The following is a 71,491-nucleotide window of genomic DNA, read 5'->3' on the forward strand; positions in this document are numbered from 1 at the left end:
ACTTGACGGGTAGGCGCTCAGGTTGTAGTGCTTGTTCGGCACGCTGTAGTAAGGTGACAACGTCGAGATTTTCTTCTGCGGTGACGTGCGGTAGCATAGCATGTCGGCGTTATCAGCTGACCTCCAGCTGCATGGATTCCGAGGCATTATCATGTAATCACAAGTTGCACCGACTGCACGGTGAACGATTCCCTCATCACGGAGTAGTCGGCTGCTGTGTCCACTTACGCGGGGACTGTGTGAACATCCAAGAACACGTCGAGGTTGCTAGTCATTATTGCTGCGTTAGTTATTTCGTAGCGTCGAATGAAGTCTGGATCGCATTGCCTCGCAGTTAAGTCGCATCCTCTGTAGGCGGCGTGTGTTTCCTTCGGAGGTACGTCGAAATTGCAGCGTGTGGTTGCTACGACGTGCAGATTTCTACGTCGTGCAGTCTACTCAATATGGGCTCATCAAAATAGTGGCCACGTATTGGGCCAGTGTACTGTGGGCACTGCAGTGAGAGGTTGTGCCACGGCCAGGACGATCGGGAAAATCGTCGGGCTCTTTCCCGAGTTACAGTCAAGTAGTTGGTAATTTAACGTGGTCTCTGGCCTCGTTATGGACGAAGAGATTTAGCGCGCGAAGCATGGTAGTACCATGTTAAGGTATGGTTATCGACAGTAGACGCGGCCGGCATGTCCGCAGTGACAGCAGAGCGGGCAGTGATCGGGTGCACACCATACGTGTCTCTTCCTCGGGGAGTTGATTGAGGTGATGGGCGGCTGGCTTCATGGCGGCAACTAGGCTACGGAATTCAAGAGTTCCAGCACTCGGGTGCCGGCGCGGAGAGGGACGTCGACGGCAGATGAGAGCCACGTAGGTCATCCCATCCTGCTTGAGCTGCGAAAAACCAGGAACTCATCATAACTGCTGGATAGGCCCTCAGACGATGTCCGCAATTCAGGCTACTTGAGACAGCGTTGAACCTAACATCCAAGGCACTTATTCGCGTACAACGGCTCCGATGGGCTTTGGAAGCTTGTCGGAGTCTAGCGCCTGTATTTGTCACTTCAGGGAAAGTACTAGGCGGCAATGTTGCCGAGTGCGCATTTCCAGCGTCTTGCTGATGTAGCTTCTTTTAGGAATTTCGCGACGGTCATGACCAGTTTACGAATCAGTCCGGCGTAAATCTCTTGCCTCAAATTGCGCATGAGAAAACACGCTTTCTTATCCGACCTGTCTGGGTCGGCGTGCAAACGGACGGTTAATATCTTCCGTAAAGATCGTGATGTGCTCAGTCCATAGCTGCACAAACTTTTATATCATGGTTTTATCCGGCTTCTTGCTCACGGCCCTTGTGAATGTTTGTATGAAGCCCCCGCAAAGCAGCTCCCAGGCTGTTATGCCGGAGTCTCGTTTTTAAACCACATCCTAGCGGTGTCTATTAATGAGAAATAGTCGTGACGCAGCTAGTCGCACTTTCATTTGTTACATGTAGCGATTTACGCTTCGGTTAGCCAGCTTTCCGGATCTTAAACGACGATCTATGGAAGAACGGTGGCTCCATTTGCTGTTGCAGCGTGATCGTTACTCGCAAAACAAAGATTGTCATTGGGACTGCTGATTCGCCCATGATGTTCCTGGTATTCTCGGCCACATGAGCTTACTCGTGCGGTAGTCGTATGTTGTGGCAAGCTCGCTAACCGATGACAATGTTCACGTTCTTTTAATGGCTCGCTGGGTGTATCCGGTCACAACAAGCACCTCTACCAGATTCCATGTTGTAGTGACGGTGGACAATACACTTGTAAGAACCTTTAGTCACGCAACTAACTTATCGGGGCACGGGAAACCAGAAAACGAGTTACACTCGGGCAGAAAGCTAGTTGCGAGCGTAGACGTCAACGTATGTCGGATATTCATGCATGATTCGTTGAACATTGTAGCCCAATCATTGGTGCTTGCAAGCCTTCAAGAATTCACATTGGTATTTATATTGCGCCTGCAATTCGACTACGAAAGGTTCGACTACAGCATAGAAAAATTGTATAATTGGTGAGAAAGATCCAGAAGGTTCTGATACAAGCAAGTGCGTCATGCGCTGAGCGGTACCTAACATTTGTTAGCCGGTGAAACGCGTTCACAGGAAAAATATATACAAGTAAGTGTGTAAACATGTATGAAAATTTTCTTGTCATGACAAACCTTTGTAGTCATTTGCGCGCAGAAACTTTTGTCACATTAGGCTAAAAAGATTTTAAAGGTGCAGCTAGAGACCAGTCCGAGTCAAAGCAGACGACTTCCGAGTGGATAAAAAGCTTTCCATTAAACTTCAGTGTCTCGCCACAATAAAACAACTAAAAATTTTCCCAGTGGGGAACCATGTCGTATAATCTGGTACTGTCGCACTATCGTCATCGGCTTATATTGTGGTATAGAACAAACATTTTCGGTATGAATACACGCGCCAAAGAGCAGTGAATGCTTTGAACAAACTTTCAAGCAGGTACTTTTCATACCCGTACGATGTAGTTATGCATTGTCGTAAAAGCATCTGCAAGTGCTTTCTCTGGAAGGCAACTTTGCTTTTGGACCTTGATTAATGGGAAAATTTACTTAGTTGACAAGAATACAGTACCTCCTTTCTCAAATACTTCCTAAAGAGAGATTTTTCATTCTATTTACGCTGCAACACCACTACGAATATGGTTCATCAAAGCTTCTTAGCTGGTTCACTGTCAAAAGACCTGCACAAGAAATTTCTCTGACCAAATGGGTGTCAACGATCTTTTGTGGACATTTCCATCAACCCTCTAGTTACACAAAGCACAATATTGCAGCCCATTAAGGTTTCTCTTGAAATCGGTTTGATTAAGCAACGTTCACCAACAACATACTTCACGGCACAGTGAGCACTGGCCAGAACCTGCAGCACTCCAAATACTTTTGGTGACGAGGTTTTCTCGCGAAATTTAGAAAAACCAGACGGCATCGTTCACATCTTGCATTACTTCTGGCACGCATGCCTATCGCATGTTTCTTTGTCTGCAAAACAATATCTGGACTGCGTACACTCGTACGGTGTTTCATCCACGTGCTTTGTTCGGCGGTGACGAAGAAGATTTGAATTGCTCATAAAGAATCGATCGCAGATTTCGCAAATGAAAGCCTTGTTTCCACATTGCGAGTCTACATGTCTCTTGAGGTGATATTTGTTTTCAAATGATTTGGCGCATTTTTGGCATGCATGGCGGTTCTCCTCTGCGTGAGTGTGCTCATGTTTACGGAGATTTGCCGGCCGCGTGTATGTTTTACCGCATGTTTGGCAAATGTAGGGTTTCTCGCCTGTATGCGTGCGCTGATGGTCATATAGGTGACCAGACTGCCGGAACGATTTTTCACATATTTCGCATTTGTAGGGTCTCTCGTCTGTGTGCGTGCGCTGATGTTGAGTTAGATCATGAGCCCAGTGGAACTGTTTACCACAGGTTTCGCATTTGTGTTTTTTGCCAGTGCGGTTGCGGAAATGTTCTACAGATTTAGACATCTTCACAGACGATTGATCACAGGCTCTGCAAATATGGGTTGTGTCATCCGTGTGTTCCTTGGCGTGTCCGTGTAAGGCATTCGGTCTGCTGGAAACATTGCCACAGACACCACACAACTCTCGTTGTTCCCTTCCTCCGGTTCCAGGAGCATTCCTGCAAAGACACGGACAAAGAAGGTGAAAACGGCCGGCTCTTTTTACGACAGGACAAAAACACATCTTGCCAATTGAGAGGTTGACAAACAATCCTGCGGTAATGATAAACCGACTTTCTAATCCTTAGCGGGAACTTGCAGTAGTTAATTTTGGCGCTCGATTGAGGCTCTAGGTTGCCGTAAACTGAACACTGCGGCCTTTGATAGTACATCTGTGTGGCTAAACTTGAATATCAGAAAGACCCGCACCTGTCTCACATAGGCTATACATAATGTAATAAGTAAAGCTTGGTTTTGGTATTTCTTGCTACTCGGACGGAAAAGAAATGGTAAGGGTGCTTAGATAAGAAAGTTAGCAGATATAACCACGATGATATTTTTCTCTCACTGCACTAGAGCGGCTTTCTTGCCGGTATAAGCCATTGCGATTAGCCGTTTGAGGCTCCACATTAAGAAATGGAAATGACGCAAAGGCGAACTATTCCCTTTAATTGTGACAAGTGTAGGTGGAATTAGGTCCTTCACATCGAATACAATGAACAACTTGCGGGTTCAAGATTGCCTGCAATGTTTGTGTGAAGTCATTTAATATTTGACTCGCATTCGAATTGCACACCGTTCCTACCGAAGGTATTGTGAGAATGATACACACGCAATCATTTCCCCCATCCGTAGCAAGCAAAGATACATCAAATGCTTCAGTGTTTTCATGTACAATGGATGAAATATGCTACCGAAGAAGTTAGTATTTTCTTTTGTTTTTCTCGGTAAGATAATGAACAATGCAACCGTTGAGTTAAGGCATTGCTGGTAAGACATCATTTTTACCGTTAAGCGAAGAAAAATACAACGGGCAGAAGAGCAGAGACAGCGCGTATGGCGCATGTCTTTTGTGCAGCCTGTTGTTTATTTAAGTATCTACGCTAAGCACTAGATGAAGATTGGTCGCTATTCTTGCGTTAATAGCTTTTTACTTGTATACTTTTATTTATTCTTGTAATGGTTTTTTACATGACTCATGCATTGTTATTGTTTGGCTCTAGTCGTTTGGTGTTACCTTGTACGTCGTTTGTAATCATGCCAGCTTGGCCGGCATCAAGACCGGATTATTAAATGAGGAAATTAGAACTAACAAACAATCAAATTTCGTTTAATAGACCCAGTTAAATGCCGGCAAATTATACATCATACCAGTTTTTCAGGCTTGCAAGTGGGAAAATTATCAAATCACTAAATTTAAGATGACTAGAAGCTTAGAATTTACAAGGTTAGCTAGATGAATATATATATATTGCAGTTTTATTAGCTGCATCTTGCGGAGCATCCTAAGGTGGCGAGTTTCTTGATATTCGTTTGCAATTTGCTTGAAATCGGCACAATGTGTCCGAGGAGGGGCGAATGATCTACCAGTAAAACAGAATACTTCAGAGCGCTATGTAATACATGAATTCTGAGCGTTTTAAATGTGTCATTTGGTTTAGGTATTTGAATCATTCCGGTGTTTTCATTAAGATATAAATATGTAATTATGTACATGTGTTTGCCAACGTTTTCTCAAATATTTCAGGAATCTAAAATGCAACTGCTTCAGTTGTGGTACTATCACTGTTCTTTAAGTACCACAAGCTTCAATACTCGTAGAATGTCTCGCCATGAACATTCATTTCACTTTTGCAATGTACTCACATCGCACCATTTATCCCTCGCCCAAGTGCGTCAGTGCCAGCGTAATTCTAACAGAAATGTTACACAAAAACCCTGTTTCATGTCACGAGATTCGGCTCCGATGAGCGTCACTCCTTCACAATCTTTGCATTTTCCCTAATGGAGAGTGAGTAAGCAGGCTAGAAAACTGCAAGTGTACCACACGTGCAGGCGTGTTACCAGGATGTAAAATCGGGCGGGCTTGTGTTGCTTCGTGGTTGCAGCTTGAGGTGTGGGTGTGGAGCGGACACTGGTGTCCGGTCGCGCTGTTTAAACCAGCAAGTATGTCAAGGCCGGCTGCTCCGGCTGAACGCTCAAAACGGCCTGTGCTGTACCTGTTTAAGCCATAAAAGCTAGCCCCCCCCCCCCCCCCCCAAGGAGAAATTACCGAGTGGAAGCATCATTGTCATATCGGGTAAACATTCCTTACCTTTCTGACTTGCTCTTTAATATAACTTTTCTAAATGTGAACTTACGTGGTGCCGTCCTTAAAACTGGCGGCTGCTTTCTCCTTGCCAGCGCGGCTTGAGCTGGGCCTTACGTTATCGATGCTCCTGACGGACCCCAGGTGCTGGCAACTTGTGCTGTCATTGTCAGTGGCACCTGCATGGCATAAAAGTATAGTAAAGGTGTTAATTTGCCGTAGTGCAGGAGCCATTCATGTGAAATGGACATTTCATGCTTCTGGTTCAAGGCAAGAAGCTTTTAGTGGTAGAGAAGTAGACAAAGTTTACCGGAGTGCTTCCGTACGCGGTGATTTTTCTTTTTGCAACTATGCCTTGAATGAGTGCAAGAACTTCGTGGTGATGAAAAAGCCGAGCACCATCAACATTGCGCAGTGTTCGAGTCTTGTGGTGATCATCACGTTTTGTCTCAAGCCAGGAGAATAACATGTGCACGGCAGTGCTCGAAGTGAGGAACGTCATGTCGGTCTCCTGTGCGTGTAACCCTTGACCCGTTATATTTGCTGTGCTATCCTGTAATAAGCACAATAGTTGCCTAACAAAGTTCCTGCTTATTATTCATCTAATATGAGCCGAAGATTTGTTAGTTCGTACTGAATCTTAGCTTCTACCGGTTTGACGTAGGCCCTTAATTTATTGACCTTCTATGACACATAGGCGCGTCATAGAAATACGTACTCGCCTTTCAGGAACTCGTTACCCAAGTGCCATTTGGTGACTCCTGTAGCTGAAATTCATAACCACTGCAGCTTTGCCACCTCATTACGAGTACTAAAACGGCCGTTGTCACCAGTGTTCCTGTGTAAGCCATCAATAAACTACAGGGCTACTTTCAAGAAAGAATGCTCAATGCGCATAGGAAGGAGTCGTATAACAGACAGTACATTAGCTTGGCAAGACATGCGGGACTGGTAATTCACGGGCAATGTCTTTAAACTAAGCAACAAAAAGCCTCAAAAGCACGGCGCAGATTTTCTCGTTACCGAAGGGTTAGAATTTTCAAGTAGCGGCACCCTCATGGGAAATCGTTGGGTACTGTGATTGTTTATCTTTCAATACGAATAATGCTTACGTTCAGAAGCATATAGTTGGGATATTTGGTAAAAATTTATAGCAACAGAGCGCAAACATCTACCCAACAATTTTGTTTCTCCTAGCGTTACATTTTCATTACCTTTTTAAGGTTGTTTATGCTGCGTCTGTCGCTTGGCTTGCTTGGTGTGAAAAGACTAAGAGCTGCCATATATACTGTTTTGGGCTTCCTCTAATTGCGCGCTGCAACTTCTGCATTCGGCCGCAGCTGGATATGTCTGCTGCTCGTAACATGCTATTGGTGAACAATTCTCACACTCTGCCTAAAACGTAGCAGCGCCATTAAGACCCGTTGTTATAGACATCTGACGCGTCACACTAATTACACATCACACAGCATTCGCATCAAAGCAATTGCTTTGTCAGCCAGCTTGATCGGTTTGAGGGAGACATTATCACGATGATAGCAGGTCAAACCCACTGAGATTATGCTGTGCAAACAAAATTGTGCACCGATGTTCAAGCGATGATTACATTTACAAGTGAATTAATCACTGCATGGAATGTACATTCTCGGGTTCAGTGCTTATCTTGGAGCGTGCTTTACCAGCCCACGGATAAAAAAACAACTTCATTCACAAACTTGTACTGCACAGGTTTTGTATGCATTTGCATATATTCAGATGAGCACAAATTTCTTAGTAAGGATAGTTATAAGCTGGCTGACGCGGAAACCGTCTTGGCCGCGCTGGTTAAGTGCATCTTTATACGCAATAAATGTACCGCTACTATGGTAACCGTAGCGGCTATCTGCCATGTTTGTGGGAAAGGCGAGTGACAATCGCCTACGTACCGTCGACGTTGCAAGTCTCGTCGGCCATCGGCGTGTGCTGCGTGTTCCTCTGGTAACGCAAGGCGGCCTCGCAAAACCTGCAATAAAATATCGGTCAGACAGTTTCTAGCTATGACAAAAAAGCTGCAGTTATGTTTTATTAAAGCAAAGGTCGGAAAAAGAAAAGTCGTGTTTTGTAAAGGCGCTGCTCGCGATGGCTCGTTCTCATTAAATGCCGACTATGCTGGCTGACACAGGACGAACGGCACACCCGTGGCAATACATTGCGCAGAACGCTCATCCGCGATAGACGAAACGGCGCATTGACTTGCACGAATACTGTCAGTTTAACCGTTGAAGTACTTACTATGTGTCCTATGTAGTTTGCTATTTAAAATGCTTGCTCCACTTGCTACAGCGGCAGAATCTTAACAGTAATTTCTTAATAAAATGTTTTAAAGCATGTAACATGTTTTTATCATCAATAAAACAGGTTGAAGTATTACATTGACCCTGTGCAGATGGTTTCTGCAATTAGAATGCAAACCTGCGCTGATATTAGAATAATTAGCATTTCTGCCTCCCTGAGGCGATTCGGCCACGCTGTGGTGAATGTTCCGTTTTCACGCCAATTACAATCATGAGTCATAGATCCGTCAGCTATGTGGAATATATCGAATTTAAAGTAATATTTCAAAAATTTTGGCTCAAATGTGTTGCTCTGAGGAATACAAGCAGATTTCTGCCTCTTAGCCAAGTAATAATTTGAATATGACTTCGAAAGAAATAATGATGATCTAGAATGAAGTTAATAAATATTTGTTTTCAAGCGATTTAAGTTTGCTTCTGTGTCACTCGCATGAGCCTGTCTAACAATTATTTGAAGGATGAAGTTTATCGTGAGAACGGCATGAAAAATATCCTGACTGATGCAATGCTTAGCAAGAAAATAGCTAAAATACGACGTCCTACTGCATTTGCTCACAAATGGTAAATCGTACCGTAGAATACTGTGACATTCCACTTATTTATCGCTGTAGTTTAAAGTCGCCCCAGTTCCCTCTTTGGAAAGAAAAAGCGATTTATAATCCAGCAATCTTAATTTAGGTTGTCAAAAAATATTAAAAACAGAAGCAAATACTTTCAATGGCCACGAAACTCCGAACGAGAAAGTGTGTTTTGTTTTAATGCGCATTTATTGCCCTTATCAGCACATGCAAACTGAAGAGCAATCATTGTAAACCAAGTTGTGGCTTTTCATGCACCGTGCTTACTTTTTAAGAAAAAGCCTTGTGCGGACACTACCAATCTTGTCAGGCCTTTTTGTTTTAATTGGGAAATGACAGTATTGTGGTACAATTTGACAAGTTGTCTTGTAAACACGGTTCCGCACAGCAAATGTTCCCAGAGGGTGATACTAATTTCAATGTTTTTCACTCAGTGAGTTAATTCGGGTTTAATGGCGCAAAAGTGACTTAGGCCATGCTGCGCCAGTCACAGGACAGTATAAGATCCAATGTTAAGGTAGGTATAGCTGTGTTTCCTTAAAGTCGATGTAGATAATCGGTTTCACTTAAAAACTGGAACAGGTTAGTGAATGGCACTAGTGGGTCATCGCCCAATATTAAGGCAGGGTGCAGAGGTATATGTAGGTGATACAAATTTTTGAAATATTTCCGCCTCTGTGTTTCAGTGTGTGGGCATAACATAATGATGTGGGTTACTGTGAGCGTTTCGTGACATTTCTCGCATGTTTCTGGATTTTCGTTTCGAAGTAAAATATTGTGTGTTAGATGCGTGGGTCCAATTCGAAGTCGACATAACATTACCTCATAGAACCGTTCTTGGTTAGTGCATGATTTCCACTCGCGAAGCAGGGGTTTAGTTATATGTAACTTCTTATTTACGCACGAGTTCCATTCATGTTGCCATTTTGATGCTAGGGCCTTACGAACCGCTCTGATACTGTCTTTGTATGGTAGTGTTATGTGTGTTATGCTTTTGTGCGCTACCATGGATGCGCTTCTATCTGCAGCTTCATTCCCTGCTATCCCAACATGGCTTGAGACCCAGCAGAATCGTATGGTTCCTTCGTTTTTCTTGTTGAATACTATGTTTAAGATATCGCCAAGCAGGGGTTCAGACACGGAGTTTAAGTCAAGGGCTCTTAGGTCACTTAACGAGTCGGTATAAATGATAGCATTCTTGTGCTTGTCGGAAGTAATTTTTTTAACTGTCATGCAAATCGCATAGACTTCGGCGGTAAAGATTGAAGAAAAATTATTTATGCGAATGCTATTTTCCCAATTTTTTGTTACGATCCCGACACCTACGTATGCTTGTGCTTTAGAGCCGTCAATGTAAAATTCTGTGCAATTTTTATATTTTTCTTGGATAGCTCGGAACTCTTGTATTATATGTTCTTGTGGAATGTCTTTTTTCTTTATATGTGTTAACGTCCAGTCACACAGCTGTGTAAAATTGCACCACGGGGGCAACCTTGGTGGCCTTTCGGCAAGACCATCATAGATCTGACAATATTGTTCGTGTCTTAAGATGAGTGGCCGAATCATGCTTGGTTTATTTGCGTAGTGTATTCGTGATTGGGCACTGTGTTACGATGTTGTAGCGTATATGTTGTGGTGATGACCGGATTCCTAATACATAGCAAAGTGTAAGTTGTGCGCTGCGGTGCTGTAATGAAGGCTCATTAGAGTCAACGTATAAACTTTGTACAGGCGATGTCCTGTAGGCATCGCTCGCCAGTCGTAGGCCAAGATTGTGAACTGCATTAAGTCGCTTAATGATTATGTAGGACTGCCTAGCTGCACCATAAACTACACTACCGTAGTCGAGGATGCTACGTACAAGGGATCGGTATATACGTAGTAGACATGTTCGGTCAGACCCCCAGTGCATATGTGATGAAACCTTGAGGATATTTAGCGCTTTGTTTGCTTTAATTTTAGTTGCGTTAATGTGGGCCAGGAAGTTCAGTTTAGTGTCAAACGTTACGCCTAGAAATTTATAGTGTTCTTTGACCGGTAGCGTTGTACCATGCAACGTGAGAACTGGATTGAAGTGTAACCCTCGTTTCTTGGAGAAGAGAACTGTAACAGTTTTGTCTGTTGAAAGACGGAATCAATTTTTGTCTTTATTTGAAGTAGTAGCTTAGCGCAAAAAAACCACAGACACAAGGAAGACAGACAAGTCCTTGACAGACAGTCCTTGTCTGTCTTCCTTGTGTCCGTGGTTTTTTTGCGCTAAGCTACTACTTCAAATATGGACGACCAACTAGCCCAACAGTCAACTCTTCTACAATTTTTGTCAGCCCATTCTGTAAGGTTATTTATGGTTATTTGTAGTTGTCTTTCGCAAGTGGGTAGACTTGAGGCGCGGCAGCCACTTGCAGATCGTCGACATATATAGCTTGCATAACAGAGGATGGTACGATCTGATTAACAGAGTTCATTTTGATTATAAAGAGTGTCGTGCTCAGAATACAACCCTGTGGAACGCCATTTTCCTGTGTAAATGTGCGTGAAAGTACTGTGCCGAGACGCACCTGAAATGTTCTATTTGCCATAAAATCAGATAGACAGTTCAGCATTCTGCCACGCACTCCCAAGTCAGCCAGGTCTCTTAATATTCCATACCGCCACGTGGTATCATACGCTTTCTCTAGATCGAAAAATACTGTGAGACAGTGTTGTTTGTGTAGAAACGCGTTACGTATTTCATGTTCTAGTCGTACGAGGTGGTAAGTTGTCGAGCAGCCCTTTTAGTATCCGCACTGGTGCACGTCTATTAGATTCCTTGATTCAAGGATGAATGTGAGCCTTATGTTTATGATACTCTCGTAGGATTTGGCTAGACAGCTTGTTAAGGCAATGGGCCTGTAGCTGCTTGGGGACGTTGTGGATTTACCTGATTTCAAAAAATGCACTATAACTGCATTTTTTCAGTCTGTGGGCATTATTCCAGATTCCCAGATCTTGTTGAAAAACTTAAGAAGTGTTTCGGCTGATGCTTGAGAGAGGTGTGCCAACATTGTGTAGTGGACATGGTCAAGACCTGTTGCTGTTTTTTTACCGGCAGAGAGAACCCTGCTCCATTCTTGTATTGTGAGGACGTTATTATAAGGTTCATTTGAAGCCCCAGTAGTGGGCAGTTTCTGTTTCTCCGCCGACATTTTATATTTGAAGAAATCACTTGAGTAGTTTGCTGAGCTTGAGACCTTGTAAAAATGTTCGCCTAATAAGTTGGCCTGGTCGTGCAGAGTTGTTTGTGTGCCTGGACATGTGAGTAGCAGTATTGTGTATGATGTGTACTCTCCCCTAAACTTCCTTACCTGGTCCCACATTAGTTTTGACGTGACCGTAATATTATTTGAAGATAAATAGTTTTGCCATGATGATTTCTCTTCCTGCATTCGAATAAATCGTGCTTTGGCTTTGGCCTGTTGAAATTTAAAAGGTTTCTATAAGTGGGGTGCCTACGTAGGATTCCCCAGGCCTCATTTTGTTTTTTTTTTGGCTTCGGTACGCTCGTTCGTCCACCAGGGATTTAACTTTTTGTGTACAATACCGGATGACTGGGGTATTGCCTTTTCTGCTGCAGAGATTATGAGTTCAGTGATTTTTTTATTAAGTTCATCAATGCTTAGTTTTTGTGAAAAGACAACTTCCAGTCTCGCGTTTTCCGTAAAAAGCGGCCAGTCAGCGAGCTGTAATTTCCACTGACGTGGCCTAGTGAGTAAGGTTGGTGGTGACGATAAAAATTTGATGATTGCGGGCAAGTGGTCACTGCCATAAGACTTGTCGATGGTTTCCCATTTAAGATCGTTAAAAAGAAACGGTGAGCAAAAAGCTAAATCTAAACAACTAAAAGTGCGGGACGTCGGTGAAAAGTATGTCGGTGCACCTGAATTTAAAAGGCAGATATCATTTGATAGAATAAAACCCTCAACCATTTGCCCTCTTTGGTCAGTTTTGATACTGCCCCAAAGAGTACCGTGATCATTAACATCCCCCACTAAAACAAATGGCTCCGGTAATTGACCTGTTATATTTTCTAAGCTTTTAGTGGTAAAATGGGTGTGGGGTGGGATATACAGCGAGCAAATGGTGATGGTTTTGTGAGTTATAACAGTGACAGCAACGGCTTCTATGTGACTGGTTTCGCAACTTCTCTAACTGCAATACCACCCTGCACAACAATGGCTGCACCACCCGAAAGCCGGTTCATCTGAGTACGGTCGCGCCGTACAACAGTGAAACCTTTTAAGATATGTTTGTGTTTTTCACCTAGGTTTGTTTCCTGTAAGCATAAGGCCACAGAAGAGAAGGTAAATAACAGGTCTTTAATGTCACCTAAGTTGTGTAAAAGACCTCTACAATTCATGTGAATAATAAAAGCCATTATGGAATTGATGGGTAAAAAATGGCTTTAACAGTTGAATAGAAGATAGGAAAGATATTAGGTGACGTTGATCTCAGGAAGGGTGATAAAAAGGAGCGATAACCTTCAGCTTATCGCCTTCTTATTTTGGGTGGTTATTGGGATCTTGTCCCTCTTACCGCGCTCAAGAGAGCGCTTGTCTTTCGGTGTCAATGAGACCGGGGTTTTCCTATCAACCTCCATCGCTCTCTCTGAGGCGCTGGAGGACCGAGAATGTCGCGCCGAGACACGTGTCTCAGGCCTTGGAGTACGCTTGATCTTAGGGCCCTGCGTGACTGGTGTCTGCAGGGTCATTGAAGACGATGGAGCAGCGTCGGCTGCTTTCATCACGGGGGCGGGGGAAGTCACTGCGGCAACACTGCGCGTGGGTTCGGAGGGCTCCGGGGGCCTCTGTGACACTGCCCCCACCTGCGTCACATCGGCATAACTTCTTCGCGAAAGGTATGATAGCCGCTTCCTGGCTTCAAAGAACGAAATTTTTTCTTTCACAGTTAGTGCAATGATTTCCTTTTCCTTTTTCCAGCATGGGCAAGACCACGAGTAGGCTGGATGGTCTCCTTTGGAGTTGGTACAATGTGGGCAAGAAGTGCAGTTTTCAGAATGATGATCATTTGAGCTGAATTAAGCCCAGGTTGTTTGGCCTTGGCATGCATGCGAAGCATGTCCGAACCTTGGGCACTTGAAACACCCTCTTGGGTTTGGGATATATGGTCTGACGTTTACTTTTACGTACCCTGCATCCAGAGAGGTAGGCATTATGCTTGTTCCAAATGTAAGTATGACATGTTTTGTTGGGATCTCTTGGTCATTTCTGCGGATGACTATTTTTTGTAATTTTGTCACGTTTTGCTCCTGGAAACCCTCAAGGAGTTCCTCATCGCTCAGGCCAATAAAGTTTTCCTCTCAGATCGCACCCCGGCTTGTGTTCAGTGTTCTATGTGGTGAAATTGTTACTGTGGCGTCGCCAATGCTGGTAAGTTCACACAGCTTATCTGCTTGATCTTTGGCATTCATTTCTAGGAGGAGGTCCCCATGCTAGACATTTTGGAGGCTTTGTATGTCGGTCCGATTATATCTTTCAGACATTTGGCTACCAGGAATGGTGAGAGCTTTCTAACAGGCGTGTTGTTTTCACTGTGTACTACATAGTACTTGGGGAAAGACGGAGGGTTGGTCCGAAAGGAAAATTGGAATGGTACTTCGGTGCGGCATCTCTTCAGACGCCGATCATAAACAACGAATGCTTGTGCTGCCATAGGAAAGTGTGTGTGTACGGCAACAGCGCCGACCGCCCACCACGGAGCCCAACGAGGGGACGCGGCGGAGCTTGTGTCCAAGCCTGCACGACGCCAGCCGTACGCCGCCACTATAACCAAATATGGTGTACCCAAGGTAGGATAGCCACACTTGGTTAACCTTTGCCGCAGTGGAGGAAGGAAGTAAATGGAAGAGAAAACAAGACAGGAAGGATCAAAAAGTGAGAGATAAAAACGAACGTTTGAGGAGAGAGAGACAGGAAGAGGCAACTACCGATTTCCCCCGGGTGGGTCAGTCCGGGGTGCCGTCTACGTGAAGCAGAGGCCAAAGAGGTGTGTTGCCTCCGCCGGGGGGCCTTAAAGGCATTAAAGGCTTAAACACCCGGCTTAAAGGTTTAAAGGCATTAAACACCCGGCATCGGCTCAACCCCCAGGATCCCCCTTTCCCCCGACTGGGCTAGGCCGCGCACGGCTACACGCTCGAGGGTCCTACCCTCGTGTGCTCGGGTACGTGGTGTCGCAACACACCAAACGCCTGCTGACGCAGACGCCCCTGCGGGGGCGTCTGCGTAACTCAGGAACCACGATACCACGTTTTTCACTCAGGAACCACGATAAAATGCATGCCAGAGTATTGAATTGAGCATAAATTTTCACCCGCATAGATTCTGCAACAAGCACGTAAATACAAGGGAACAGCGGCCTTCCTGCAGTGTGCTTTCATCAAAATTCGGCGGTCCCACCTGGGATTGAACCCGGATCTTCCAGCTATATAGCATGCCGTGGCTGGTATGCAGTGCAGTAATTATTCACAAACAAAAAATATTTTCCTCTGCAAGTACGCTTGCTTGATGTTCTGAAAAATCTTATACTGGGCGCTAAACAGTGGACTTTGCGGTGAAAATGGCAATATTTTCGCACCGCCCATGCATTGAAGCGTCTTGACCTAAGAAAACGTCCGATTTCAAAGCTCTAGCTCGCTGTCAAAAAGACCCGTTTTAGGTGGGAACAAATGTACAGATATTATTATAATGCGCGTTGTTGTATTAATAAAAATGCGTGCTGTATAATCAGCGCGCGTGCGCACTCAATGCCAAGAAAGAACGGAAACTAATAAAACTTGTCAATTCAGAATTTCAATTGAAGTGATGCCGCATATCTGAAAAAACGACACGTTTGAGTCCGCCACTAGCTTGACGCTAATGGGTAAATTTTTGGACACGAGCAGAGGCGCCCCGATTACTCCTGCTCTTTCCGCTAAATCATTTAACCATACTAAACCTCACTTACTACGAAAAAAAAGTACATTTATCGAATGATATCGCTACCTATTTTCATGCGCCTCTCAAAGTGAAGTGCACATCTTGCTGGGAAGAAATTGTTGCTCGTGGAAGCGGTCGTGGAAGCGTAGGAGGTATACAATCTAAGTAGGCCCTAACTAGCATATCATTACCAGATGCCAGAATTCTGCTCACTGCTGGGGCACTCTCGGGCTCAGTTGAAATAAAGCAGGTAGCTCTTATCACCCGAAGAGGGGCGCTCGCTTTGTTCTGTTGCCCGTAAATTGCAGAGCTGTCTTCGCTAACCCCTAGCAATACAGAACTACAGCTGCTTCGCTCTTCGAGCGATTATTCGGTAATTAACGCGCGTGCGCCGTGCGTAGCAATAGTTTAGCCAGACCCCTCACGTTGGGAACAGTTTTGTGTGAGTGCTCCAAAGTGGCATATTGCGTCTCACTTCCAGCACGACGAGTGGTGCTGTCGGTAAACAAAATATGCTGCTGCCCACTACGCACATATTAGAGAAATGACCCTTGTTTAGCATACGCTATAGATGGTGGAGGTGAAAGTCTGCACGCTCAAAAGAAAGCCACCATATGAATTGACATTTTCATTCGAATGCATTGTTGCTCCTTATTGCTTCGTTTTCCAACTAAAGGTCGTGGGTTCGAGCGCCCTAACTTAAGCTACATTAATTAACGGCGCCTTAGTCATATTCACCCTAAGTAATACAAAATGTCGTGGGTTCGACTCCTATCAAAAGTAGTGTGTTCGAGTGCCCTAATTAACTCTGCAATAATTAACTGTCTTTTTTGGTATGATTAGGGGCGTCGATGTGGCAGCGATGTGGAAGAAGACGACGAAAGAGCGAGCAGTGGCACGAGCACTGCGATTTTCTGTGCAATCGCAAGCCGACCTTGAAACATAGATCTAAGGCTTTCCGCCTTAAATATGTCCGATGGCACGTAGACTGCTCAGAGAGCGTTGCCAGAATGCGACGTACTTCCGCAATTGTTCACAAATTGTAAAGGGTACCGCAGCATATTGTCACTTTCCACTTCTTGACCGCTGTTGTGTAAAGTCGCGCAAGTTTGCTTTTTTTAAAACGATTCGGAGCCTTGTAATCTAAATTTTAGTAGTAAGAGAACCCTTAAAAACAATACCAGAAATGGTTTCATTGGCCAAACTACTCCGAGCGGGAAAAGGGTGAGCTTGCCCAGAGGTTTGTTTTCTCTTTAAAATACATTGGTCCCCCTTACGCAACAGGCAGTACGACAAGGAACCGTCTTAAGCCGAACTGTGGCTTTCCCTTCATTGGGATTATGTTTAAGTTACCGGAATTTAATGTCTCTGATATTTCTGCAGCAAGTTGGTTAACACTGACATACATGCTTAAATTTACCGCTCCCACACACGAAACGACCGACGTGTGCATAATCTATTGCATCATACACTTCGTGCGGTAATAAGTTAAATACGTTCATCTTTAAGCGCACTGTGGATGAAATATGCCAGGCGATGTTTGTGCTTCTTTAATCTAATTGTTCGAATATACATTTCAACACTGATTGCAATCTGCTTTACTGCAACAGATAACCTGTACATTTCCTTATTTCTCCTGCTTTGGTGGCACATACTTGTTTTCCTTCATTAAAGTAATGAAAATTTTTAGCTAGTACTTTTACCTTGTATATGTTATACATTTGTATATGAAAGTAGGAACAGTTGGGCGAGATTATGTGGTAATATAATTGTAAATCTACCCTTCAGAGGCAGCGCGCCTGGCGCTGTTTCAAAATTAGGTGTGTGTATTCGCATTTATTCTGCTACTTTTGTTGACGCGACTCAGCCAAATATGTGCTACGATTCAATCCACGTGATGTTACTTTGTAAGTCATTCTTAACTCTACTGAAAAACACGGCGAAGGCGGGAGTAGACAAGTCGACTTGTAGAAACGTGGCCTCCTGCTTTCACCTTGTTCTCGGTTTGCTCATTAACTCTACTGTTTTATGTGCTATCTATGTCGCAATATGTACTTATGTAAAAGGAGGTAAATAAGCTACATAAGAAAAATCGATAAAATTAAGCAAATATTTATCATTTTCATAAAGAGTACAGAAATGTTACCTGAAGAAATATATAAATACATTTAGGCAGAATTCTTCTCACCATCAACTTCGACCTTAATGCGACCAGAAGTTCTGGGTACTCGTCCGGAGTATAACAACGTTACAAGCGTAAACTCTTTATTTATCTTACAAAAAGTTGCACTGATTATTATGATACATCCTAATGCCTTATTTCAGCGCAGCTCTATACGTGTTTTCATTTCGCGATATATTGGCTGGTGCGGACAGTGTCTCGTGCGGCATGTTGCAAACGGAGACAGATCGATCGGAGACAGATCGCGAGAGGCAGTGCGCGGGTGACGCCGAGGTACGATTCACCACAGCCGCCGTATTCATTACTTCAGTGTCATAATCCCATTGTCGTCATGCCATCGTCGTGATACCACCCTCGCCGAATCGTCGAAGTCATTTTTTGTTCGGTATTCTGCGGCAGCTATGCTGTCGCCATTGTGTCAGAATTAGGCCATCTTTGTCATGCCATCATTGTCATTGCGTCGTCGTCCAACAGACGCTATCATGCATTCGCTGTCGTACGATATTGTCATCGTGCCGCCTTGGTGATGCGGTCGTCGTCATTATCGCTTTTTCATGCGGTTGCGTTCCGTCGTAATCACGTCGTCATCACGTCGCCCTTGTTATACCATCATCATGACTTTAGGATGCGCCTGTAATTGTCGTCATGCCGTCGCCATTGTACGACTTTATCATTATATCCATTTCATTCCTTAAATATAACATTAGGTTTTGAGGATTTATGGGCCAAATCCAAGATCTGATTATGTGGTACGCCGTAGTGGAACACTAGAGTGATATTAGGCGCAGTTTGGATAATCCTGACATTTTTTTAAAAACTCAAATAAGTTGCCATTTTCCTACTTGAGTTTCTCTATTTTTCTTAAATCGAAAATGGAATTCCTGTAATTTGAATATTATGACATTTAAAAAAAAACACCACAAGGTTTACCATTGTTGTTGCGCTGATTGCAGAGCAAGATGGTTTCTTTTCTCGCATTTACGACCTAGGTAGCAGATCCCCAAATAAAGATTCCTGTTAAAACCAGTACCGTATTGTGAGAAACACAGCTGATACTTGGAGCTTCAGGCATCAGAACTTCAATCCCTCGCACAAGTTCGTCAGTGCAAGCATAACTGAGCCTTAGACGGCGTTCCGTGCCGTCTAAATGAGTTCCTCTATTGAACTGAATTCCTACAGAAGTTTTGCTCACCTAGCATCGTTTCCCGGAATGCCTGATGCTTCCTGTGTGCCCACGTGGCTTGTACTGGCCACAGCATGGTTGCCGCCGCCGCTACTGCTGTAGGCCGGAAGTGTGATATCGGTGCTTCTAATTTCTGTGTTGTGTGCATACCCTGAAATCAAAGGCGCACACTGTATCCCATTCCCTGCCAGGAACCAGAGGGGAGCAGTAAATTTTTGTAAAGTCATTATGGTAATAAATCCTAACAGCACTGCTTCCGTCTGGAGTGCTTCTCTAAATGCAAGCAAGAAAAGCCGGAAGACACAACGTGACGCTACGAAAGAGACAAGTACGCATATTGGGAGTTCTTCATTGTTTTATTTCTTGGTCTTTGATGCCTAGACTAGAGCTTGGTTGATCTTACAAAGCCTGATTTTGTTTGCTCGCTTCTGGTGTTTGGATAAAGCATTATCTCCGCGATACATTACTAGGCGTCAGCCATCGCGTTGGCTTGTCATACAACAAGATTGAACATGCATGTATGGACCAAAAGCTACATACTAGTGTTCTGCTTTTATTGAAAAATTTAACGACGGGAAAACCGCATGATTTTATAGTAAGTTACTGCACTCGTATTGGCTGCTTATTTTCAGTTTCTCTCACTAAGTGTGAAAGCTTTTCGGAAGATCGAGGCAGTGGCTTAGGCAGACGGGAAGTTTATATATGGGGTTTTACGTGCCAAAACCACTTTCTGATCATGAGGCATGCCATAATGGAGGACTCCGGAAATTTCGTCCACCTGCGATTCTTTAACGTGCGCCTAAATCTAAGTACACGGGTGTTTTCGCATTTCGCCCCCATCGAAATGCGGCCGCCGTGGCCGGGATTCGATCCCGCGACCTCGTGCTCAGCAGCCCAACACCGTAGCCACTGAGCAACCACGTCGGGTAGGCAGACGCGAACTTAAAATATACTCCATCTTTCGTATTCCAAGTCATTCGCACAAGATGCGCCACATAACATGTATGTTTACCTCAAACGGCAGGGAAAGGCTCATGAAAGAGAAGATTGTCATATGCCACGCAAGAAAGATTTGTCCTCATCTGTCATGCTGTTGAAAAAGCTATTTTTTGTAAACTGCAAAGCTTTCATTCACAGAAACCCGCATCGTTTTTTCCCGTACATCTGTGGTATAGGCAGGTGCAGGACAATTCATTCCTTCAAGCAATTCAGCTCAGCTTCGGACACGAGGTCATGTCGAGGGCGGATTGAGCGTAGCGCCCGGTTTTTAAAGCCTTTTTTATCTGCAGAAGAAATTGTCGAAATACCACGCACTGCACGAAATCATGTGACCTGCCACCCAGCAGTGTTTGGAGTGGCGCGAAACCCTGTGTGTCGGCGTAAATCAATTATTTGACTGTGTGACGAAAGCGTCAAGACTACCACGTTGAAGGCGATCGTATAGTGGCAACCGCTTGAATACTGCAAGCATTTGACTCGAATTTTTACAAGGGCATTACTGGGTTCTGCTGATGTACTCAATCGAAGTTACCGAGTGGAGCCCGTAGTGTGACGTAATCTCCGCTAAATTATAGCGTTATACAATAATGCACAGTTGTCTTCATCCGCGTCGGCCGTTTTTAGACTCCATCCAACTACTACGACTATATTGCAGGATTTCTTTCTTCAAGTCTATGGTAACAACTAGATGTGCAGCCGAGTTCGACTCATTATACAATCGTTCATTTCAATAAAGAGCTCTGAAAACAAGCATTGCTACTAATGCAAGGCTTTAGGAGCATTACCACTGATTTCATTCGTCGTGACACGGACATGATATGTTGAATCGCAAACCGGGACAACCTGCCTCGTAGTTGCGACAAACACACCTCACATGGCCAGGCAGTGTCTACTGGCGCATGTTGCGTTCTGCCGCTTTTTTGGAGCCCTCTACCTGACAAATGCACATGTTGCTGTTATACGTTTGGAAAATGGGCATTAGGAATTCCTCAAGTATAATCAACGAACCATCTTAGCGGTTAGAACATAATCGTACACATGCGTACAGCCTTATCCACGCAGCGAATATTCTGTTAGACCTTGTCACAGGAAAAACCTAAGTACCGGGGACGACAATTCAAATTAGAATGTTCAGCACAGATTTACATGTGCAAAACTCTGCACCTGAGACCAAGCGGGGATGCTGTTGAAATGTATCGTGTGCGATACCAGACATCACGGCTTCCTCAATCACTAGCAAGGTAAGGCGTGGTACACCAACATCTGAATACCTTCCAACACGTACCATAGACGGTGGATGTGCCTTCTGCCGGGTGGTACTGCGTGTTGCGCTGGTGAACCCGAGTGCTCTGAGGATTTCTAGAACACAAAACAAACGAACAGTAAGGTCTGTGGTGGTTAACAGTGGCTGAACAAAGGTTGTTTCTGAGGCAATTTCGGCAAGTTGAGGCAACTCATGAGCACAAGTCCCCTTTTTGAAACGTTTGCGCCCGGCAAACAGAAGCTACACATTACCTTGATCTAATACAATATACTGCAAGCTACGAGATAGAATTCAACAAAAAGTTATTTGGCAAGACAAAGGGCCAAGCTATTACATAGATACCAAGGTATTAGATCAATAAACAAAGCAAGTATCATGCTATTTCAGACAGTGTATATTCAAATAACGACTTGCTCAGTAACCGAACACTTAATGTTACATGTGCGCGGAAAACACGTCTAATACCTGACCTAACGTCTACAAATACTGGCGATCACAGCGATCGCTTTATGAGCAGAACCTGCGAAGGAAGCTACAGGTGCTTGTCCCAAAGCGAACGTTCGTTGATGCCACACCCTATTACAAGTGATTTATGAAGCACAGATGAGGCCACCTACAACAATGGGTGAGCGGGACGCCAGTGCGTACCAAGGATTTCTCTGCTCGCCGCCTCTTGGTCGCCCTTGTACTAGCAGATGTTCACGGGACTTCCAGGAGTCTTCCTGGGCTGGACATGTGTCGTTATACTTACGACAGAACGCTGTTGGTGACGATTACGAGCAGGCCTATATAGTCCCTATCATAAATTTTCTCGCAATATTACCTAGAAGGACATTTGGGGACATCGTGTATGCGAGTTTCTTGTCGGACATCTTCACGCCTAGGGAATGTCGGAATATTATGGGGGTCCAAGGCGTTATCTAGAATGTGGCATAACCTGAAACATGTTTATGTCTATCTTTATATAGATTTCCTCAAATGAAACATTCGTAAAATGTTTTTATTCGTCGGAAGTAGATCTTTAGTTAAATTTTTCTCACCTACAGTACATTAGCATACGCTGACAAACTTGATTACTGAAATCTCTGTTCTGAAACTTGAGCGACCTGCTGACACCATGGTTCCAAATAATTGGAAATAAAGCACAAGCCCTCCTGATTCAGTAATATTTTTGTGTATGTAGCAATAAAGAAAAGGTAGTTCGTCACGTAATGACACAGGAAAAGAAATTAACCAAGTGGAAAGGTGAAAGTTCGCTTGCCAGGCGTGCGTTGAAACTGTCCAGGCTCTGCGAGAAAGTCGCCCCATCGCGCATTACAATGCATTCAACAAACAGCTTCTGTTTTGCAAGCAATAAAGATCGCGTTCTTTCTTAAGCGCCTACTGTGATTTGTCTTCGGGTAAAAAAGTCAACTTACACAACTTATGAATGTGCCAAAAGTAGCCAACGTAGGCCGCTTTTATGAATACACATATTCCTAATTGCAAATAGTCGTCTTAATTCAGGCGCCTTTTCTGAGGGTTCACAAAAACACTTTGAATACGGTAAGAGAACTGACGCAATGTGTGCACAATGACGTTAAAGAAAGGGTCGCCAAGTAATACTCTGCGCATGCAGCAAGTAGCGCAGAACCTAACCTAAGCCATTGATTGGTCCCCTGCAACTATCGAGAAAGTTTGGAATACGTTCATTCTGTAACGAAGCAGACGCGCCCCTGTGTATATGCCGACTGGAGAGGAAGACAAAAGACAGTGCTGTGAGTGGGCACCGCTGTTTCTCCCACCATCGACACCGGTTCCCACTCCTGCTTGCGACAGCACCCGTATCGTCTCTCCGCCGAAGAGCACCGAATCATCACAGAGCAAGTGGACGACATGCTCAAACGTAGAGTCATCCGTCCCTCTCAAAGTCCTTCGTCTTCACCTGTCGTATTAGTAGGTAAAAAGATGGCTCCATTCGCTTTTGTGTTGACTACGGACGCCTAAACAAGATAACAAGAAAAGACGTTTATCCACTGCCTCGGATCTATGACGCTCTAGACTGTTTACAAGGCGCACAATATTTCAGTTCCTTGGATCTACGCTCCAGGTACTGGAATGTTCCAGTGGCCGAACCTGACCACCCGAAAACAGCATTCGTTACACCCGATAGTCTACACGAATTTAACGTAATGCTGTTCGGGTTGTGCAACGCGCCTGCTACTTTTGAGCGTATTACTGACACCATCCTTCGCGGCTACAAAGGGAAGACCTGTTTATGTTATCCGGTGTTTATGTTACCTGGTGCAAGAAAGCTAACCATCTTGGGCCACGTTATCTCAAAAGACGGCGTCCTCCCGGACCCAAACAAGCACCCCGCCGTTTCAGGCTTCCCAACGCCCACGTCAATCAAAGCCCTCAGGGAGAGAAAAAACTTTATTAATGAACGGTCCGGCAGTTTTGTTGTGGTGGCTTCCGGTGGCAGTTCGAAGGCCTTGGACTCGGGCGTCATCTTCGGCTTGCCGGACGGCCCAGAGCTGGTCAGAAGTTTTATTGGCTCATGTTCCTATTTTCGCCGCTTCGTACGCGATTTCGCATCCATCATGACGCCCTTGACAAGTTTACTTTCCGCCAGTATCGGCATAGCAGCGTGGTCACCTGAGTGTGATGCTGCCTTTCAGCAGTTGTGCCACTTGTTGACCTCACCACCGATTCTTCGCCGCTATGACCCTGATGCTCCCACGCAACTTAATACTGACGCCAGCGGAGTTGGCCTTGGCACGGTCTCAGCGCAACGGAAAGCTGGCTACGATGAATACATCGTCGTGTATGCGAGCCGTACTCTAAAGAAAGCAGAATTACATTACTGCGCGTCACAAAAAAGGAGTGCCTCACGATCATCTGGGCACTAAACAAGTTTCGCCCACACCTTCGCGGCCGTTCTTTCGCTGTAGTTATTGACCACCATGCCCTTTGTTGGCTTTGTTCCTTGAAAGACCCGTCAGGCCGCTTGGGACGTTGGGCGCTTCGCTTACAAGAGTTCAATATTTGCGTCATGTACCGCTCTGGTCGCAAGCACTTCGACACTGATGCGCTTTCTCTCTCCCCACTGACGCCTTCCCACTGAGCTTCCTCGTCCAACCCGTCACCATGACCATCACTGACATACCCACAGAGCAGCGCAAGGACCCAACACTTGTAATGTTACTTGGCTACCTTGCGGCTCCGGCTGATGTCCCTTCGACACGAGCACTGCGTAACTAAGCAACCAACTTTTCCGTGTGACACAACATTCTATATCGCTGCAACTACATGCCCGACGGTCGGAAATGGCTCCTTGCTATATCTCGTCATATGCGCTCTGACATCTGCGTGTCTTTTCACGCAGATCACGCGTGTCTTTTCTAAGTCTTTATGCCGGCGTACTCAAAGCTTACACAAGGTTGCGTCAGCGCTATTATTATTAGCGAGGCATGTACAACTTTGTGCAAAAGTACATTCAGACTTGTAGTAGATGTCAACAAGGCAAGACACCTACCTATCGTTTCACAGGACCGTTGCAGCCGCTGCCATGCCCGTCTCGTCCGTTCGACCGCGTCGGCATCGCCCTCTACGGCCCGCTTCCATGCAGCGGGTGTGGATATCGGTGGATTTTTGTCCGTGCAGTTCACCTTACTCGCTACGCTGAGACTGAAGCTCTGCCAGCAGCGACGGTTGGTTCCATTCTTCGCAATTTTGTTCTTCGCCAAGGTGCTCCCCGCGAACTACTAAGTGATAGGTGCCGTGTCTTCCTGTCGGAGGGCGCCCAAGCTCTCCTCGCTGAGTGCAGGATAATACACCACAAATCGACCACGTACCATCCCCAAACAAACCGACTGACCGAGCGGTTCAATCACACACTTACCGACATGTTGCGGATGTATATTTCAACTGACCACTCCAACTGGGACACCGTACTCCCCTTTGTTACGCTCGCAATCATTACCGCGACGCAAGCGACCACCGGCTTTTCCCCCTTTGTCCTTATGTATGGCCGTGAGCCTTCATGCCCTTTGGACACAATACTGCCGTACCAACCTGACGCTACAGAGTACACTCCGCTTTCCCAAGTCGCCAAATATGCTGAAGATAGCCGTCAGCTGGCACGCACTTTGACTGGTGAGACTCAAGAAGGTCTAAAGGCAAGACATGACCGTACTGATCAACCACCACACGACTTTGCTCCTGATTCGCTTGTGTGGCTTTGGATACCAGCCCACATTGCCGGCCTTTCTTACAAACTCCTGGCGCGTTATCAGGGTCGATACCGTATCATCGAGGCCTCTTCACTGGTCAACTACATCGTCGAGCCGCTCACAGTGTCACGAGCCCTGCGTCACCGTGGGCGAGAGACAGTACATGTCAACCACCTGAAACCGTATTATGACCTGCTCTTCTCCGCGCCCGGAGTCGCCACGATGGATACGCTTGGCTCTCGGGGCGTTGTAATGAAGCAGACGCGTCCCTGTGTATGTGCCAACTGACGAGGAAGACGAAGGACCGTGCCGTGATCGCGAGCTAGCCCCGTGCTACGGAAAGCCCTTGCATTGCCTTAATATACCTAGCGTTGCACGACATCGTTAACGACAATACGCCTCGTCGCAATCCGATAATCTCAAAGCTCGCCCAACAAAACGGTGACGCCGGTCATTTAGCGATTGTTCATGGAGGACACACGCACACTAATTTAGCTATCTGGGAAACGAAGAAGAGTCATTTCTCAAGCGTCCCGGCCAACCGCCTACAACCGGTTTTGTCGCTCTAGGGCAAGCTTTCTTTTTTGAGCACACGCTACATTCGCTAAGTAAATTTAGATACACTGCTTTATTTTCTAAGTCTTGATTTAGATTAACGTCTTTCTCCTCACTATCCATATGAATTCTTTAAGGTGTAGTGAGTAAGCAGGCAACGAGCCTTCAACTGCACCGCATATTGCAGCGTGCTAACAGGAATGAACATTGGGCGAGTTGTTGTAGCTTCATGATTGCGCCGTTTGGTGTTCCCTTCCTTTTTGCCATAGTTTCATACAATAACCACTAGACCAAAATCTGGCGCTAGTTTCTACGGGAGCATGGGAATTATGGGAGGTACATGGATTTGCCTAAACATTCTCCTTCTGGCTTCAAACGGCGTAGTGACTTTGTAAACTCACTATTTTGATCATTGTGCTGCGTAATAAATAACTGAACAAAACATAATAAACTTTTCGGGCGGGAGAATTTGAACACAGGACCTCTAATGAAACAGGCTGTATATTGAAAACATTACACCACAGACGCATGCATCGACAAGAGATTTGTAACGCCCTCATATAATTATCGCGGGCAAGCCAGTGCCTTGAGACGCCTGGGGCGTTTCCATCGGGCCACCTCGACAAGCTCAGTCGTTTCCATTAGTACCCATTGTACATGCCTGCAGCGTCTTCCGCAATTCGATGTGTATAGATCGCTCTGAAATTTACGACAAAGAAGGCAGACAAATTCAGACAAATCTACGTACTTCACGTCATTCCGACGGTGGCTCAACGATGGCAGCACCCGAGTACTCTCAAGTATATTGTACGAAACCCTATGCTTTCCGATCTCTCCGTGTCGAGTCACTCTCTTGCAGCCATGAAGTATGTTAACGCCAGCTTCGCCTGCCGAATGCTCAAAACTGCTGATGCAGTTCCTGTTTCAGACATCAGAGCTAGCGCTTCCCTTGAACATTTAGAGGGGGAGGTACAGTTGCACTCCGGTAAGCATTCCATGTAGCCTCGGAGTGGTTTAGCAATAAAACTTTTCTTGATGTCGGCTTACCTGGCTCCATATAGTAAACTTTCTGATGCTTCCAACATTCCAGTGCGGCTTGTGCTAGGCTTTGTGGGATTGATGCTGCTTGTGGGCCCCAGGTGCAGGTGACTAGTGCTACCGTTGGAATATACACCTGTATGGTATCAAAGTACATAAAAAGTGTTAATTCCCAGCTCTGCAACGCCAGTTCACAAGAAAGGAAATTTTTTTATTGTCGAGCCAAAAGCTGTTAGTGGTAGAGGAATCGTATTACAGTCTTTGCATATGAGGTGTACTTTTCTTTACAAAACTCGGTCTTGAATGCATACAAGAGTTCGTGGCCATAAGGGAGCCGACCACTCAAGATTCTGCAATGTTGGCCTCTTCGGAAGATTATTACGCTCCATCACATACCGCGGGCAGTACACGATAGTGTTCGAAGCGAAACTGGACATGTCTATTTTTTCAGTGCGCTGCCCTTCACCCAACGTTTCTGGCGCATCTTCTAGAACTAGGCACATCAGATGCTTCACAGTGTTCTTGCTCTTTTTCATCTGCTACAAGCAGCAGACATAGCCCGTTGTAAACGAGGACAAAGAAAAAGTGAGAGGGCGTATTTCAGACGAGGTATTATAAGCTTTTCTTCGAAGACTGTCCAGAAATTGTAGGCCTGCTACGACTCATACATGCGTCTGTCAACAACGTACTCGCATTTCATAAGCCGGTTATATGAATCCCATTTGAGGACTCCTGTATATGAAGTTCTTAAGAAAACCCAGGCTACAAGCAATAGATTGCTAAAAGCTCATTACGAAAAGAACAATTGCTGATGCTCCTGGAATCACGAGTATATGCCACTATGAAATGTGATGATGATGTTGATGTGTGGTGTTTTGTGGCGCAAGGGCCAGGTTTGGCCAAAGAGCGCCATGAAAATTGATAATGTTGAAGATGTTTTATGGAAGATGTGACTTAGCTGTAATGTGGCCTAAAAATAATCGCTGTAAAGTGCGTAAAATCTACGTGCTATAAAATTATGGCGATGATTAATGACGAATACTATGAACATTAAAATCCATCGTAGGAGAATGATGCAAAATAGAAAATATATGAGATGGTAAAGATACCTGGAGCACTGTTGCCTCCCCAGAGCCCTTGAAACACAAGGGCCTAGAGGCACGTGCTATACCAAAGAACTATCACAGCGCCATCTTCTGAATAGAGGAGACGCTACGAACATGTTGGGCTAACAACATGCAACACAACATCTTTCAGATAACTTATGACTGCGCTGGTGTCAAATAGTGGTTCTGGGCCGAGTAACATTAATGGATGTAGGGGAATGTGCTGTCGGTTCGCTAATGAAAAATGTCTCTCTCAGATTCGGCTTTTCGACACTGCAAAAGGACGTGCAGTACGGTCAGCCTCTCCGCGCATCTACCACAGGTTGGAGGCTCACTTCCGGTGAGTAGAAAATTATGGGTGCCAAACGTGTGTCCTATTCTGAGACGACAGAATAGGACATCTGTTCGGCGCGATTTTGTAGCAGAGGGCCAGAATCCTAACTGTGGTTTTATCAGGTGGAGCTTATTATCCGTTTCCGCGTCCCACATGCGTTGTCAGTGGTCTCGCAATCTCTTTCGCAAGAAAGGCCTCAGATCTGTGACAGGCACAGCAGCGCTAGGGTTAACAGCATGCGATGCGATTGACGTGGCCATCTCGTCCGCCAGAACGTTACCCTCGATGCTCCTATGGCCAGGCACCCAGCATATAATGATATGCTGGTTAGTATGTACGCTTTACACAAGACGGAATATAGTTGATTAAGTACTGGATTTTTGTGTGTATAGAGTGACATCAGTGCCTTCACAACACTTAGGGAGTCTGTATATATCGCTGACTTCTGAAGTTTTGATTTTCTTATATGCTTCACAGCAGACAGTAATGCGTAGGCCTCGGCCGTAAATATACTTGTTTCCGGATGTAGTACATCGGATTCTGAGAAGGATGGGCCGACGGCAGCATAGGAAACCCCGGCATTAGACTTCAAAGCGTCTGTGTAGAACTCTGCGCAGGAGTGCTTGAGCTGGAGTTCTAGGAAATGAGTTCGTATTTCGATCTCTGGTGCGTGTTTTGTTACTTGTAAAAAGGATATGTCACATTCTATGACCTGCCACTCCCACGGCGGTAACAACTTGGTTGGATGCATTAGGTGAAGCTCGAGGAGTGGGACACGCATTTCATCCCTAAGCTCCCTCACACGAAGCGAGAAAGGCTGTCTTACAGAGGAACGGTTATGGAAAAGTGTAGTACATGTCATATCGTTAACAGTGTGAACACATGGATGTTGATGATTGGAATGTATTTTCAGGAAATATGTAATGCTGATGTAAGTTCTCTGTAGATGGAGGGACCATTCATTTGATTCCGCGTGTAAGCTTTCAATGGGGCTTGTTCTGAAAGCGCCAGTGGCTATGCGGATACCTAGATGGTGAGCCGGATCTAGAATCCTTAGTGCACTCGGAGCGGCAGAGTTATATACGACGGCACCCTAGTCCAATCGTGATCGAATTAGGCTCGTATAAACATTCATCAGACACTTCCTGTCGCTACCCCATGTTGTGTGGGATAGAATTTTAAGCAAGTTCATTGTCCTTAGACATTTTTCTTTAAGGTATTTAATGTGCTGAATAAAAGTAAGCTTGGAGTCAAGTATAATACCTAGAAATTTGTGTTCTTTGTTAATAGGTATTTGGTGTCCACACAGTTGGACACAAGGATCTGGAACAAGGCCTCTCTTTCTAGTAAAAAGAACACAAGCGCCTTTGTTGGGGTTGATTTTAAATCCGTTCGTGTCTGCCCACTTGGAAACCTTGTTCAAGCCCTGCAGCACCTGTCCCTCGCATACTGCGAGGTTACAGGATATGAAGCCGATTTGAATGTCGTCTACGTAGATGGAATAAAAAATGGCAGGTGGTAATGAAGCACGAAGCGTGTTCATCTTCACAATAAATAGCGTACAACTAAGCACGCCTCCTTGGGGTACACTTGTTTCTTGTGTGAAAGGTCGTGACAATACGTTGCCAATTTTCACGCGGAAGATGCGATTCAACAAATAGCTTTCAATTATTTTCAGCATATTTCCGTAGATGCCCATTCCCGACAAGTCTCGCAAGATGCCGTAACGCCATGCTGTGTCATATGCCTTCTCCATGTCAAGGAATATTGATAAGAAGAACTGTTAATGTACATATGCATCACGAATATATCCTTCAATGCGTACAAGATGGTCTGTTGTCAACCTGCCTTCTCTGAAGCCACACTGATAAGGATCAAGTATATTGTTGAGTTCAAGAAAATGCATGAGTCTCCGATTAATCATTTTTTCAAAAAGCTTGCACATGCAGCTTGTAAGAGGTATCGGTCGATAGCTTGCCGCCAGGGATGGGTCTTTCCCCGGCTTCAAAACAGGGACCACAATTGCTTCTTTCCATGTGTGTGGAAGGTATCCAGCAGCCCAAATAGTGTTGAAGAGTGCGAGTAGTGTAACTTGTGTGTCAGTGTGCAAGTTTTTGATCATGTCATACATGACTCGGTCAGGTCCCGGTGCAGTGCTCTTGCATGAAATCAAGGCAGCTCTTAATTCGGCAATACTGAATGGCCGGTTATACGCCTCGTCATGTCTGCATTTACGTACAAATGGCTTGAGTTCTTCTATTTCTTTGTATTTAAGGAATGATTCAGAATAGTGTATTGAGCTCGATACACGCTCAAAGTGTTCACCAAGAGTGTCTGCCTGGTCTTGCAAGGTATCCCCTTGGTCATTCACCAGAGGCAACGGATGGATTTGTTGCCCTTGCAGCTTTCTCAAACCATTCCACACTTTTGCCTCCTGCGTGTAAGAATTAATGCCGGAGAGGAACCTCACCCAGCTTTCTCTCTTTGCCTGACGTCATGTCCGCCTTCCCTGTGATTTATTTGTTTAAAGTGTATTAGATTTTCGGCATTAGGCGATCTGCGTAATACACCCCATGCCTTGTTCTGTCTCCTTCGCGCCTCTCTACAGTTTTCGTTCCACCAGGGAACACGTCTTCTTAGTGAACCACCATTCGTCTGTGGAATACACTTCTCGGCTAAATCAATAATAAAAGCAGTAAAATATGCAATGGCATCATCTAAAGTAAAATTATTTATAAAATCTAGTGATAAATAAGATGATTCTTTAAAATGCTCCCAATCCGCCGATGCTAGTTTCCATCGAGGAATGTGCGGAGGGTTCTCATGCAAAGTTGTCAGGTTTAAAATTACGGCGAAGTGGTCCCTTGCATACAATTTATTGATCACGGACCATTCTAGGTGAGGCAGAAGAGAAGAAGAACCGATTGCTAAATCCATTGCTGGATATGTGTTGTGTTGGACACTGTAATACGTCGGCTTGTTAAAAAGGCAGGCATCAGAGGTCAAAAGAAAATTTTCAATTAATCGACCTCTAGCGTCGCATCGCGAATCTCCCCACATCGTGTTGTGGGCATTAAAATCACCCAGGAGTATGTAGGGGTCAGGAAGCTGATTAATTAAGTTATGGAAATCGGTTTTTTTCAAGTGAGAGTTAGGCGGTATGTATAGAGAGAACAGTTACCAGTTTGTTAAGAAGGATTGCCCGAATCGATACGGCCTCAAGGGACGTCTGGAGGGCAATCTGTTGACAAGCTACAGATTTATCCGCAAATATTGCAACACCGCCGGAGGCGTGAGCTTCGTTGCGGTCTTTGCGATAGATTATGTACTGACATAAAAAGTTTGTCTGTGTGGGTTTCAGATGTGTCTCTTGAACACACAGCAACCTTGGATTATGTTTGTGTAGCAGTTCTTTTTTGTCGTCGAGGTTACGTAAAAGTCCTCGTACCTTCCACTGTAATATTTGTGTTTCCATTATGATAATGTGTTGGGTGCTGTGTGTTTAAGAGATAAGGATTAATTCACGGGCCTTTTTCAGGCACCGTGACGGGAGTTTTGTCTCTTTTGGAGCGGTCGAGAGCGCCTCGGCGCTCCTTGGGCGCTGCTGGCGCCGTCTTGCTGGTGGTTGTGTCCATCGCCTCTTGCGAAGCTCTGAACATGCGCTCTTCCGAGCGCTTTGTTTGGCGTGAAGGCCTCGGCACGTTGGACGAGGCCTTTGGGGGCACCTGCCCGGAGGTAGATGACCCCGCTGCTCAGTTGGCGCAGCAGCGCTAGCTGCAGCCGCCGGGGGGCAGAAGCGTTACTGCCGCCTCACTGGGTGTGAGTCGGACAGCAGCCGGAGACCGTTGTGGCGCTGCCCCCTGACGCGCCACTTCGGCAAATGTGTTTTTGGGCAGGTAGGATACTCGCCTGCGTGCCTCCTTGAAACTATTATTTTCCATGACTTTTATCGTCACAATTTTTTTCTTTTTTCCAGGATGGACACGACCGCGAGTATGCGGCGTGCTCACCTTCAGTTTACACAATGGAGAGTTTCAGCAAGCTTCAGAGGTATGTTCGTGGGCACTGCACTTCGCACAGGTTTGACGGCCTCAGCAGCTCTGCGAACTGTGGCCGAAACGTTGGCATTTGAAACATCTGAGCGGATTGGGCACATACGGCCTAACACGGAGCTTGATGTACCCTGCCTCGATTGACTCGGGCAGGACACTTGATCCGAAGGTGATTATCAAGTGCTTGGTTGGGATTTCTTTGCCATCTCGCGTCATCTTAATTTTTTTCACATTGATTACATTCTGTTCACTGAAGCCCTCCAAGAGTTCAGCCTCAGTGAGCTCCAGCAAGTCATCGTCTGACACAACGTCGCGGGTGGTGGTCATAGTACGGTGCGGGGTTACTGTTAGTTGGTTATCCCCAAATGACACAAGCTTAGGCAGTTTCTCTTATTGTTTCTTATCGCGGAGCTCCAGGAGGAGATAACCGCTTGCCATTCTGGTCGCCTTATAACCGGCTCCAAAAACATCAGTCAGAGTCTGATACAAGGAACGGTGAAATAGTGCGCACTGGTTTACCGGGTTTTTCCGAGTGAACTACATGGAAACGTGGGATGTTGTGGACTTTGCGTCCGAAAAACTGAAAAACTTCATCGGTGCGCCCTCTTTTCTGAGGGCGATCAGGGAGTGGAGGAAAGGAGCTATCCATAAATATATGTGAGATTTCGGCAGTAACGCCAGCCACCCACCGTGGAGTCGTACAAGGGGACGCTGCAGGGCCTGAAAAACAGGGTCTGCAAACGCCAGCTGTGCGTTACCACTATAACCAAATATGAAATAACCTAGGTTGGCTATTCACACAAGGTTAACCCTTGCTGCCTGGAAAATTGGAAGTGAGAAGAAGACAGGAGAAGACAGGAAAGGTGGAAAGTGAGAGAAAGACAAAAGCTGTAGGGAGAGAGAGACAGGAAAAGGCAACTACCGATTTCCCCCGGGTGGGTCAGTCCGGGGGTGCTGTCTATGTGAAGCAGAGGCCAAAGGGGTGTGTTGCCTCTGCCGGGGGGCCTTAAAGGTCCAAACACCCAGCATCAGCTCAACCCCCAGGATCCCCTTTTCCCCAGACACGGCTAAGCCGCGCACGGCTACACGCGGGAGGGTCCGACCCTCGTGTGCTCGGGTCCGTGGTGTCGCAACACACCAAACGCCTGCTCACGCAGACGCCCCTGCGGGGACTATGAAATGTGCACTATGCCACTATGTGCTTCAGCGTACAAGAAATTACAGCTTAAGTGACGTTGCAAGCAGGCCGGAGCAAGAAGTAGGAGCGAGTGAGTGCAAACTTTATTCAATATGGCCGGCGATTGGGGCGGGGTGGGGCCATAACCTCCCGAACCTAGGTGCCGCCTCGAGTCCTTTGACACGGGCGGCATCATCGGTGTGCCGGACGCCCTAAAGTTGATCGGTGAGGTCGTCGCTGAGAAGGGCTACCTCTCATAGCGCCCAGCGGTTTGAGACTGGCATGGGAACCCCTTTCATCGGGTACTCCTGCTCGCGATCGGTGCAATCTGAACCATATTTTTTTAACTTCTTTGCACAGTAACTAGCCTATGTAATGCGGCCCTGTACAAGGATTTGAAGCCAGGAGACTCCATTTTCTTGCGTTTTGACTGGTTCCCCGGATGAAATCGCTTTACTCTCCCAACTATGCCAATTTGTTCTCGTTTTGTTCTCACCCCATTCACGTCCCATTCTCGTCTTGATATCCTGGATAGCAGCTCCAGAGGCTTGCTCAAGGTCTCCTGAGGGTTGCCGACAACGGGAGCTACATGCATTTCTTACTTCAAACGGCTGTCGTCCTTTACATCCCTGGGAAGGCAATCGATAGACTATCAGGCAACATTAAAAAATCCGGCGCATCGAATGCCATGTTTTATTTGGTGTTATGCGAAACAGTGTGCACGGAGCCTACTATGGTAATGAAACGACCGTGGGAGCACCAAGATGTAGGTGGATGTTTGATGACCTACATGACAAGCATTTCATGAAATTCACTCACGACATAACCAAAGACTTAGAGCAGAGCTGTTAAGCGCTAGTTCGCCCAGGATCGTGCCCATGTGTAGACGCAAAATGCCGAAGACCCGCAGCGGAGGGGAAGCAGGCGGCATTGAGAGCTGCCCATATGTGGGCCGATCACAAAGATTCTGCAAGCCGGGCAGTGCCCCACGGCGGAGGTGCACTTCTTCATTAGAGGCCCACATACGCAGCTCCCTTGGCCATCCTTCTTAACAGGATAGAAGGACACTACGTTTTCATGTTCGTCATACACTTTTGGCACACTATGCCAATTTTGGTACATATACCAATACGTAGGCGGCTGTTTGATGATCTACATGACACGCATATCGTGATTTTCATGTCATGACTTGTCATTTATGTGTGTCATACAGTCTTGTCATACTATGCAAATTGTGGTAGATACCAAGTTAAAGAAACGACCATGAGAGCGCCAAGATTTAGGAGGCCGTTTAATGACCATCCTGACACCCATACTATTATATACATGTTATGCACTATCAATGATGTTGCTCATACATTCTTGTCATACTATGCCAATGTTGATGCCTACCAAGTTAACGAAGCTACAATGAGAGCCCCAAGACGTAGACGGCTGTTTGATAGCCTACGTTAAACGCATGTCATGATATGCATGTCATGACGAATAATCCATGTTCTTTGTACTCTTGCCATACTACGCATATTTTCGTACATACCAAGTTCATACCAAACATACATGCTAAACTACCTTGAAACCATCAAGGTGTTTGGCGGATAGGTAGACGGATAGCTGCTGTCAAAATAGCAAATTCTGACCAAACAATGATTTGCATTAAAAGATTACTCAGTGCGTATATGTAAGGATCGTGTTGCAGTCATCATATTAGCTTGGAAAGTAATGAAGTGTTAATTTGCAAGGCAATGTCCCTTAACTGTGCAGCAGAAAGCATAAATACCGGTTTAACGAGCACTGGTAATAAAGTTTCCAGTTTTAGCATCTCTGAATTTTAATGAACCATAGTGTTCTTGCACACGTGAATAGTTAAGGCAGATTCATTTTCGAACGTTATTACTTTAATGAGGAGCACCGTTAAAATCGCAACTTATATCAGTCAGAGCAATGAAGGAAGTGGCACGGATACTGGAAGAACGAAAAATGCTTCATGGAAGCAAACAGTGCTAATCCCCTTACAAAAAGAGAACGTATTTAGTTTCGGAAGCAGTGGTGTCTTCATGTCGCGGACTTTCTTGTTACGAACACGCTACAATTTCTAGGTAGTGATACACTTATAGGAGGCCGCTGAGTACTGTGCTTTTTAATATGGGCATAGGGTTAAAGGTTGTTAAAGTTTGAGAAGTGGATTGTTATGTTAGTTTTGGTAGATTCATAGTCTCAAAACTTAAGCAACTTGCCCACAATTTTTATCTCTTGCGCGAAATTTTCATTGAAATTATAAAGTTGTTGCTCGGCTTGTTAGAACCTAGAGCTTCAATATAAACTTTCTTTAGTAGCCTCAATTCATATGCGTAACTTTTGCAGTGAGCCGTAGCGGGTTACGTCCGCTGCTTGTAGCACGGTACAGTTGAGTGATCGCCAGTGCAGTACAGCTCCGACCTTCCGGTATAGCCATCTGAAACACAGCCCTAAGTGCACATCTTTCTCTACATTCGATTCAAAACATATTAAACTGCAATTGTGGGGCATTTTGTGCCGGAACCTTCAGATTAATTTGGTCATCTGGGGCTCTTTAACGTGCGCCCAATGTACTGTACACAGGTAGTTTTGTATTTCTCCCCGATCGAAATGCAGCCGCCGCTACCGTCATTTTACTCTTCGACGTTGTGCTTAGTAGCGTTATGGAAAAGCCACTAAGCAACCATGGTCGGTATCTAAGCATTATCTTTGTCAACAAAGTGCAATCGGTTTAAGAGAAGAATTATGGTGCCAGCACGACAAACGCACAGATGCTGCTTGACAAATAAAATTATATACCTATGGTGAAGCGCCGAGTCCAATTATGACTCAACTGATGACTGCGTAGAATGTATAGTCTCGGTTTCTGCCTCGATAACCTAGGAGGGTGCATTCGCTATATCACTGATGTGAGAATAATTTCATTCAAAAGTTCAGCTACATAGGCTGTGTATAAATTTGCACGCGTCTAAACAAATTGCTTACTAAGGAGAGTGATAAGATGACGCCTGCGGAAACGAACTTGGCGGCTTTAGTGAAGCGCATCTATGTGCAATAAATGCACCACTGCCACGGTCGACGAAGGGCATCTCTCCCATATTTGTTGTAAAGGCGAAAGACCATCGACTACGTACCGTCGAGGTTGTAAATCTGGTCGGTTATCGGCCTGCGCTCCGTGCTTGACTGGTAACGCCAGGCGTCGTCAGAACTGCTGCAAATAATAAAATTATTGGTATGACATACTTACAGCTGTGACAAAAGGTGGAAGTTATCTTTTATTGAAAGCAAGTTCCAAAAGAGCAAAGCTCTGTTTGCTAAACGCGCTACCTCCAATGTTTCGGACTGATTTATGACAGACTGCGCTAACTGCTATAGGACGCACAACCAACTCACGGCAATGTCTGATGCATGGCGCTCATACGCTAAACTTAGAACAGCAACTTGATTTGCACGAACACTGTCGAGTTAACTGATACAGTACTTACAACGGGTCAGCCGGATGGCTAGGTGATTCTCAGGATCCAGCACACTGACACTCTATGGCACCGTATGCAGGCGTGTTCCAATGAGGCTTCTGTAGAAGTTTGAGGAACATCCAGTCACAGCCCCACGTTGTTTGTGACAGAAGTTTAAGAATCTTCATTGTTTTCTTGCATTTGTTTTTAACGTACTTGACGATTGAGTGACTAGTTGTGGTATAGAGCAGAGAAGTCTGCTAGGTCAGCGATATCCACCGTAGACTTTTATAATTTCTCTTCCTTCTTCCCTTTGTCCAGTTCAGGTTATCCAACTTGACTAAATGTTGGGTGACCTTCCTGTCTATCAATTTTCAATTTCCTGTTACTCTCTCAGGCGTGAAGGCTAACTTCGGGCCTAAAATGATGCCTTAAAATTTTGCTCTCTTTTTTTTAACTGGTAAGTATTTACGTGAACTTCAATATGGAGGTCTTGGACCGCGCCTCACTTTCCAAAGGAAAGCAGGGAGGAGCTTTTCAAGAAATGTAATTCAAATAAATTCTCCTGTGCCTCTGTCGACGCTTTTTCAAGCCAGTTTGAACTACGCTTTCATACATTGCGAGATTACTTCATTTAAATTCAATCTGCTCGTCATCAACACAAGCGGAATAAAACATCGGTTGTGGAGTAAATAATAGCACCAAAATGATTTTTTACGATCAGAATGGTATAAATAAGTGCTCGAGCCTCTTGTAGCTCAGTTTCCTGGAATAATTGCACCGACAGAGCAATGCCAGCTCAGTAAATAACTTTCTACTAAGCTAAGCATGTTGCCTCGAATACACATTACCGAGAGAGGTCGCAAGCTTCCGTGGGGCCAGGTGGGGTGTCAAGCGTTTTGCATATCAAGGAACACTGACAGAAAGAACTGTTTTTAAACAGAAGTTTCCTGGATGTAAGCGTGAATCTACACGAGATGGTCAGCTAACTCATCGTTGATGAAGGTCAAGCAATCGGTCTCATTCAAGAAAGTAATTGCCCTCATTTCATGGATGGATTGACAAATAACTTCCTTGAGGTCCGTCAGTGCGCTCGATTAGTGCGCAGCGGACCGCACCCACGTCAGGCCATGCCCCTCCGCCGCGTCGTGGGCCCGATGGACAGCCGAGACCTGTGCTTCAACTCCGAGCTGCGTAGAGCTTGGTCCCACTCTTCCTTGGTGGTCCTGGCCCCCGACGCCAGGGGGCAACCCTAGAGCATGCGGGCAATGCTAGGTATATTCTTACAGTAGCGACACGCATTGTGAGGGTGCGCGTCCAGGAATATTTTGTGCACGAAGGCTGGGCATGGGTAGGTTCCCGTCTGAAGCCGCCTGTACGTGGCTTCTTGTGCTTTACTGAGTGCTTTGTGCAGTAGCGGCATGGCTCTCTTGACTAACTAATAATGCTGGGTGAGATCGTTGTAAGTGACGAGGGGGTCGAGCTCGCTCTTTGATCCTGCCGAGAGGGAGTCCGTGCTCGCACGGTGAGTTAAGTCTCGCGTGGACTCGTGTGCCGTCTTGTTCCATGGGTTCATGGGTTCGAGGAACCAATTGATGTAGTTTGGGGTGAGGGGACGAGTAAATTATTCTCCCGGCAGTCGCGGATATGCGGCCTGTTCCGTAGGACAGAATCTCCCTCTTGGGGTCGCTGTATACCAAGCTTTTATCGTCTTCTATGAGTGCAAGGCTGATGGCCGCCTGCTCGCCCACCTCAGGACTATCAGTGCGGCCCATGCACGCGTTAATCACCGTGCCATCTTTGTTGACCAGCGCTGCTACATAGGCTCGTCGTTTATTTATTTATCGTCTAGGATATTTGGCTGTGTCCGTAAAGCGGCATGCTTTCTCGGAGGCGGCTGCCTGTTGGAGGAGTGCTTTGGCTCGAGCAAGTCTTCTGTCGATGTTGTGCTCTAGGCTCATACACCTGGACAGAGGGGCTGCCCTGATCTTTTTCCTCCGGTCGGGTGTTAGCCGGTGGCTGTTGCACACTATCTCACGAGGTGCGACGCCGATTTCACGTAGGATCCACCCGATCGCAGGGGTGCCGGACAGCCTAGTGATCTGTGCCCGTTTCTGTGCCTCCGCAATCTCGCTCAGTGTGTTGTACATGCCTAATGCGTCCAGTGCCTCCGTGCTCCTGTGCATGAGTAGACCCATGGCTCTCTTGGCGACCTTACGCTGGAGCGTGTCAAGCTTGTCTCTCTCCACTTTGAACCATTTGTCTATGGCGGCGATGTACACGAAGTGACTGATTACGAAAGCCTGCGCCAGCCTAAGCAGGTTGCCCTCCTTGAGCCCGTAATTCCGGTTGGCCACCCGTCTCAGTAGGCATGTGGCGTTCTCTGCCTTCGTGGTGACGTTCGTGACTGCGATGGTGTTCAAGCCATTCGCCTCTATTGTCATGCCCAACATCTTCATGCGACCGACCACCGGAATCGTGTTGCCTTCAGGGGTGCACAGACGGACGCATAGGTTGGCGCCTGTGTCCCATCCCTTCAGTTTGGTACTTCGCCTCTTGCGTCTGTATATCAGCAGCTCAGACTTGCTCGGTGAGCACCACAGGCCTGTTGGTTTGAGGTACTCCTCAGTGGTTCGGATCGCATTTTGTAAAGTGTGCTCGATTTGTCCTTTGCTACCCTTTGCTACCCACATGGTGACGTCATCTGCATAGATGGCATGTTTGAGGTTCTCGAATCGAGTCAGTTCCCTGAACAGTCCTATCATGGCCAGATTGAAGAGTGTAGGAGTGCAAGGTACCTCAGTCGCCCAGTACGACTGGCTCCGACTGCAGGGACCTGACTTGTAGTGAGGCCTGCTTTCCCCTGAGGAAGTCACGGATGTAGTCATGGAGACATTGACCAACTCCGAGTGTTGAGATTTGTTGAAGAATGAAGGAGTGCCGTATGTCATCAAAGGCCCTTTCTAGGTCTAGGCCTAGGATGTCCTTGACGCCTCTTGTGTTGTCTAGCATCTGGCTTTTCCCCAGCTTCATAGCGTGCTGCGTCGCCAGCCCCTGACGAAAGCCAGCGATGTTCTGAGGATATATCTCGTTCTCTTCCTGGTGAGGCTTCATAAAGCACCGCACGCTCCATAGTCTTACCCACGCACGACGTAAGTGAGATTGGGCGCAGATTATTCATGATGAGAGGTTTGCCGCGTTTCGGTATTAAGACCGTTTTGGCCGTCTTCCATTCTATGGTAACTTTGCCTGAACTCCACGTCTCGCTAACTATCGCAATGAGCTGTTCCGCGCCGCTCTCGTCCAGATAGCGGAGGGCCAGTTCGTGGTGTTATCCGTCCCCGGTTAGGAATCGGCTGTTGAGACCTCCGAGTGCTTGTTTATCTCTTCCGTGGTGAAGTCGGCATTAAATTCCGCGTTAGGTTGACCCGAGTATTGGGAGGTGGCGTCCTCGGTAACTGCCGCATGCGCCACGGGGAGGTGCCTGGCCATCAGTCTTGCTACAAGCTCGTCCGGTGTTTCGGCCTTGCATGCCTCATGTAGCAGATTGCTCAACGCGTACTTCCGCGACGGCTTAGTTTTTGCGCCGACCAATAGGTGTTTCAGATGGTTCTAAGAGCCACCTCTGCGTACCTGCCCGTCAGTCATGTTGCAGATCTCGTCCCATTGCTGCCTAACTAGTGTGGAGGAGTGCTGCTCGATGCTGCGATTTAACTCCGCAGTCTTCTCTCACAGCCGATGGTTCAGGCGTTGCCCTTTCTATCTTTACAGTAACGATTACTTGGCTTCTAGCATGTGGGCGAGTCTCCGCCCTCTCGTTTGATCATTTTTTTCAAATAGCTTACACGAGCAGCCTCTTAATGCTATAGTCCGGTAACTTGCAATAGAAGATGTATCCTTACGCTGCTTTAAGATGGGTACATAAATAGCGTCTTTCCATGCTAAAGAAATGAATATTGTTGCCCACATAGTGTTCAAAAGGGGCCACAGAGCAATTTGTGTATCAAGGTGCAGGTGTTTTATTATTGGGTACATAGGCTCATCAGTTCCGGGAACAGACTTCTCACAGGCTTTTTAGTACGTTCCCCTCCAAGTAGGGAAGCAGTGTACATGATACTATACATATGTCTACTGACTAGAATGCTTTATTTGAAGCGAAATAATTTTGGCTCGTTATTAATAAAGATGTGTTCACAGGAGTAAAAATGTTACAGTGAGAACTACAGCTAGAATCTCCCCCAAAGGGGACTATGCGCATTATCATCTCGCAAGACTATATACATTTCGGGGAGTTCATCATAGGGCTCTGAAACTGTTCCTTGAAGTTCATGATTGGGAGAGATGCAAATGGAAGTCATTGTCAGCATCATATCGAACAGCAGTGCTCCAACAGCAACTGCTTCAAGGGTCATTAGAAGCTGTAATTGATGGTACGGAAGCCCTTTGTCTACTATTGTTGCCACACCAACCGACGAGAGGAGACCATCGTCGCAATCTGTTGTTAGAAATAACATTGTCTATGAGAGTGTGTATAGTTATTATGTGTGTTTCCTCAACGCAATATAGTTCAACATTGCTGAATTATGGGGGTTTATGTGTCAAAACCACGACTTCTTTATGACGCACGTCGCAGTTGGGGACTTCGGCATAACTGGACTACCAGGGGCTCTTATTTTGGAGGTAAATCAACGTACTCAGGTATTTTCGTAGTTCGCCCCCAACGAAATGCGGCTGCCGTGGTAGGAGATTATTCCCACGACCGCGTGCTTTCCTGTCAAACACTTTAACCACTACGCAGCGACGGCGGGTGACATTAGTTTAGGACTAAGTTTTAAATAAGTTCTTTAAAATCATCTACATTGCGTAGACGTCCCTTTACATTCATCTGAAATATTTGTGAGTACATATTGCAGAAGATGTTTGTGCTTCGTGTGAAATATAAGAGGCTTACTTAGCTTACAAAGTTTTTCTCGTTCCATATGACGCAGGGTTTGTGTGGGTTACACGACTCCAAGTGAAACGGTGGCGCCGTTCGACTAGGAATCGTGTTCAGCGACCTTCTTGCAAGCGGTGCTTTGGCAACACCGACCCTTGAGTGACAATAAGTTTAAATGCAAGGAACCTAGAAGTTGATGGGCTCTTCTTGGAAGGTGGAGCAACGCTGGCTGCACCAGCCCAAGGGGCTGCTTGCCCAACATTGGCTGCACTCTTCGTCTGCGAAGCTGCTGCAGAACTGCCTGTTTACACGCCGCGTCAGCATACCCTATGGTATGGAGAAATGAGAAGCGGTTTCCCGCATCGTTGAAGCGTCCTCACGCATCCTTAAAAGGTCCGAACGCGCCCTTTAAACGTCTCCACTGCCTCTGCGAAACGTCTCCACTATGTCTGTGAACCATCACCGCACGTCTGTTAAACGTGTATGCACACTTCTCAGAAACGTCTCCATGCTTATTTTAAACATCTCCACGCATCCTTGGAGCGTCTTCAGGAGTCTCTAAAGCGTCATAAGGCGTCCTTGAAGCGTTTTCACACGCCTTTGGCGCAGATGCTTACGGTTGCTTTTATAGTTATGAGCTATTTTTCTATTTATTATGTGGGACAAGGTCTGGCGTGAGCGGTACGGTTGCTGTCGCAGTTACCTAAATGGCTAGGTTGTTTCATGTCAAGAAATATATCGAAATGTTGGCTCACCTTGCGATGCCTTTCGTAGTGGACGATACTTTCTCGATGCCAGCCCGACTCGTACTGGGCCTCGCGTGATCGGTCCTGTCGGTGGTTACTGCAGGCGCGTAATTGGTGCTTCCGCTGTCAGTGGCATCTGCATGGCACGAAAAAACAGAAGAGGTGTTCACTCACCGCTGTGCAAAGGTAATTCAAAGAGCAAAAAAATTGAGCGCTGAAAAATGGTGGCATGCAAAACGTTTTAGTTGACCTTTAATGGTAGGGAAAGCTGGCGGCTGTGTTGGCGTATACAGTACTTTTTCTTTCAGAAATTCTGAAATTAGGCGCCAAGTGCAAACAAGAGATTCCTATGGACGAAAGGGCCAAGCACGGTAAAATTTATAAAATGTGTATTTTTTTCTGAAAAGGAATACGCTGTAGTTAAGCATAAAAGCAGTGAAGAAGAAACTAGGAATTTGGAAGAATCAGATTTATGCGTTAAGAGACAAAGCCGGCAATATCATTACTGGTATGGATGAGATAGTTCAAGTGGCTGAGGAGTTCTATAGATATTTATACAGTACCAGTGGCACCCACGACGATAATGGAAGAGAAAATAGTCTAGAGGAATTCGAAATCCCACAGATAACGCCGGAAGAAGTAAAGAAAGCCTAGGGAGATATGCAAAGGGGGAAGGCAGCTGAGGAGGATCAGGTAACCACAGATTTGTTGAAGGATGGTGGACAGATTGTTCTAGAGAAACTGGCCACCCTGTATAAACAATGCCTCGTGACCTCGAGGGTACCGCAATCTTGGAGGAACGCTAACATAATCCTAATCCATAAGAAAGGGGACGCCAAAGCCTTGAAAAATTATGGTCCGATCAGCTTACTGCCCGTTGCCTATAAAATATTTACTAAGGTAATCGCAAAAAGAATCAGGAACACCTTAGACTTCTGTCAAGCAAAGGACCAGGCAGGATTCCGTAAAGGCTACTCAACAATAGACCAGATTCACACTATCAATCAGGTGATAGAGAAATGTGCGGAGTATAACCAACCCTTATATATAGCTTTCATTGATTACGAGAAAGCGTTTGATTCTGTCGAAACCTCAGCAGTCATTGAGGCATTACGGAACCAGGGTGTAGACGAGGCATATGTAAAAATACTGAAGATATGTATAGCGGCTCCACAGCCACCGTAGTCCTCCATAAAGAAAGCAACAAAATCCCAATAAAGAAAGGCGTCAGGCAGGGAGATACAATCTCTCCAATGCTATTCACAGCGTGCTTACAGGGGGTATTCAGAGACAAGGATTGGGAAGAATTGGGGATAAAATTTAATGGAGAATGCCTTAGTAACTTGCGAGTCGCTGATGATATTGCCTTGCTTAGTAACTCAGGGTACCAATTGCAATGCATGCTCACTGACCTAGAGAGGCAAAGCAGAAGAGTGGGTCTAAAAAATCTGCAGAAAACTAAAGTAACGTTTAACAGTCTCGGAAGAGAACAGCAATTTACAATAGGTAGCGAGGCACTGGAAGTGGTAAGGGAATGCATCTACTTAGGGCAGGTAGTGACAGCGGATCCGGATCATTAGACGGAAATAATCAGAAGAATAAGAATGGCCTGGGGTGCGTTTGGTAGGCATTCTCAGATCATGAACAGTAGGTTGTCGTTATCCCTGAAGAGAAAAGTGTACAATAGCTGTGTCTTACAAGTACTCACCTACGGGGCAGAAACCTGGAGGCTTACGAAAAGGGTTCTACTCAAATTGAGGACGACGCAACGAGCTATGGAAAGAAGAATGGTAGGTGTAGCGTTAAGGGATAAGAAAAGAGCAGATTGGATGAGGGAACAAACGCGAGTTAATGACATCTTAGTTGAAATCAAGAAAAAGAAATGGGCATGGCAGGACATGTAATGAGGAGGGAAGACAACCGATGGTCATTAAAGGTTACGGACTGGATTCCAAGGGAAGGGAAGCGTAGCTGGCGGCGGCAGAAAGTTAGGTGGGCGGATGAGATTAGAAAGTTCGCAGGGACGACATGGCCGCAATTAGTACATGACCGGGGTTGTCGGAGAAGTATGGGAGAGGCCTTTGCCCTGCATTGGGCGTAACCAGGCTGATGATGATGATAATGATGAATAGAAGACAACAGCGTTCTAAGGAAAAGACGTCTCACAATTTTTTGCTCTACACAGGTCAAATCTCTGCTTCTAATTTCCAGCAAGAAGCGTATTCCATGATGCACCAAGATCGCAATGAAACGTTTGATAAATTCAATAAGGAGGCCTTGGCACTGACCAAACTTGCCTTTACCAAGAGGGACGCATTCTCGTTGTTGTAAAGCTGCTTAGTTAGTAACGTGCAAAAGAAAACTTCAGCGCGGAGGCTTGAGTCTAAGTACTTGGGAGCAGGGATATTGTTTTTTTCTGTCACACTTGCACCAACTTTGATGGAGGCAATCGAATGTGAAAGAAAACGATGAAATCTTGTGGCTGCCGTAAACGGACTTTATGATTAGCTGTGACTGTCCGTCTAAAGAGTACTAATTCAGCCAAAATATATAAAGAAGAACATCGAGCTTGCAGCTCTGTAATTGAGCAATAAGAACGATACCATAATTCTGAAAAGAACGTTTATTATACTCGTAAATCGACAAAGATAATACCGGTCGGAAATTTTCCAGAATGTTGTAGCTCCGACTTTTGAAAAACGCTTGGAAACATTTTTCATTTCTGGAAATTGTTAATTCATAAATAAAACTTGGCCGCTTTAGCTATTCTAAACCAATCGGTTCACAGGACTGCGATGTTTGTTTTAGGAGTAGAGTTACTAAATTGCAAACGGTGTTTCAAATTTTTAGAAACTTGTCAATTTCCGGGAATTTCTGCATACCATCCAAGCCCTAAATATATGATTCCCTGACTACAGTAGCTAGAACTTTCTCAAATGCAACGAACATCGTTCATGTCAGTCTAAGAGTTTTTGGTCAAGGCATTTATGCATTTTACAAGTTGAGTAGGAAAATCTGAAATGTCCCGGAGCCGAAGCTTCCTATACAAAAGGAAATTGTTTCGAAAGCTTGGGGGTGCAGCGAAAGGATGACTGGCGAATGATGTCACCAACCAGCATGTTGACGCTTTCATTACTTTGCACCCCGATATCAGCAACCATATTATATAGGTCAATGGGTCGTGTGCAAAAGTGCCCGGGCACGTTTTCCATACCGCCTATCCATTGCTAGCCGTAGACAGCCTAATCGGGTCGTGTATAAAGGAAAAGGCGACAGGACAAGGGCACAACTGCATTGAAGCTAGAAGAATACCCAGGAAAACCTTGTCTTGATGTGACAGATGCAAGCTCAAACTGATAGTGGACTATTCTCTAAAAGCCTGGCTATTCCATGCATATATTTACATACGTCTGTAGCTGAAGTTCCTAGGAATGCATTTACAGTTAGCAGAGCATGTTTAACAACTCATAATGAAAAAAATGGCGTAGGTGCTCTGCAAGCCTTCGATAACTATCACACAAACTAAGATAGGTCGCCCAATGCGCATATGTGAGGGTGGTGTTGCTGGCATCTGAGAAGATGGGAAAGACTTGCAGAATTACAAGTGCACAAGACAGTGTCATTAGACGATGCAACAGCAGCAATCTCGGCACGCTGCGTTAAATGTAATGACCGCATGTTTTGCAGAGTACTAGTATGGCGTAGCTGGTAATCCGTAAGGCAGACAGAGAGTCGTCTTAAAGGTATCCTCACCAGGTTTAGCTGTTGTAAATACATAAGCGAGGCTGGTAGATTAAGTGGTGGCTACCGCGTCTCCAATGTATAAGCGGCTGCGCGGCAGGAGACAGTTGCAATGTTCAACAGTAGGCCCCGTTCCCTTCCTCTGAAAGGAGCCGCGCTTTGGGAGAGCCGGCCAAGGTCCCACGAACAAATTCATCTGTTCAATGCGAACTGCTTGCAACGGTACCGACCACTACACGGGAATTTGGTTGATCACCCAATGACAGAATACGCAAAAATGGATGTGCCATATGTGAAAGATGTATCGAAATAAGAAAGGGGGCAGGGATCATCACGTTGACATGAAGTAGGGCCTTAGCTCCGGTATGGGAGAAGGCAAGGAAGGAACGCCTTTGGAGGTTGCCATTCGAGGCAGAGCGGGAGAATGTCTGTAGACCGTGACACCCGCCTGTTCATGGCACAGTATCAAGGCTGCTCGATGTCATCTATCGTCTCCCATAACGCATGCGCTACAAAAATTGTCTCACCAAAGCGTTCCATTGACGGCGCATTGGCGATTTCCAGCGCATAAATTTTATTTGCAATGGCGCCTGGCAAAGGGTCCTTGTACGACAGGCTCCTCTAGCAAGCATTAAACGCGAAAAGTCAAACACGCGGTTGGCTTGCTACGCATTGCAAAGCTTGGTACTTCGACCCCATTCCAACACGAAATCGAAGAAAATCGAGAAACATCGATTACAATTACGTATGAATTCATCGCGGTGAAAATGAATTGATTCGAAACTTGAGCCGTGTAGAACATGCATAGTGTTATCTCTATAAACGCTCAATTCATCTGCATTAATTTCACGCTGACTGCATAAGTCGTAACCGACATGGTGACGCTGATAAGTTGTCCGTACGACCAATAAAGGCACCGCCGTCATGATCGATGGAAATTCTGCCTCCTCTGTGCGTTGTTAACTATCTTCGCGAGTGGTAGCGATGGTTAAAGGCCATGCCGTACATACCATTGACGTCAGTAGCATCGGTCCGGCTGTTCAACGCCTCCCACGCATCATTGATGTATCCGTCACAAATGCTAGAATCAGGCATACGTATTGGCCTTTGACTTTGTGCTTCCAGGTAGAGCCGAAGACATCTGAAGAATGTTTTTAGAAAACTGAATTTGCAAAAGGGAAACTGCGCTTTCGTTATTGAAGGTAATACCTGTAAGCAATCATTTTATGAAAATGATCCCTTGCTGGCTGGCATAAGGTGAACTGCACAGTATAATATTGCGCAATTTCTTAAATCATGACATCAAGCAAGAAATATGTGAAGGCAACAAATGATGCTAGAAACAAGTTAAGAAAGTGCTAAGTTACAAGATTACGAGATATTTATTTATTTATTTATTTACATTACCCCTAAGGGCCCTCATGCGAGGGTATTACATAGTGAGGGGGGATACAAACACGAAATATACACAAGAAATAAAACTACATCAAATAAACAGAGACACAAGGAACATAAAATAAATAGACATGAACAGGGGGTATATGCATTAATTCATTCAATCACAAGAGCTTTTTTACACAATATGTTAATATGTACATATAACAATAAGTACTAACTAATCTGCTACCACTAACCGTTTTCTTGCAAGAAGGTTTCGAAAGATAGCAAGCTAACTTTAGTAGCTATGCGTTATGGTATGTTATTACATTCTAATAAATTGCGAAGAATAAATGACCTTGCGTAGAGTGATGAGCGGCACGTTATGCGTTTTACTTTGTTAGCGTGATCAAGGCGTGGGAAGATTGCAGGAGGTGGTGAAAAGAAGTCATCGTGAAGCGTGGAATGGTGATAAAGTTTATGAAATAAGGTTCGGCGAGCAAACTGGCGTTGACGTCATAGTGGTTCCAACTGGGCACTTTGTTTTATAGATGTGACGCTGGTAAAGCGTCAATAACCGGAAAAGTTGAAGCGAACAGCACGATTTTGCAGATTCAATGTTGTTGATAACGTATGCTTGATCGGGATCCTATATGGCAGAAGCATATTCAATTTTCGGGCGGATCAGCATGAGATAAGCAAGTTTTCTTTAAGTGTGAAGGTGCGGGCTTAAGGTTACGCTTAAGAAGACCGAATTCTCGGTTAGCTGATGCTAAGATGGTGTGAATATGGGAATGCCAAGTGAAATCAGACTGAAGATGAAGGCCAAGATACTTTTAAGTTGGCGCAAGTTCTACGCTAGCATTATTGAGAAAGTAGGCGGTAGGAAGTCTGGTGGAATGGTTGGCAAATAACATTAGCTTGGTTCTAGACGTATTTGAAGACAATCCACGAGGAGCACCAAGCAGCCACTGCATCAAGATCTATCTGTAGGGAAAGGCGGTCAGCGTCAGCATTAATATTATGATATATAACACAATGATCTGCGAATAATTGAATTCGAGATGAGACACATTCAGGTAGATCATTATTAAAAATTAGGAGAAGTAAGGGAACAAGTACGCTGCCCTGGGGGACAACAGATGTTAAAAGAACAGAAGAGGAGTTACATTCATTAGCAGAGGTGAATTGTTGTCTGTTGGAGAGGAAATCTTTAATCCATGCAAGAACGTTTGGGTGAATAGTTAGGTGTGTTAAATTTGATTACAAGCCTGTGATGAGGAACACGATCAAAAACTTTAGAGAAGTGAAGAAACACTGCGTCAACTTGTAATTCTTCGTTCAATGCGGAAAATATATCGTTAGTGAATCCGGCGAGTTGAGTGGCGCATTAATAACCCCTGCGAAAACCGTGCTGGTACTTGAAAAGGACATCATGGTCTTCTAGGTAGTTGATGACTTGTGTATGTATCCCATGCTCGAGAAGTTAGCATACGTTGCAAAGTTAAGCGGAACAGACCAATCACCCGATTTAGAAATTGGTATTACTTTGGCTATTCGCCAGTCATGAGGAATGCAGGCAGATGATAACGATTCTGAAAACAGGGGTGATAACACATGAAAAATGTTAAGAGAAGCGTTTTTAAATATCTTATTGTAACCAAGGTGATCAGAGCTAGTAGTAACTTTGAGGTTATTGAACAGGGCAGGAATACCACATTCACGAATGAAAATTTCTGGGATGGAAATGTTAGGCAATGGCTCTAATATTGGCGAGGAAGTTATACCTTCATGGGTGAACACTGATGACAATGCATCGTTCAGAAACTGCGAACACTCAGTTTCAGTGACTGGTTGTGTGTCAGCATTAATAATTACGATATCAGGATGGGAACTCGGATTGATGATGCGCGAAAATCGATGAGAATTATTGGTCAACAGAGTAGACCGGCCATGACTGACGAAGTTACGACGGGTTGTTCTAAGCAGGGACTGATACTCTTTATCTCGATTATTGTACTTGTTTCATGATGACAGGAGACCTGCGCACTGCCATTCCCTCTGAGGCGCTCATTTTAGACTACGTGCGTATAGCTCTACGACGTCATGCGAGTCAACTGGAAAACGCTAGCCATACACATTGCGACAAGACGGCCGCGCCATAAGTGGCGAGCGTGGACGTTGCACAATGGCTTAAAATTATGCTTTTTGTAACGCAAGGTTATCTTAGGTTTGGCTCCATTTTATTAGCTCTCGTACAGGGGCCGCGCCAGTCAGCCGAATCGGTCGCCCAACCACGTCCGCAACAGCTCTCCTAGACTGCGACCACGCATCTTAGGATTGGCAGTTGGGAACTGTTCTCGCCATTTCTTTTATTTTTTTTATTATTTACGTAATACTGCAGGCCTCATGTGGTCCGAGCTGGAAGGGCAGATGACAAGGCATATTTACAAACGCCATAAAGTTATTACATAGACAAGAGGTTTGACACATGACACAAATGAGCGAAACAAGTTTCGCTCATTACGTTCTCGGCTCATTACGCTCATTTGTCGATTACGTTCGCACGCTCTGTCAACGCGGCTGTTCGCAGTTGCGCCAAAATGACGCGGCTATCGCAGCACTCAGTACCTTTCGATTGATCCGAACATGCCGCAAAAATCAACACAGTGCTCATTTAAAACCATATGGCGTTTTTGCTCAATCGCACCTTTAGTATTTCCTGAAAAACACATAAGAGCAAGAATTTCTCACTTGGTCACACAATTATTTTTTTGCGTTTTGTGTAAATTGCACTATTTCTGTGATCTTTCCTGAGCCTCCTGTACTATGCTCACTCGAACGCCAAAGGAAGAGTAACGTACTGTTCTGTTTATTTATATCCTTGGGTTTCACATTTGAAAACCTCGATCTCGCTATGAGAGCGTCTTGTAGGAATCTCGGAAATAAATTTAACCACCTCAGTTTCCGTAATGCGCACCTAAACGAAAGTATCGGTGCGTTATTTGCACATCACAATCACTGGTGAAAGGTCATTGCGCCAGGAACATTACCCGTGATGTCGAGCTAAGCAGCGCAACATACGAGGCAATGTGGTACTGCTACAAGTGTGTGATGCGGTTATCAAACGCATTCTATATATATATATATATATATAATATATATATATATATATATATACACAGATAAAGACATTTGCTTCCTGTGGAAGCACTTCACTTTACCATGACCATAAACAGCGGCAACTACGCTGACTGCAAGTTGTTCTAGAAAACGCCCCCTTCGATGTTGGAGCAAATGTATAGCTTTTGAGGTCTCTATTCCGGGTTGTTTCTGCGGCTGACAATATCCAACAAGAATTTCACAAGCGGGAATACTCACGTAGTGTAATCGTCGGAAGTGCCTGAAGCACCCTCGCCGCCTTCACGGCTTGTACCCGCGGTTGCTTCGTCGATGAAGGTAAACGCTGGAGGCGTCTGTCCACCATTTCGTTCTTCAGTCATGGCTGTTGCTGACGCTCCGGAGTACTAGCGTCATTCTGAGACAGAGCGCTGTTTAATGATCGCGCATGCGCATTGTGTGTCAAAGACGAAAGGGAACCAATAAGTTGTTGGGCATATGGGCAAATCGAATGAAATCATAATGTCCATCTGGATAAAACAGACGATAGAGTGCGCCACTATGTCGACGCTAAAGTGCTAATATTCTAACACTAGAAGAGGCACCCCAGTGACGCGTGCTCTACTAATATTTAATCCCAAAAGCAACTTTAACTAAAGCCCTCACCCAGCCAAATACGAAAAGACACGTACATGTGGTTATTGCTGTTTCCTTTTGTAACAAGCATGTGACGCCCCCTCGGGCATAATCTTCAATTGCCTGCCAGCTTCGGTAGGCAACATTGGTAACGGCACCGCAATAAACACCGACAAGCACAACTGCTCGGCGGTCAGTCATCGTTCATCACTACCACACTGCGGAGCGTCCATCTAACAGAGGGTGCCTCGAGCCCACCCGTGTTCGCGAACCCGGGCGGATCGTGACACTGAAGACGAGGGTGGCGAACAGTACCTACCGATCGTCCCTCGCCGTCGCGAGCGGCGAAACAATGCTCCCCGTTGCTGCCACCATGCCGCTGTATAGATGGGCCCGCCTGGCCAATTTACCAGGAACAAGTCCACGTGTTTTTCCGGGCAAACGATACCCCGAGGCCAAACTGCGACATTTTCCTTGCCAGCTGCGCGACTCGAGTTTTCAGTCTCCTGCTCGACCTTCTCAAGCCAGCCACACCGCATGAGAAAACGCTGAGTGAGCTCCTCGCCATACTGCGCTCGTATTTCAACCCAGCACCGTTCACCCTAAAGGGGCATTTCCGCTTCAACAACCACAGCCGCCGGGAACGAGCGGCCCTCGGGCCGTTCGTTGATGCGCTACGAGGGTTAGCGAGTGCTTGCGCCTTCGGGGACCAACTGGTCTCGCTGCTCAGGGACCGTTTCATCTGCGGCGTCATCAACCCCGCCATGCAGACGCGACTCCTGGAGCTTCCCGGCCCCTCGCTGGACGACGCCGTGAAGGCAGTGCTGGCAATGGAAGCTGCCGCCAAGGACGCGGGCGAGATTGCCCGTGCGAGTGGCTCACTGTCGGAAGAAGCTGCGGTCAACAAGTTGGCGACAAAGGGCAGTACCTGCGGTTGCCGTGGTGGTGCCCACTCTCCCTCACGGTGCCAGTTCTCTCAAGCACAATGCTTCACGTGCGGGATAACTGGACACCTGGCACGAGTAGGCCAAAGGGGGAGGACGAACAGCCAACAGCCTCCTGGTTCAAGCCCAGGTGCCACACAAGCGTGTGGCCAGGGTAGCCTTCGCAAAGGTACGCGGCGGGCGCATGCGGCAGCAGGCTCAAGGTCTTCCGTGGCCAGGCTCCACGTAGCGGCCGAAGACAAGGCTATTCTCGACATGTGGCACACAGGCCTTGTACCGTCGCTGTGCCGCTGTACATGCTGACCATTAAAATGTGCGCGTACCCCATTTCCGTGGAGCTGGACACAGACGTCAGCGTCTCGGTCATGACCGGGAAAGTCTTCAGGCGCACTTTCCCCGGCGTGTCCGTCGAGGCTTCGGGACTGATGCAGCGCAGCTCCAACGGGCAGCTCTCCCAGGTCCAGGGTCAGGCACAAGTTAGCCTTCGCTTTGGCGACAGGGAGGCAACCCTTCCCCTTTACTTAACCAAGGGGTCGTCGCCGACCCTGCTGGGCCGAAACTGAATTCATGCACTGGGCGTTCGTATGCCAGAGTACCAGGAAGCCAGCTTGTATGTAGTGTAGTGAAAGTGTAGTGAAGTGTACTGAATGAGTTCAAGTCCCTGTTCGAGCCAGGGTGGGCACATTCGCCAGCACTACGGCTGGCACTTATGCACCTGAGGGAGCCCAGCCAGGTTTTTTTCAAGCCTCGCCCACTGCCGTCCACCCTGAAGGACGGGGTCCCCTAGGAGCTGCAATGGTTACGGCCAGACGGCATCCTGGTGCCCGCCATGAGGTCTGAAAGGACTGCTCCCATCGTTCCAGTCCTCAAACGGGACGGAAGTGTCAGGATCTGTAGGGGTTTCAAGATTGCCATCAACCCCGTCGATACCATCGAGAAGTACCCGTTGCCCCGGATGGAAGATCTCTTGTCAGCATTTTCTAGTGGACAGAAGTTTTCCAAGCTCGACCTCAGAGATGCTTACCAGCAGCGGGTGCTCCAGGATGCCTCCGGGAAGTGTCACAATATCGACAACTTTGGGGCTCTTCTAGTACACGCGCTTACCTTTTGGCGTGGCCTCAGCCCCAGCCATATTTGAGAGGGAGATGCACAACCTCTTCAGGGGCATGAGGAAACTGGCGGTGTACTTGGATGACATTCTGGTTACTGGCAGCGACGATTGCGACCATCTGCACAACGTGTTGGCACAACTGCCGGCCTCAAGCTTAAGCTGGAAAAGTGCATTTTCCTGGCCCCCAGTGTTGAGTACTTGGGACATGTCATTTCCCAGACTTGCCTAGCCCCGGCTCCCCGCAAAGTTGTTGCTGTCCTCAAGGCACCTAAGCCCCAGAACAAGGACCTTCAGAGCTACCTCGGTCTTGTCAACTTCTACAATAGTTTCCTGCCAAATCTATCGGAGCATCTACAGCCGCTCCATCTTCTACTTTGAGATGGTCAGCAATGGGTCTGGAGGAAGGAGCAGGACCGGGCCTTCCAGTGCAGCAAGGAGCTAATCAAGTCCCCAGTGCTGGTACAATTCCATCCCGCCAAGCGTGTCGTCCTGACCGTAGAAGCGTCGCCGTACGGCATGGCAGCTGTCCTGACGCACCGGGACAGGGATGGCCAGGAACGCCCTGTGTCGTTAGATTCTCGACGGCTTCATGCTGCAGAGCAACGTTACAGCCAGCTGGACAAGGAAGGTTCGGCCCTCATGTTCGGTGTCTAACGTTTCCTTTAGTATCTGTGGTGCCGGAAGTTCGAGGGAGTCACGGACCACAAAATGCTGTTGGGGCTGCTGGGGCCCGACAAGGCAGTTCCTGCGCATGCGTCACGTCGGTTCCTGTGCATGCATCACTTCATCAAGGGGGTGCGCTGGGCCTTGAGGCTCGCGGCTTACAGTTCACAGCTGGTTTACCGTCCGGGAAAGGTCCTGGGACCTGCTGATGCCCTGAGCCGCCTGCCCCTGCCAGAGGTGCCTCAAGCTGTTCCGGAATCTGCTGAAATGTTCATGCTGGAACACACGTAACCGGAGGTGCTCTCCAGGTCTGCGGTATCGCAAGCGACCAGCCGGGACCCAGTCCTATCTCAGGTGGTCAAGGCGGTGTTCTGTGGGGAGGATTTGGTTCAGCAGGCCTTTAGCCACAAGGCCGCTGAGCTCAGATTGCAGCAGGGCTGCCTACTGTGGGGTTCCGGGATGGTGATCCCACAGTCTCCGGTACAGGGTCCTGCAGTTGCTGTGAGCGAGTCATCCTGGCGTGGAGAAGACCAAGGGTGCCATCCCGGGCCTTTGCAGGAATCGGCAGCTCCAGTTTTCACAAGAAACTTCCGTCTTGGCCCACCCTGGTCTGCCGGAGAGGTGGCGTCTCCTGCCAGCGCCTCATCCCTCCTCGCCCGCATGCCAGATGGGGCTACATGGCACAGACACGCCGACCATGTCAGGCCTCATCTCAGGACCTGACCAGCAACCTCGACTGCGACTTCAGAGTTTCAGCCTGTAGGACTAGCGCCAACACCAGTCGCTTCCAGCGGAGCACCGCCCATTTCGGAGGCGGCAAGCGTTGCCAGTGGTGCGGCGCCCGTCGCGCCCGTGTGAAGTCCGGTACCACTCACAAGACCGACCACTACGAACCCTCCGGATGGAGGGAAGCTGGCTCAGGCAGCACCAGGCGTTGCCACACCCGGCCCGCCAACGCCGGTGCCCAGGTGGATTACTCGACGGTGGACGCCACCGGACCGTTACTCGCCTGGGTAGCAGGCACCGTCGACCTGGCTAGGAGGGAGGCACAGCCTCACACATTGAACTTGGGCGTTTGTTATCGATAAACAAACTGGGGGTAAGGAGGTGTAACAAGCATGTGACGCTCCCTCGGGCATAATCTTCGATGGCCCGCCAGGCTTCGTGGCCTGCCAGGCTCGGTGGGCAACAATGGTAGCGACACTGCAATAAACACCGACGAGCACAGCTGCTCGGCGGTCAGTCATCGTTCATCACCACCACGCTGTGGAGCGTCCGTCTAACGAAGGGTGCCTCGAGCCCTCCCTTGTTCACGAACCAGGGCGCATCGTGACACATTCAGCGGAAGTGCTAAGCCTTCCCCGGGACGTGTGGGCAGTTGTGGCCCAATTAGTGAATGCGTAGAATGAACAGAAGCCGACTCAACGTTTATACGAGATGAATCAAGAAGTCTTTTCCTTGATTTTTTAAACCAAATTACGGCTGTATATGCGAAGTGAACATATCCATTGCTAGTGGTAAAAGTTGAAGGGCTGCTAATTTCTCTCCTGTACAGCTCTTTAGCGATACAAAATGATTGAGGCCTCCTGCACTGAGCTCGCACGCCAGAGTTAGGGAGTTGACATCCCGATGCGGCCGAAAACCCGCCGATTTTGTTAATGGGTAAATATGCCCCCTGACCTGATGCTACGCTCTCTCCGTGTGTGCGTCAGGAAGTGGAGCGTTATAGAAATCCGTGGCCGTGCTTTGCAGGTGTCTCTTGCCCCACTGTATATTCCGTAAGGGTAGAAGCCATTCTTTAACTAGTTAGTTGGTATTTTACGAACGTATCTTGCCATTAGGCCGTGTATTTCAAATCGAAGTTCCTCTTGTTTCTTTGCGCTCCTGTTGCTGTCGTCCAAACGGCATCGGGAGGTGGTACAGAGCGTGATTATACATGGGAGGAGCGTGGTAGACAGTAAATGCCACGCGATAAACCCGTTTGCATAGCACGAGTTTCGTAACTGTCATAGCTCGATTGCTTTTGCCTGGTTTTACTGCACAGTGCGTTGTCGTGCTCCGTTTGCTTTTATGTCCGTGCGTTATAAAGCAGCAATAGGGTTGCCCGAATAGACAGCTGAAGTTAGCCAATGTTGGTTTCTGTGCCTTCCTATCCAGCGTAGCACCGTCTTCCTAGCAGCTTTCGGACCGTATTCGCCAAGCGCCCAGGTAGTGCCCGAGGTGCCGCGAAACATCGCGGAATTTTTTAATGCTTGAAAGATCCCCTCTAGACATGCGTTCTCGACTGGACATTTTCTTCCACGTGGGCACATTGTAGACATTGGCGTTAGCCCTGGGTGTGTAGCTATCCAAGCGACGATTGACTTTAGACATCCAAGGCACGTATAAGTGACGCCAGTGCTCTCTGTTAGCACAGGCTTGCCACTGCTCGCTTAAGTGTGTTTTGCGTTGTGTATAGAGCCTTCACTTTATGCTACATGACACTTTCTTGCAAAAATGCCTCACCCGAAAAATCTTTTCCACCCAACCATGTTCGAGGAACATAAGCATAAGCCCCCCGAGGCCTCTTGCAGTCATGCCGCTCAGACATCTCAGACCTGTGTTGCCGCACTGGAATCGGAATTAATAACCGAGCGTAAAAGATAGTTGGCCCTAACGTGCAAGCGACGTTATTTCAATATAATAGAATATTTCATCCACAACACCCACCGTGTCGTTCCCGCTGCACACCTGACCGCCTGGCGCCACGTTAGAGCGGTCACCGGTTTCGCTGCAGAAAGTAATATGGGTTGTGGCTGCCAGAATTTCTTTTTCTAGTAAGACAGGCCCTGCAGTCAATTTGCGTCGCGATCCACCAGGCACTGCTGCGTGAATTGCAGGAATCCTGCGTAAGGAATGGTCGTTCCCCACGTGTCTGCGTCACCACAATATTCTACTAGACAATCATAATCTCTCCATATCATCACAGATAATCCTGAACGGAATTGCAAAATGTAGTTGCCTGAACCGTGCAGACAGGACCACATTTCTGAATGGAATCTTGTGGTGCAAGTTTAATGCTTAACAGACGCAGCTGCCGTAGAAAGGAAAACTTGAAAATAAATGCATGTGCTATCGCCGACAAGACAACGAAGTTCTATCGGCATCTAGAGGTGACAGAGCATCGAAGTTGACTAAACGCGGGAACTGTAATACATTAGCCTCAAGAAGTGAATCTACATGTACACTTAGCGAGCATTCTTCAATGTGGTCGTTTGCGATGAGAACCGAAGGACCGCATCAGTAAATGCCCTCTTTGGGGAGACAGCTTTTGAAGTTCGCTCAAAGGACGAGCCTGCTCGGGTCGTACCGCAAGGTGCTCTATATTCACGTTGATGTATCGTAAGAAAGCTAAAACAACGAAATATACTGGTAGGAAACGTTGTCCTTCCAGTAAAATTCGTTGTTACTGCCTTAATGATGCCTTTCACCCCGTTCTCAAATGAGCGGCCTTTCCAGGAAGAGCTTACGTTTCAGACAAAGCATGCGTTCTCTAAAGTGTATAAACACAAAAAGGGCGCTTTATTTAGATTCATGTTTTGCCGCTAAATTTGCTATGTTGAAAACTTAAGCCTAATCCCTCCGCACAGCTGTAACATTAAAGTTGAAAGTACTTCACGCCGCGCACGCGCGTACGCGCCGACGCTCATAAATGTTATCTTCGCTAAAGATTTATTTTTTACGTGGTATCAAATCTTGATCGGAAGCAGTCTACAATGCTGTGCCTACTCGCAGTTGAAAATAAGTAAAGGAATAGAAAATTATGCCCACCCAACGCACATGTCGGCATTGTGTAAGGACAGGTATGTACAGGGTAAAGTATAAGACTTGAATGTCTGATGTAAGGCTGACTGTTATTTTTTTCTTGGTTCATCAGTGTGCTCGTGGCGTGATGGAAACTGCACTGCGCATGCGTGCGAAGTGCCGTGAAGCACGTGACTTTTCCGTAGCACAGCAGAGGCCACGATCAACAACGAAGTCCGGGATGGTTTGCTAAAAAAGCATCCGTTAAAAAATAGAGCAATTGCAAGCTCTCACCCTGAATTGTCTTTCGATGTGGATGAGACTTCGTGAATCCCTACTTGGCCTTTGCTTGGAGTTAATCCACTGCTCCTGGTCGTGTGAGACGCTTTTGTCTTGTTTCTATGTTTAGCCATGTGCTACGCTACAAATGAAGAACACGTGCCAGACCGCGGACACTGAAGCCAGGTTGCTATCCTTCGGAATGATGACAACATAGTCATAAATTATGTTTCACACTCAGCACCACTGAATTGAGTTGATACACAAAATGATGAAATGAGAAAACAAGGGCAGACATACTGCTCAGCCAATGCCCGAAGATCAAATCTGGCTAGTCCAGCTGGCTGACGGTGCCGCCAAGACTCAAGTTCTGGCCTCCAGCTGAGGAAGGGAGGCTCCGGTAGGGCTAGCCTCCCGGCCGCCTGTCTCCCTTGAACCAAGCAAGGGCGTTGAATATTGTTCTCTCGCTCTCTCTTTCGATGATTCAAATGCAGAGTGTAGAGAAGATTCATTAAAAGCCTTAGTTAATTAATGCACAATTAAGCAGTTGAAAACGTGGCGAAATGAACATGCCGGGGGCAGCGGGAGTGCTTTTTGTTGGTTAGGGAAGCTGTAATAGAGCTTGCGGAAAGGTAAAGATGGCTGAATTTTCGCCAAAGTGCTAGACACGTGCTCGAAGTGTTAACCCAGAGCATATTTCTGGTCTTTTAAGCTCCCTCCTCAGCCATTCAGCATGGTCTACAGATGAGTTTCCTGCTATTGTAAGCTTGTTAACCCATGCCATACTTGTATCGCGTGTGTGCAGGACATTTGCCAGAGAGAAACAGCGCCAGATTGTTCTCCAGTTTGCCCTTGCGTCGGCCTGCAATTTCACTTACTTTCTTCAATTCGATGAAATTATACGTGCTTGGGTGTCGACGAAGTGTGCTCCATGCTTTGATTTGTTTGTTTATTGCCGCGCCTTTTCGCAGTCCTCATTCCCTCATTTTTGCATGTATTGCCATTCGCTTGCACAATTAGCTGTTTTAATACGTCAGTAATGAAAGTGCTAAGGTATGACAATGCGTCATCTATGCCAAGTTCGCTTATCAAAGAACTAATTAAGCATGTTGATTGTTTAAAATACGACCAAGTGGCCCAAGCTCGCTTCAATATTGGAACATGCGGAGGAGAGGTGTGTTGCTGCAATATAGTAGACGCTACTGTGAATTGGTCATTGCCGAAAATAATTTTATAACATTCCTATACAAGTAGGGAAGGAGCCATATCGAACCAAGCGCTGAATCAATAGAAGAATATGAATTGTGTGATACATTGCAACAGGTGGTCTCCTCTTTATTTATTAACCATTCACCGAAGGTTACGAGACCTTGCTCCATGCGTTTACCTGTCGCATCGCACCGAGTGTCTCCCTACGAATCGCTGAGCATTTAACTCAACAGCCATAAACTGATATTTTATCAATACGCAGTTAGATTGAAGCTAACCAGAAGAAACTGTAACCAATCTATCATTTAGAATTACTTGTATAGCTGCTGTCTCGAGGAGCGCCTTAAGTTGTGGATTACGAGTGACATGTCTGTACAATGATTGACACTCCAGCCAATGAGGCAATGCCATCGTCACGGTGTTTTCAGAAGTTGGCCTATCACCGGAGGAAGTTTGATTGGGTAGAGTTTATTTGCTTCTCTTGGACTCAAAAATAGCTTCGGCCTATGTTTAAATATTAGTTTAGTGAGGTCATCAAGGCTTTGAATTAGCCCTTTCGCGTTGCACTACGTTATCCGAAACGCCATTGTAGTACTAATAAAAGGAATCTGTTCCATGCTCCAGGGTAGATGTCTCGACCGATGATCTCATAGTTTTTTTTTTTGCCGCGATCAAGTGAACTATGCCGGTTCTTCGGCACCAACGACCCTAATGTTGTGTCCCTTGCCTTCTCAAAGTCGCTGGATGCCCGCGCTTGCAGGCTGTTTGTGTGTGTTTCGGGGGTTGCCTGGTAAAGTGAGGCAATGTAGCCCGGCGGTTCTGCTGTCGCCGAGCTCTCTCGTAGAGTGCGCGAAGGTGATTTAACCATTGCCGCCGATGGCTAGCTGTGCACAGACCGGGCAAGTGACATTGGCCTGTGCGACACGGCGCCCTGACGTTTCCTATCAGCGAAGGATTGTGAAGTGAAAAACTGAGCACCTTTTATGGGCTTACTCAAGCGAGATATTCTCTTTGACATTTAGGTTGATCAGATCTTTTTCCTTTCTTTCTTCATTTTGCACATGATCAAGAAGATGCGGCGTGGACACCCCCTCAGTTCACTTCTTGCTATGAGGTGTGTCAGCTCACTGATCCGAGGGTTGGCTTTAGGCACCAAGTTTTGCACTGGTGAGCAGGCCACTTGAGCTATATTTATCCGAGTGCGCTTTTCATGCACCAGCGCTGTATGCTGGTGATCGCAGTATCTCCAAGTTTCACGAGACTGGTTAGCATCTCCTACTCCTGCCACGAAAAAAGAGCAGGTCTCCGCTGACCATTTTTATCACCTCATAGATCGCGCCTAGGTTATTAGTCAAAGATTTGCCAGGAACAAAGGGGAAAGTGTTATAGATTTGTTTTCGATTTCTTACTGCTAACTGCATGGAAACGGCAAAAGGTTTCCTTCGGTCGAGTGAAGAAGCTGCAAAGATAATCGGTAAGTCCCCTTCTTTTAGGAAGTGATGATCAGGTAGTGAAGGAAAAGACAGGGTTCACCTACATTTGATGCTATTCTCATGCCTCAGCCACCGAGCACGAAGTCCAACATGCAGACTCTGCAGGATTCATTCTTGACACATTTATGAATGCACGCGAACCGTACATTGCTACTATAACCCGAAGAACTATATCCCAGACTGGGTTCACTACAAAAGGGTAAACCAAAGCCACCAGAGAAAGACAGAGAAAAAATGGGAAGACGGGAGGTAACATGAGAGCAAGGAAATGTGACAGAAAAGCAAAAAAGATCGAAGAGGGTTACAGGAAAAGGCGACTGCTCATTTTCTCCGGATAGGTCTGTCTGGGGTACACGCTAAGTCCAAGCAAAAAGCGTATGGTGCCTCTGCCGAGAGGCATTTAAAGGCCCTGACACCCGGCGTGATCTCAGGCCCTATGATGGCCTTTTCCATGGACACGGGTAAGCCGCGCACGGCAAGGCAGGGAATGGTCCAACCGCAATGCGCTGGGGTCTGTGGCACTTATACACACCAAACACTTGCTGATTAGGCGGCCCTGGCGGATCAATGTGCGGGTACCACATCGTTGTGCATACAAAGCGTATTGGGCCTTAAACAACAGGGTAAATTATTGTAATACTTTTCCTGTGCGTTGCATAGTTTTTCCTTGATCTCATCTCGTGCACCATCATGATTTGCCGTCTGGATTGCACTGAGAGGTTGTCATAAATCTAACTTTTGACCTTTTAATTTTTGTCGCTTTCGATGTTTCCCCAACGACGGAAACTGCATTTTTTATTGCGTTGCATTTCTTTTATATTTAGAGGGATTTTTTACAGATACGGAATCAGCCGCATTAGTAGTTTTGAGCACTAAGTAGGCGGTCTGCTGCTCGTCTCTTGCCATTTTGCACGCAACTGCAAAGCACATGCCTGGGGCGGACGCCAGCTTCCATTTAGTTTAGAAAACCATTTACGCAATTGATATGTACATTAAGCCACCTTTTTATGGTGTTTACAAATAACCTAGCCAGTGAGGCCCAATTGTCAAGCAATGGCGATTTCTCTTGTAAATTTTTAGTGCATTGATTAGCACGGAAAGCGGCACTTTCGTGGTTAAAGGAAGAACTTTAAATTGACGTGTGCACCCCGTCGTTCGGAAACTAAAAATCCGCGTTTTTTTACGGGAAACTTGAGTTGCAGTCTCCATCCTATGCAATTATTCCTGTGGCTATGGTGTTAGGCTGCTGAGCTAGAGGTCGCGGGATAAAATCCCGGTCATGGCGGCCGCATTTAGATGGGGCGAATTGCGAAAACACCCGTGTACTTAGATTTAGGTGCACGTTAAAGAACCCCAGGTGGTCGAAATTTCCAGAGACCGCCACTATGACGTGCCTCATAATCAGAATGTGGTTTTGGCACATAAAACCCCATAATTTAATTTTCATATAAATATTCCTTGCTCACTCTGTGACGTCACGTATTTGGGCAGCAGTCGGTTGTGTGTTAGGGTGTTGTCCCCTAGAAGCGATAAAAAACGTCAACGCACCAAATTGTAACAAACGAAGCGTTGTATTTTCTTTGCCCAAATAAAGAACTTCAACTTGAAAAAATAACGAGGGCCCTACATCACGCAACTCGCAACAATTGTCTGATTCATCTTCCCAAGGTTTGGACTATTCGGTGTTCACATGACTTCTGGGGGCAGTTACTAAGCAGTGAATAGGTATGCCCTTCGGTTTAGATCCACCACATGAACTCGCCGATTTTTATATTGCCAACGAATTCAACGAGTAAAATATGTATTCCGCAGAGAAATGAAAGTCTGTGTGCCTCCAGTGTGTCTGCAATTTTTACATGTCTTTCCGTATACCATTCCGAGCTTTGCAGGTGTTCTTGCACGTTTCGCAATATATTACACAAGGACCCATGGTACGTGAAATACGTTGACATTTTCATTTCGCTTTTGAATTGGGGACCATCAGAATATCGCGGGCATGGTAAGTACGTGTTGTGGAGAAAAACATCCTTTAGCCCTTATAATTTGGTGCAAGTGGTAGCCGGAAAGAATGTTTTCTTTTACATGAATGCCTCGAAATAGCAACATAACGGTTCACAAATTCACAAATCGCAAGTTTCTTCGCGGCATTACTACTCCATTTAGCATGTTTTACAAATGCCCAATATTGGTGCAGGAAATTCAAGAAACCCTAGTAAAAACAATATAGTTGCATTTCATTCCTTGCCCACCTTTACTTCCTTGTCACAATGCGTCAAACTTTGTCCTATCGGCGTCAAACGAGACGCGAACCATGGAACGCGTGTCCAAACCACAAAGGGCGACCCATATGGAGCGAACTTCGCTGACGACCTACGGTGAACGCCGGCCGGGCGCCGTGACTGTGCGCCTCCGTATATGCGCCAGCCCTCGGCCGTCATCACCTTTGACGGGGGCGAACGTCCGGTTTCGCATCACCATTCTATGACGCGCGCCCTTTAGCGCGATATTATAGCTTTCGTTTTGCTTCTCTTTTATCTCGAAGCAATAAAACAGAAATTAAACACAATCGAAAATATTGCAGTGTAGGGCGAGCGCCACCACATTGTGGTAAACGCTGGACTCACGCAGTGATCTTGCTAGCCTTCTCGGGTAGACGTCCGTATACTCTGGCGATAGTCGTAGCCTGCGTGCGGCTTTACCTCGCCAGCCCACGAAGACGCTTGCGCTGTTTTGTCGGTTTCCGGGTGTCCGGTCAAAACGAAGCACCTCTACAAAGACGCGACGTTGTGGTGACGGCGAATGACACAGTAGCAAGAACAGTCAGACATAAAACTCTTTATTCTTGGGCAGACGTAAACCCAGGAGACAAGTTACACTCGGGCAGAAAGAGAGTGCCGATCACATGCCTTGATCGTGCAAAAAGTGATTTGCGACTAACGATCATAGGACTGATTATCACGTCATGCTTTCTGTCTCTTTTTTAGACCATTTTGCCCATCCCATAAGGGTTCATTGCAGGAAGAGCGCACGGTCAAACAATAAAAATGGTAAAGTCGTAAAAATGTAAAGGAAATATGAGACACAAATATATAATCTGAATACCAAACGTAATAAGTAGCAACATGAAAGTGCGAAATATAAAGAAGGGTTTCACATATGTATCTATCCATTCTAGCAGTATTTGCAAAAACGTTCCAAACGAGCCTAGCAATTGAGCGCAGTAACATCAAATGATGTAGCCGCATAACAGTTAAGTATCATAGCTGAGAACCCAGTGAGGTGTTTTCAATGAGTGAAAAAAAATGTTTAAGCAACAAACTATTGGTGATACCGGGAGTTAAACCATCTTACTGCCTTATTGCTATAGGAAAAAAAGAGCATTTAGAACACTCTGTTTGAAAACGATATTCCTGTAGGCTGTACGAATGCTTAAGTCGTGCTATTACGCTGTTTGTCATGGTAATGTACTTAGAACTATAAACGTTAACTTGTCATGGATTAACTGGTGCCGTAATTTCAACCGTGCGAGTGTGGCTTCGCTTTGGATTTTGAGTATTTCGGCAGTTTTTATTAGAACACTTGGAGAATGATGGTATGGTGAAGGGAACGAAGAAGTTGAATTGGACGAGAGGAAGATGAAGTCTGGCAGTTGCGTGAACGCCATATACGTCAATTGTAAGTATACGTTATTTTACACTCGTGGGCCTGCTTTCTTCCTGCAACATTTTGGTGGAGGTGCGGGGTACAATTACGGAACTTCGCAGCGTACGTCATCTACCTGCCGCCACAATGGGAAATCTAACGACACAAGCGACAATGCCTCAGCAGCCCGTGTCAACGGTCATATTAACTAATCCGCGGGACCCAGGGACATTTTCTGGCACGGACCACGCCGACGTCGAGGATTCCCGGTCAAAAAATCCGTCAGGGCTATCTTGATGGACTTGTAGAATTCTTGAAGGTCCGTCAGGAATTTCTACAGGCACTCTCCCAGTACCAATAGGATTCTTAAAGGTCAGTCAGGAATTTCTACAGGCACTCTCCCAGTACCAATAGGATTCTTAAAGGTCAGTCAGGAATTCCTACAGGCACTCTCCCAGTACCAATAGGATTCTTAAAGGTCAGTCAGGAATTCCTACAGGCACTCTCCCAATACAAATAGGATTCTTAACGGTCAGTCAGGAATTCCTACAGGCACTCTCCCAATACAAATAGGATTCTTAACGGTCAGTCAAGGATTCCTACAGGCACTCTCCCAATACCAATAGCATTCTTAAAGTTCAGTCAGGAATTCTTACGGGCACTCTCCCAATACCAATAAGATTCTTAAAGGTCAGTCAAGAGTGTCTATATGCACCCTCCCAATACAAACAGGGCTCTTAAAAGTCATGTAAGACTGTTACAGGCAACCTTCCAGTTCCAATAAGAGTCTTGCCATTTATTGGAGATACTTTACATGTAGCTTTCGTAGACCAATAGGGCGCCTAAAGGTTAGATAGATTTCTACGGGCATCATGGCCGTCCGAAACGAAAGCGTCCGCCCAGCCGATTAACTGAGTTGAACGTGTAAATCCTCGTGAAAAAGCTGCAGTAACCAAAAGCGATCAGTCTTTGTTTGGTGCTTCTACGTTTATTTACTCTTTGTGTTGTCGAGATCGGCAGATGCGTGAGGCAACTCGCAACCGAGTGGCTTTCCGCAGTGCACTAGGCGAATGATTTCTTCACCTCATGTTAATTACAGCTACAATAACATCAATTGCGCTACCTTAAGAGTGTCGAGGAGAGCAGAAACTAATTGCCGCTATTAGCACAGTTACCGCGTGAGTATATTATGTATATATAGTATATATAAGCGACATTACAAACTTGGGCCAGTTAGAGAGAGAGAGAGAGAAAATATTTATTTATCATGAGTTTGGGCGACTTCCTCGCAGGGTGGGCCAGTTAGAAGCAGAATGAAGGCTGCGCTACAAACTGAATTTTTTCGGTGACTTGTCATCAACTCATAAGCTCAGCGGGTGATTAAGATCGCGTACTCTATTTTTGTGGCTGCCGAGCAATACACCATGCATCTATGCGTTGTGACTTCGCTTCTCGCTTAATTGTTTTCTCCGCGTGTGCGTCTTTCCGAACCGTCCGCTCTGACAACGTCACTGCGCAATATATACAGTGTAATAAGGCCTCGGCGGCGCGTGCCTAGCTTTGGCAGCTAAACAAACACGTTTTCAGTTAAAGATCAAAACATCCCCGTGACGGCAAGGAGCGGTATATCGGCAAGGCATCATTTACTGAAGAAACTGCCCAGAACTGGCGTAAACGGCTGTCGACGTCTTACAGCGAATCGAGTGTATGAACGCACCATCTGAATGCAGCGCTGCGACAGCTGCGGCGCGCAGTTCACAAGCAGAATCGTGGTCGAAACGCGACCTCCCTGAGCGCGAGCGATTGTGCAGTTTTGTGATGTATACCTCATGCACCAAACATACGTCCGCTAGGAAAACGAAGAGCTTTCCCGATGTATACGCACTGCCGTATGTTGCATACGGCCCAATTCGATTACAAACGGGAAATCATATGTCTGCATGTACTAAACTGGGCTATATACGCTATCGCCGATCATTACTATAGCGTATGCGATAGCTCTGCATGCATTCACGCTAAATGCTGCATGAACAGACTTCCATTGCACGCCTTTCATTCTGAAGCGAGTTAACAAAATTTTTATCAGCACAGCAATTAATTTAACAGCTAACAAATTTTCATTAGGATATACAGAAATTCTATACGGTTCTCATATTGTTGCTGTGGGTGCACCGAGCTACCTTCAGGCAGATGGCTCAATGTTTCTGCAGACATTGTGTGTTTAGTCTAGCTTTGAGTGAGTGCATCAATTGATTATTGGTAGACATGGAGCACACCCATGCAATGCAACTGTCACAAAATTGTAAACTGCAAGGTTAACATATAACACACAGCCAGCCGGTGAAAATATGCTCTATAGCCCCGAAGATGCATATGTGAGCCTGAAGAATATGCCATAGGCCCCATACACTGGCAAATGCTGTAACAGCTAGCCGACTTATTTTTTCCATGATAAAGGCTGTCATCTATGCATGCAGTCCACAATTATATCTTCTGGTAAATTTTAGCAACCTGTACAGGCTGCTAGCCTGGTGACCATGTCAATGCCACCAAAAAAAGTGCACCAAAACAATTAATGCATAATGTTAAATGTGTTCTGTATTTAAGCAAAGGCTGTGACAAACTCTTTTTGCTGGTAGTTGTAGCAGTGTTGTATATCAGAAATTGTATATATAGATCATCAGTAAGGTGAACAAGATTTCAGCATTTTAGTATTGTGTAATAAAATTGGTTGAAGTCAGTGCTTACTTACATCTACATTTTCCCTGTGTACTCGTCAATTTCATGCTGCCTGATACCACGGCACTTTACCAACTTGCCTGCAGGATTTCAGCAATTGATGCTTCTTAAATAAATTTGTCATAGATGTTACAAGTGCTGCTTCAATGTCAATCAGTGCTTAATGTAGCAACAGCTTTGCCCCACAGTACTTTAGGAAGGTGATAAATGCATGAAAAACAGGTTTCATGTTTGAATTCAGCAGCAGATATAAGCAGGATTGTTATTAGGCAGGCATGCCTCAAACACTAGATGGCTTCAGCTCCGTCGCTGCAGCATGTTCAATATATTGCACGAGCTTTCCCTTTGGCTTCATGCTTTTCATTTTAACTAATAGTGTACAAAAAGCAATATTTTATCATTGTATTGGATACAAATATTCAAGGGAAGCCACCTTCAAGTATCAAACAGGCCCAATGTATAAACAAAACTTAAAAGTTTCATGGGGTCTGTGCAGAAATAAATGCCAGATGCATATATAGATATTAGTGTGTAGTTCTCGTTTAGAGTTAAGTGCAATATAAAGCAGCATTCATCATTTTGAAGGAATCCAAATGTGGCAAGATCTCCCAAATGATGAATTGGTGTCTAGATCGAGACAGTGAAATTATAGGCAGCCTAAAGCAAGACATGCTCACTCAAGGGCTGTTAACTATTACGCATAAGTGACCCCCTCCATGTGTTTATCCAGAAACTCTTGTCTCTATACAACTGTGGTTCTGCTAAATTAGAATCGTACCATTGCACACCTCATTTGCATCAAGCCTCACTTTGCATCAGTCTTTCCCCTTGTTAACTGCAACAACTTTTGTTGTTCCTGATAGTCTTTGAACAAAAATGTTTCACAAACACTTGCTAGTGGCAGCTTATTCAACTGCCCCTCTTTTTTTTGTTTAGATTCAGCTTTCATTTCTGTGTTCACTTCAAGCTGGTTTTGTTTCTTCAAGGAAAATATAATTTTTCTTTTTTTTTTCATCTCCCATCACACGTTGGATGAAGGATGCTTCACCAATTGTCATACCGATTCTTTTAGACTACTTGCTGCAAGTTTAGCACATTTATTCTCACATCCCCGTTCATCCTTGTTCTGCTAGCACAGTCTGTAGTCGTTCGTGTTGAACCAGCTCATAAAACATATGGTCTCACTTGAAAATATGTTGATCTTACATGAAGCTTATCCCAATAGTCCGCTAATTCACAATGGTCTACAACAAATATCCTGTAACTGTACAGTTTGTTAAACATTCTACATGAAATATCTTACAGGAAGTACACTGCACTCATAGTGGATTCTTTGCATATACGTTCATTCTCGTCATCAGCCTATTTTGGTATCCACTGCAGGAAGAAGGCCTCTCCCTGCTATATCCAAATACCCGTCTTGGGCTAGACAATTCTAACTTGCACCTGCAAGTTAGAATGAGCTCAAATCAAATATTCAATCTATATTGGGTGGCATCCCCGAAAAGGTTGCAAGGCCTGGAAGGTGCGTGGTGCCACCCAAGAGACTGAACTTATAAATCCGATCACGGAAAGTAAGATCTAGTGTGTCGTTGCATTTAATCCACGGGGTGCCACAAACACCACTGACAACACTAATGTGGCTTACCCATCTAATAGAGGACACCACTATAGTGGTGCCGGGCATTTGTACCAGTACAAATAGTACCAGGCACTTCGTTCGTTGCCCGTCCAGCCGAAGGTCGTACCGTTCCTCTCGTCTCGACAGGTCTACAACTATTCTACAGGCTTGCAGAGAGCTAAAAGAAAATATCAAGGGTTGACTTGGGCATGTTGGTAGTACATGTTCATAATAAAAACACCACAAGAGACAGAGACAAATGAAGAAAGACACAGCACTGTGTTTGTCTTTCCTCATTTGTCCGTGTCTCACACGCTTCATTTTAAAAAAGACAATATGTCCAGAAAATTTCACTTTTTATTGGTGAATAAAAATTATGCACAGATGTACATCAACAAAGCATGGGCTAAACAACTGCCATGAGGTGACAAGATACATTGACAAAACAGTTGCTTAGAGGTGACAAAGCAATTTTCTTAAAAACGTCTAAAAAATGAGCAACATAGCCTATTTAAAATCCACATCAGTTAGACCAAGCACTACGCAAACAAACACCGCAGATAATACAACATGTAAGCTAGCTCTCAGTGGTAGTGTCATAAATGGGGATGCAAGAGTATTTGCAAGGGTACCCCCCACCCCCGCCTATGTAATACCCTCTCCTGGAGGGCCTTTAGGGGCAACGTGAATAAACAAACTTGCATAACTGTGCAACATTATCATAACTGTGCGACCCAACAGTGAAGCCTACAAGAAAATGCACCAATGTGTAGGTATATGTCACTTATCCTTTGTCAGATAATGTGCATGTAGTGATATCATTGTTAAATTTTCTCACCATGCTTGTCTCTAAGTAAGCACTTTTTTTTTACATCAAAATCACAAGTATCACTCATGGTTCTCAAGTGCCTGTGCCTATAACTATGAATGCCTCAATGTACAAAAGTTGCTGCTGAGCATGTTGAGGGGCATTCATTTTATTAGGTACTTCACGAAAGCAAATAAACACACAAGCTTGGGTTTGGATCGTAGAGGTGCACCAATCGGCTACAGCTCTACTGAGGAAGGAGAATGCCACATGCAGATTTGCACATGAATAGAACACATTAGCACGTTCTGCCTAGGCAGCAGAGCTTACCAACCACTCTCACAAACTATTGGTGCCATGGCTGGTCAATTCAATGAACAGTTGCACCTGACTGCTACCTCTCCCCAACCACCTTCACGGAATGGCGACTTCAGGCAACCGAGCCAACCATGCAAGCACAAGCACAGCTACTTAGAGCGAGTGCGACGGCAGCCTTTTTGTACCAGCCGACTTCCCACAGCTCCACGGCCTCCTGGAGTTCTGCATCGCCTAACGAGCCCTCTGGTTTAGCCAGCCGGACAGCCATTTCACTAACAATGTGACTGACTTACTGCTGCATTACCACCATGCATTACGGGAGCTTTCAGAGGGCCGAATTGTGGAACTGTGAATGGCACCTCCTGTGCCAAACATCTGTAAGAACCTGCTGCACAGCGTAATCGGCTACTATACTTCGTCTTCCTCCCAGCACGCTGTCATCACCACTTTCACCCCATGACCAGTGGCCTCATTGCATATCTTCACAATGCTTACCCATGTTCACCCATGCTGATTGTTATCACATGCCAGTCCAGACCTTCAACCTCTCTTCATCCCATGAGTTGTCACACCAGCTCAGATAAGTCCGCACACCTGCTGTTCCCACAAAAGAAAACTGAGCCAACCACAAATCCTGTCCGCTTCTTTACAAATCCCACTTCTTCCTTACACACTGCCACGGGCTCTCATCCCAACCTGTTGTATCTGGTGACCTCTCACAACCATTTCCGAGGCTTTACCACTCACTCTACCAGGCACACTTTCTCTACATGACAGTCCAAGGACCACTTCGAGCAACCACCACCACCGCCCCAACTTTGTTGTCATAGGAATTCTCCTAGCAAGCAGGAGCAAGTAGACCGTCTTCTGAAGAGCAGTGCTCTTGATCCCCACAGATACCTGAACTGCAAAAGTTTCACAGATGTAGCCTTGCCATGTATTCATTCAGCTTGAGTGTCAATTCTACCTCAGCATGAGTAAGGCACCACGCCACCATGCTGCAGCTGCAAGTCCTACACAACTGCCGCTTTTTCTGGTATCACTGCTGCCGCCAAAT

The 71,491-nt window shown here is 46.0% G+C and overlaps 1 protein-coding gene across 1 annotated transcript; it reads right to left on the reverse strand.

Moving 5' to 3' along the window:
• Positions 1-796: 796 nt before the first annotated feature.
• On the reverse strand, positions 797-51,665 carry LOC129381598 (uncharacterized). Its single transcript, XM_072285169.1, has 11 exons — positions 51,450-51,665; positions 47,702-47,832; positions 42,960-43,086; positions 36,948-37,024; positions 27,139-27,265; positions 21,344-21,417; positions 19,069-19,210; positions 7,738-7,814; positions 5,865-5,991; positions 3,298-3,683; positions 797-882 (listed from the first exon to the last, which is right to left on the reverse strand). Exons 1-11 carry the CDS (start codon positions 51,569-51,571, stop codon positions 797-799), a joined length of 1,476 nt encoding a protein of 491 aa, XP_072141270.1. The 5' UTR covers positions 51,572-51,665.
• Positions 51,666-71,491: the final 19,826 nt, after the last annotated feature.

This window comes from Dermacentor andersoni, chromosome 11 (assembly GCF_023375885.2).
Source record: "Dermacentor andersoni chromosome 11, qqDerAnde1_hic_scaffold, whole genome shotgun sequence".
Classification (NCBI taxonomy): domain Eukaryota; kingdom Metazoa; phylum Arthropoda; class Arachnida; order Ixodida; family Ixodidae; genus Dermacentor; species Dermacentor andersoni.

Excerpts from the sequence above, each read along its gene's own strand:
- LOC129381598 (XM_072285169.1), bottom strand. The coding sequence starts at position 51,571 with ATGACTGAAGAACGAAATGGTGGACAGACGCCTCCAGCGTTTACCTTC. Across the intron at positions 27,266-36,947 it reads CCAGATTTACAACCTCGACG|GTGTATATTCCAACGGTAGC; the intron begins GTACGTAGTCGA and ends GATACCATACAG. Across the intron at positions 19,211-21,343 it reads AGGCACATCCACCGTCTATG|GGTATGCACACAACACAGAA; the intron begins GTACGTGTTGGA and ends CTTTGATTTCAG.